Raw genomic sequence first — 72089 nt, forward strand, 5'->3', positions numbered from 1 at the left:
TAGAAGAAAAAAAAAACTTTGCTAATCGGCGAGGCCCATTCGATCTTCAAATCCTGGAAATCTGCGTGGTTTCTTCTACTATATCTCTTTAGCTAGTTATCTGCAGTATAGTGCACGCCATACATATCTTAATTTTTCGCTATATTACCAGCTAGCTGTTGGCGTATTTTTCCTGCTATCAACTTACTTGCACATTTCTACTTTTCATTTTCTCCATATATAGTTGCACAAGTTAAACTAGCACATTTTTGGGTTTTGTGCTTTCACGACTCTCCATACTTGCTCCTACATCTTTCTTACTACACAAGTAAGCATACAATTGAGTTCATTAATTACTGGTTTAAGTGGTTGAACAAAAGAGAAAGTTTGATTTGGACATATATACTACGTCACCATGGCCATCAATTGTTAACTGGTTCTTTATCCATGACATTGACAAATTAACAAATGAGTTTTTTTATTAGCGTCCTACATATTATTGAATACACTCCATGTCCATATAAAAATTAATTATTCATATTTATTTAGCTTAAGACGTATTTAAACTATATTATTATTGCTGATTCATTGTGTGGCTTAGCTCAATCCCTTATTCTTAAATGTAAATAATATCATTGTACTAAAACCAAATGACTTATATATCTCAGTATAAAATGCCAACAACATTTAAGTGACGTTGGCGACTTGGCATAGTTCATACATCAATCCCAAAACCCCTAATTAACAGAAACTCCCAAATTGAACACTAGACGCAAACCTAGATTTGCAGAAAAAATCTAAGAATTATTTAGGCTAATGATATGGAAATTGAATAGAAATGGGAGGAAAATTTCGTTTCTCTTGTGCTGAGATGTTTCATATTCATGTTTGTGATTATTCATCCGTATTCGTTTGATGTTTGATTAGTGTTCATGTATTTACTTGATACTCGGATTGCCTAGTTCTTTATAACTAATTTTTATTATAGTACATGACAATGACTAATTGACAAATTCAAGTGTTTTATTAGTACTAGTGTTTATGCATTTACACAAATTATTTAACAGTCATATGTAATTAAAAATGATATATTCTTTTTTTTTTTTTGGTTGCTTACTTAATTGTTAGATGTTAAATATGTTAAATAAATGCTACTTAGTACTACGGTCTAGTAGTATTTCTCTTCACTTGTAAGTGAGAGGTCTTAGATTCGATTCTCGCCAAAAACGAATTTAACCACATTATTGCTAGCATATTGTAAGGCTAAGTCCACTCTTTTCTCTTAGTGTAGACAATATCGGTTGTTCGAAAATGAATAAATATATATATATATATATGTATGTATGTAAGTGTATATAATGTGTGTACCGTAATTAGTCTCATATCGTTGACTCTCGATTTCCAACGAAAACAAAAGGTTGAAACGAAGAGGTGTAGGTATGGTGAGGGACCAGATGTATGTATTACAACTTAGCACCAAATGAGTCCTTTTGGTTGTCTTCATTTTGTTTATTTTCCGAGTATAGTTTGACTTTAACAAAAAAGATAAGAGTTGTGTTTTTGGGTTTTCCCATCATAAGAGTTGTCTTTTTCAATTGAAAGTTACTTTTCTTAAAACAATTGGTATTCGGAGGAGGTTTAAATTCGAGAACTTTTTCAATATTGAAAAAATAAGTAATAGGTTGTTTGCTTGTGCCACAAACAAATTGAACTTTTTAATCATAAGATTGTGTCATAGAGGAGTTTAATCTATAGTTTTAAGTTTTTTCCTATGCCTTGTCACCAAGGACTTTGTATTTTTTTGGTGTTTATGCCAAGAGACAATCCTAAAATAATCGGATCTTAGTTTGGAACTGCAAAGTAAGTTGAAAGACAAAAAGTAATGCAAGTAATGATAGAAAGGAAAGACGGGGAAGTAAAGGATGGTTAGATGTTCATCAAATGTTAATTAACAAGAAAGTAAATTGCATAAAAGGCTAATACTTTGAAAAGAAATGACAAATACAAGTGTTCAGGCAACGTTAAAACTTATTTAGGCAAAAATTGACTACAAACTTATTCAGGAAAAAATTGACTACTAGTAGGCAAATTCTTGCAAGCAAGGGAAATTTGTTTAGAAAGGAAGTTAATACAAAAAAGCGATTCTACAAGTGATATTGCAGATCTATAAAGAAAAAGGAAAACTAACAAAAAGATCTTGAAAACTTTGAGTTTTAATGATAATGACAAAATAAAGGGTAAAGTGAATAGTACCATGATTGACTTTTTAGAGTAAAAATGTGGTTTTTCGTTAAAGTGAACAGTACTGGGAGTTTTTCGTTAAAATTCCCTAAAGAAAATGAGTGTCTGAACAACAAAAAGAATTTGTAACAAGTAGGTTTGCAGAGCTTTGAAGTCTTTTTGTGTTGAGTGTCTTTTTGTGCTGAGCTTTGATCTCTTCCACCAAGATCATCGGATCAAGTGATTCGAACCCTTGAAATTTGATTCAATGGCTAAAAATAGGGGTCCCCTTTAAAAGTTATAATAATTTTAGCTATTAGACCAAATTTCAAGAGTCCGGATCACTTGATTCGATGACCTTAGTGAAAAAGATTCCTTTATACTTCCCTCTTAGTTCATTCCTTATGATCCAATAAGTTGCTGATTTGACTACTGCCAAAGGATGAGTTTTCATCTCGTAGCTCGAGTTTTTGTCCCTTTGAAACTACAATTTTTCCACCATATAGCAACTGTCCTCTGTGAAAATAAAAAAAAAAATCAACTGAATTACCTTCTTTCGATGTGAAAAAGGGTATATTTACCGTCCACTTCGCTACATCATAAAGTACCTTTGAAAACTTGGACCGCACTAAGTCATTAGTTACAGGTCAGTGGGTTGGGCTAGAACGTGCCTAACAAATGTTTTCAGTCCAAACAACTCGACCTTAAAGGTGCCTAACAATTTGTGTGACTTTTTCAGTAAATTAAAATCAATATTTGATACTCTTTGTTTGTTATCTTTTTAATCTCTTTCCTTATTTTGGTTATACTTGTATTAAAAAAATGATTATGCTTGACATTAGTATACTATCTTATGATTTTAGAATGATAACCGAATTTGATCGTAAATATCAAATTTATAATAATATTCATAAAAATTATTATTATTGATGCGTAAGATTTAAGAAAACAAACTCAATTAATTAATTTATTTTATTACAATCAAAATAAACTTACTTTCTACACAATAACTTCTTAATAACAAACATTTAAGGAAATAGTTAACTTTCTATCTATATATATCCAAAGGAAGGTGATCACATTAAGAAAACAGTTAAGTTTCTATCAATATATACAGAAAGGAAGTTCACCTATACATTCGCCCATTGAAAGCATAGTTACGTTTCTATATACAACTCTCTCTCTCTCTCTCTCTCTCTCTCTCTCTCTCTCTCTCTCTCTCTCTCTCTCTCTCTCTCTCTCTCTCTCTCTCTCTCCATTGAAAGCAGAGTTACGTTTCTATATGCAGCTCTCTCTCTCTCTCTCAAAAAGTGATGATATAAATAGGGTAGTGCTATCCACACTCATTTTTGCTTAACACACACCCTTCTTAATTTTCGACCATCAGATCAAATAAATTGAAGAAGATCATTGACTAAAAATTAACAAGGTATGTAGGAGGTAAAAATGAGTATGCGAATTACACTTCCTATAAAGATACATTGTGACTTATAAATTGCTTGCATGCGACAGGTACTTGATAAGAAGAACGAAATAAAGAATATTGAAAAATGTGGAAGCTTAAGGTCGCAGATGGTGGCAATGATCCATACATCTACAGCACAAACAACTTCGTGGGTAGGCAGATATTTGAGTTTGACCCTGAAGCAGGAACTACCGAACAGCGAGCTGAGGTGGAAGAAGCTCGTCTTCATTTCTACAATAATCGCTATCAGGTTAAGCCCAATAGTGACCTCCTATGGCGAATGCAGGTATACTTTAATTAGTTCGTCCAAACTTATAATGTTGTCAATTAGTTTACTTTGGAGTATTTTTCAAATATAGCCAAAAATTAACTCTTAATTTCAAAAATGTCACTTTTTATAAAAACTTTCAAATATATCCAAAATTTAACTTATATAGACACAAATACCCTCAAATTTAACAATTAAATAAATTAAAGGCTTTTTAGCTACTGTCGTCTCAAGCTCCGGTCTAACTTTTGCTTCTACACTCCACCACCACAACCCTATTCCCTTCGACCCCCTCATCACTGACATTGAGCGCCGTCGCGGTTACTGCAAGTAGGAGCAGCAGAATTTCAATCATGCCTTCAACGCCTTTTTTCTTATTAATATCATTTTTAATTTTAAATATAAAAATAATTTTTGAAGTTAATCCACATGTCGTTATATGATTGTATTTGTGAGACCCACGTGGTGCCACATCATCACACTAAAAGAGCAATTGATAGATTTTTCACAATAGAAAAATTCAAAAACACTACTATTGATTATCATTAATTGTTAAGGATCAAATTAAGGAGTTATGTCAATGTCACGCATCATTTTGACTAAAAAGCCTTTAATTTATTGATTGTTAAATTTGAGGGTATTTGTGTCTATTTAGGTGGAATTTTGGATATATTTGAACGATTTTATAAAAAGTGACATTTTTTAAATTAAAGGTTAATTTTTGGTTATATTTGATAAATAATCGCAAATATAAGCCACAATTTGACAAGAATAACATTTCCCACCAATATGAACCTATGATACTTATTTGATCATGTTTCTACTAAATGTTAGACCTGGCATTCATGTCATGTTTTTCGTGTTCGTGTCATTTTCGTGTCATATCCGATATCTTAACGAGCCATCTCGTGTAACACCTGTTAAAATAAACGGGTAAAATGACCCGACCCGAAATCGACCCGATAATATTAACAGGTAATATGACCCGACCCGTTACCCGTTAAGGATATATTTTAAACCAAAAAATAATCAAATGAAAAACATAATAGTAAATAAGTATATACATATCATATTGTCACATCCAAAACATAAAAACACATTTTTCTTTTAAGTATATTTTCACTTACCTAAAGTCTTTAATAGTTTTTTAATTAATGTAGGAGTGTAAAAAAATAAAGAAAAAATATATAAATGCTCGTAATGACAAGCTTTACAACTTTCATAAAGAGCTTAACTTCGAAATTCGCCACTATAATCATATAAATCATAGATCAAAATTTAACCGTTGATTGTTGTTTACATTTACGCTTCATTGTTCTCATCAAATTTTGTTTTTTTTCAGATTTTCTTTTTTGAAAACTTGATCTATTAAAGGATGCAGGAAGAACGTTTGGATCGTTGATATTATATTTAGAGTTTTACAATTAGTGAAAATATTGCTTGATGTTTATAAAGTTTCTACAAACTATATGACATCAACTCATATTTCAATTAATCGTAAATATCAAAACATGATATCAAAGATCTAAACCGTTCATCTTCTTACATCCGCCAGATGATCATGTTTTCAAAAAAGAAAATTTTTAAAATGAAATTCAATAAGAAGAATAAAGCATAAATGGCAATCGACGGTTAAATATAAATTTAAGATTTATGAATTACAGTGTTGGATTTCGAAGCTGACCCATTCATGAAAGTTGTAACGTTTGTCACTATGAGTGATTGTATTTTTTTTTTTTTTTTACATTTTTTACACTTCTACAATAATTATTATTAATTTTATTAATTTTGCCCTCAAATAAAAAACATTATTGATGAAGATTTGGAGGATTTTAAAAATCTAAACGATAATGTAAGTGTAACCACTTGTGGAGGAATAATGATGAATCACGAGTGTTTATATATGCTTTCATATTTTTCATACTTGTATGTATGTCTTCTTAGTTCTTGCATATACAAAAACTATATTAGTTTATTTTAATTTCTGACAACAACATGTTAAGTAAAATTTATCCTAGTAATGATAATAAGGAACTCTCATAATAAAAATAAATAATGACTAAAACTTTTTTTAAAAAACTTATTTAATATAGAATATATTGTATATATTAATATGGCTATTGTATTTTATAATAAATCTTTTAGTAATTAAACTTTAAAATTATCAAAATAATTTTTTTTCTTAACGGGGTCAAAACGGGTTACCCACGTGTTACCCGCTTGTATACCCGTTAAGAACCCATTATTAACGGGTTCTGAACGGGTCACCCGATAATGACCCGATAAGTTATCGTGTTGACCCGAAACCCATTATTTTCGTGTCGTTTTCGTGTCATGTCAGAAACTGTCGGGTCTACTAAATGTGAGTTCTAGTTATCCTGGTTCCACCCATGTAGTTTTTAATTAGAAACAACACATGTGTCCACGCTATAGGTGTACCTACTTATCCACCACTTATCATTAACATACCGTATAAACTGTAAAATCAGACACGTTATTTTACTTTTTCACGTCATCTAAATATTATGTTTGCAAAAAAAAAAAAATAATCAATTTAAATGTAGAGATTGTTTAGTCAACCATATGTAGGAGAGCACAATAAGATGAAAGTTCTAAGTTGTGTTCATCGAACATGATCAATGGTTTTGGTAACAAGTAACATTCTCATGATGAATATACCCATTCTTGGTACTAGGGTTTAATGATATTCCTCTTCACTTACATATGTTTGAATCTTGTAATGTCGAGTTTGATACCAATTTACTCCCCACCCCTTAATATAAATATACTCGTTCTTGGTTGGGGGCTTTTGGGCTTCTCCCAATCTTATTCGTAGTTGGGGAAAAGAAATGAGCCTTGTTCGGCAGGTGCATAGCAAGTTGTAAAAAGAACAAACCACCAAACAAACAAACAAACATCTACTTTTTGTCTGTCTTGTTTCTGGTACTTACAAGTTTTCATTTCCTATCTGATGGGCAACACCATAAAAATTTTAGGGTTTAATAACATTTATTTAGTAATAATAACATCATCATAACTTTAATCCTCTCATTTGTATCGCTCTTAATTTTATGTTCACTAACCGACAGTTACTAAGGGAGAAGAACTTCAAACAGACAATTCCCCCGGTGAAAGTTGATGATGGAGAGGAAATCACATACGAAAAGGCCACCGTTACATTGAGAAGGTCTATCCACTTCTTTTCAGCTTTGCAGGCTAGTGATGGCCATTGGCCGGCTGAAAATGCCGGCGTGTTGTTTTTCCTTCCTCCTTTGGTGAGCCTTTACTATTTACTATCATGTTATTTGAATCTCATGTTCCCGTTTTGGGGCTTAAAAATATATAGCACATATATTCTCAAGTTTTTACCAAAGTTCAAATTTTAGGGGGTTACTAATTACTTTACAATTTCCTACTCAAAATTTTCAGGTCATGTGCACTTACATTACAGGACATCTTAACACTGTATTCTCTACAGAACACTGCAAAGAAATTTTGCGTTACATAAACTATCATCAGGTACATAAATATATATATATATACATACGTACATACATATATACGTATGTATGTATGTGTACATATATATATATATATGAGTGTGTGTGTGTGTGTATATATATATTATATATAATATATATATATGTATGTATGTATATATATATATATATATGTGTGTGTGTATATATATTATATATATTATATATATATGTATGTATATATATACACATATATATATACATATATATGTGTGTATATATATATTATATATATTGGCCTTTGTTCACACAAATTGCATCAAATTTTAATTTTTCAGAATGTGCTTATTTGTGTTAAACTACTAACAAGGGTTGCAGTGAAGTTGCCCAAGAGTTTTCACTTCTACATCCGAAGTCCCGCTCGAATAAAAAAAAAACACTGAATAAATAAAGCTAATTAATACGCATTACTTTTTCGGGTATTTCAGAACCAAGATGGTGGTTGGGGATTACACATTGAAGGACACAGCACCATGTTCTGCACAGCTCTCAACTACATTTGCATGCGTATTCTTGGAGAAGGCCCTGATGGTGGCCAAGACAATGCTTGTGCAAGAGCTAGAAAGTGGATTCTTGATCATGGCAGTGTTACCCACATCCCCTCTTGGGGTAAAACTTGGCTTTCGGTATGCCTATGTGCAACACTAAGACTAATTGCTTTTATTAGGATTCAGTTAACTGTTCTTAAATAGCACTATCACTATAGCAAATCGTCAACTACATATTGATACTTTATCTATACCCTATATAGCTGAATTACATGAGATTATTTGCTATCGATAACGGGGCAATATTGACAACGTATAAAGATGTATCACTTTTAATTCTTAATAATGTTAGTTAGACGCACAAAACTAACATTATTTTTTATACACTCCATAATAGTGGTGGGCCCCGATTAACAATATATTAACTCAAATATGACTTTACATGTAGCACACCAAAAATCATAATTAACCCTGAATATTTCGGTAAATTGCAGAATGGAGTCATATTTGGCATTGTGTGTCTAAATTGCGTTTACTTTATCAATGTAATTATACTTTCTTTTTATCGAAAATAAAACATGACTAGTTGCTTCAATTTAGTACTAGTGCTGTTGGAGAACACTGCACTGCAACTATGTAAGAGCATTTCCCTTTCTAATTAATCTTGCTTAATTGATTCTTGTAGATACTTGGTGTGTTTGAGTGGTCCGGAAGCAACCCAATGCCCCCAGAGTTTTGGATTCTGCCTTCATTTCTTCCTATGCATCCAGGTTGGCACCATTCTAAACACCACAAGTACAAATAATTCAAACTTTCACATGTTGATTGATTTAATTATTCTCTCTACCTATAGTCTTCTTTTTTAATCTGTTCTACATCATGCAAATGCAGCAAAAATGTGGTGCTACTGTAGGATGCTTTACATGCCTATGTCATATTTATATGGGAAAAGATTTGTTGGTCCAATAACATCTCTCACACTACAATTAAGGGAAGAACTCTATGCTCAACCTTATGACGAAATTAATTGGAAGGGAGTGCGTCATCACTGCGCTAAGGTGAGTTTAACTTGATTAAGTTAGCTGATTAGTTCATGTTTTCTTGTTAATAATTTGATTGCAGGTGGACATCTACTACCCTCATCTTTGGATACAGGACTTTCTATGGGATTGTCTGTACGTATGTACGGAGCCTCTTCTTACTCGCTGGCCGTTTAACAAGCTGATCAGGAAAAGGGCTCTTGAAGTAACAATGGAGCATGTTCATTATGAAGATGAAAACAGCAGATACATTACCATTGGATGTGTGGAAAAGGTGTTATGCATGTTGGCTTGTTGGGTGGAAGATCCAAATGGGGATTATTTTAAAAAGCATCTTGCCAGGATACCGGATTATTTATGGGTTGCTGAGGATGGGATGAAGATGCATGTATAACACATTTTGTTAATACATTACATGATACGATGAATTGTTCTTGATCCTTTTTTTCTGTTTCAAAAGCTTACTCTTCTAAATCATTGGAAAACATTATAAATTGATACATTTTATTGATACATGCAGGGTTTTGGCAGTCAACTGTGGGATACTGGTCTTGCCATTCAAGCTTTGCTTGCTTCCAATCTAACCGATGAAATTGCACCCACTCTTGCTAGAGGACATGACTTCGTCAAGAAATCTCAGGTTCGTTTTTATATAGTCAATTCAACTTTCATATTTGTAAAATGTAAATGTGCATCCATTATTTTGTTCTAAATAGTGACTGTTTTGGATTGATTGTTAAGGTCAAGGACAATCCGTCGGGTGACTTCAAAAGCATGTACCGCCACATTTCCAAAGGATCGTGGACTTTCTCTGATCAAGATCATGGATGGCAAGTTTCTGATTGCACGGCAGAGGGTTTAAAGGTAACAAATTCAACTTAGTTGTCTAAAATGTTATCTCAATTTTTCTCACCATAACCCCCTCTACAGTGTTGCCTGCTTTTATCGATGATGCCACCAGAGATAGTTGGTGAAAAAATGGAGCCTGAGCGGTTATACGATGCTGTCAATGTCCTAATTTCCCTACAGGTGACAACTATTATTTCTGACAGTCATAGATATGAGTTTGATTTGCATTTTGTTGCCACAATCAGATTTGGATCTAATGCATGGCTGCCTTACTTTAAAAGTTTTGAAAACTTTTAACATTTCAATACATTTTTTCTTCAGTGCATGGTCTATTAGGTTTCTCTAGTCATTACAAATCTCACTATATGTCTCATTGTAGAGTAAGAATGGTGGCTTAGCAGCCTGGGAACCAGCAGGAGCAGCAGAATGGTTAGAAGTAAGAATTTTAAAAAATTGGAGTCATGTTGTCGAACTTAGTCAGATGCGTAAGAAACTAAAACTTTTTAAATCATTATTTAGTATATACTTACTAGGATATTGTCCATTTTTTCCCTTCAGATGTTAAATCCCACAGAATTCCTCGCGGACATTGTGGTTGAGCATGAATATGCTGAGTGCACTTCATCTGCAATCCAGGCTTTAGTTTTATTTAAGAAGTTATACCCTGGCCACAGGAAGGAAGAGATTGATCAATTTATTACCGCCGCTGCACTGTACCTTGAAAACGTACAAATGGCAGATGGTTCATGGTATATCATATGATTAAATCAAAATTTGATTATATAATTTTCTTTGATTAGAAACTGGAGAAGAAAAAGAACTTAGTGAAGAAACGTTTGCATAGGTACGGGAGTTGGGGAGTTTGCTTCATATATGGTACCTGGTTTGCTCTTGGGGGGCTAACTGCTGCTGGTAAGACCTTCAACAATTGTGCAGCCATGCGCAAAGCTATTAGTTTTCTACTCGCAATCCAGAAAGAGAATGGTGGTTGGGGAGAGAGCTACCTTTCATGTCCAAAAAAGGTAAAATATGAGAGGTGGATTATGATTGAAGCTAGCTGCAAGTATTTCTTAATTAATCTCATTGTCTTGGACTAAGTATTTCACTCTATGGCGCGTGATACAGGAGTACGTTCCTCTTGAAGGAAACCGATCAAATTTAGTGCACACAGCTTGGGCTATGATGGGTTTGATTCATGCAGGGCAGGCGGAAAGAGACCCCACACCTCTTCATCGTGCAGCAAAGTTGATAATCAATTCTCAGATGGAAAATGGTGATTTTCCTCAACAGGTATCTTGCTTACCACATTAGTTCCAACCAAAATTTTTAAAAAAAGTTGCCTTAGTATTACTTGCATTGCAAGCTTGACGAGTACGAATATGAAGCACAAAATAGCATATCATGTTGTGTTGTGTTGTTTATACGTATGCTCAAAATTTTACTTGAAACCTTGTATAACTTCTAACCACTAATTATGTATGGCAGGAAATCACTGGAGTATTCTTGAAGAACTGCATGCTACATTATGCAGCTTATAGAAATATCTTTCCCATGTGGGCACTTGCAGAATACCGCAGGCGGGTTCCGTTCGTTGATGTCTAAGCTTTGCAGCCATGTTCACGAAGAAAAGAATGTTTTGATTCATTGGAAAAGCTTTGTATTTCAGTTTAAGCGTTTGTAAATGGATTATAATAAGCTCATAGGCTTGATGTGTGCCATCTGTCATGTTGGATGAGTCACTAAGTAATCCATGTGCATTTGCACATGATCAGTTCTGTTTGTTCGGTAGCGGAGGTCCAACGGCTATAAGCCTATGGCCTCTCACACCTTACATGCTTGTAATGCTTTACCGAGAACTAAGGAATTGGTGTAACAGCACCATCATCTTCTACCTCTCTCCCTCTCCATTGTTCTCTGCAACCTTCTTCATTTCAATTTCTTGTTGAATGTTATTGCAGTAAAACCATCATAAACCACCTAAATTACAGAATCTAATATGGCTCAGAGCCTAGGTTCGATTAAACTTTCATCTGGGAGTGAATCTGTGCTTGTAGAATCAAGCTCACATTGAGCTTCATCTCTGCAATACTGAGCTTTATAAACATTGAAATCCATGAAACCCGAGTCTAACATGGCTGGATCAACTAGTTCTGAACTTAGTACAGCAGTTTTCAATGGAGAAAAATACTAACTCTGGAGAATCAAGTGGAAATTTTCAGGTCGACGGGCCGAGGGCCCACTCTAACAACACCGATACTGTCCCCACTTAACCACCTGCACAATCCTCAGGTGTGGGGTTTTATCACAAAAGGCCTCGATGTTAGTTAGAGAGGGGTATTTCTATTTAAAGCATTTTCACTTGGGCCCTCTGGCCGATGTGGGACAACACTGGGGTTCCAACACTCCCCCGCACGTGAGACCCCATTTATGGGTCACACGTGAAAATCCACATCGGCAACCACGTAGAGCCATTGGGGACTCACCCATCACGCGGGGCCATTGGGGACCCACCCAAACACGTGGCATCTTTGGCCTACGTGGACATCACGCGGGGCCAAAGGGGACCCACCCATCACGTGGCAGTACGGGCCCGCCTCCTGGCTCTGATACCATGTGGAAATTTTCAGGTCGACGGGCCGAGGGCCCACTCTAACAACACCGATACTGTCCCCACTTAACCACCTGCACAATCCTCAGGTGTGGGGTTTTATCACAAAAGGCCTCGATGTTAGTTAGAGAGGGGTATTTTTATTTAAAGCATTTTCACTTGGGCCCTCTGGCCGATGTGGGACAACACTGGGGTTCCAACACACCATTCTCAAGTCTCATGGACTTTGGGATCTCATTGAGAAAGGGTTTGAAGTTCCTGAATCAAAGAAGGAGCTGGCTAAAAGAGCCACTGATGCAAAGAAGGAGAATGAGGAATCAAGCACTCTAGCTGAGGTGCTGATGAAGGATGCCAAGGCCTTTGGATTGATTCAAGGAGTCATCTCTAGTCAAATCTTTCCCACAATCTCAAATGAAGAAACATCAAAGGGAGCTTCGGAAATATTATTGCAAGAATTCAGAGGTGATAACCAGGTTAGGAGTGTGAAATTACAAGGATTATGTAGAGATTTTGAATACACTAGAATGAGAGATGATGAATCCCCTTATGTGTATCTTGCTCGTTTGTTTGATATCATTAATCAAATGAAGAGTTATGGTGAAGAGTTATCTAGAGAAAGAGTGGTACAAAAATTGCTTATTAGCTTGCCTAGGTCCTATGATTCTATATTTTCAGTGATTGAGCATTCTAAGGATACGCTAAAAGTGCAAGAAGTTGTTGCATCCTTGAAGGATTTTGGGCAACGGTTGGATAGAAATGCTGAGAGCTCCATTGATAGAGCTTTTGCTAGTTTGAATGTAGGATCAAAATTCCCTAAACTAGTGGTTTTTCTGGCAATCAAAAGACAAGAAAGAATTGGAAAAATAAGGGGAATAAATGGAAAAATAAGACACACTTTGTACCAAAACAAATTGCAGGACAAGAGTACAACAATTAACAAGAATGCCTGTAAGCACTGTGGTAAGCTTCATTATGATAAATGTTGGTTTGAAGGAAAGCCTAAGCGTACTAGATGTGGCAATTTTGGTCACGAAGCTAGAAACTGCAAAGGAAACAAAAAATTGTGCAGAAGGCAAATTATGCAAATCAAGCGGATGAACTTGGAACTCTTTTCTATGCATGTAATGCAGTCACATAGGTGAAAGTTAACAGCACAGGATACATTGACAATGGGTGTAGTAACAATATGACAAGAAATGAAAAGTTTTTGGGTGAAGAAGAACCTCACTGCTTGAGTGAAAATGGCAACAGGTGAAATTGTCAATGTTGCTAGTAAGGGGACTCCTTGTAATTGAAATCAAGCTAGAAAGAAAACACATTCAAGATGTGATATTGTTACCCGAATTAGAGAAAAATCTTCCAAATGTGGGACAAATGATGGAGCATGGGTATTATTTACTGTTTGGAGGAGGTGTGGTTAATGTATTTGATGGATGGACCATAGACAATCTGGTGGTTAGAGGCAGATGACAGGTAACAGATGCTCTCCATTACTATGGTACCTGCAAACTCTATGCCATTGAAGACAAGTGTCTCACATTGCTCACAGATTTGGCACAAGAGATTTAGTCCCTTGAATGGAAGAAGTCTCACTTTACTTGTAGAACAAGACATGGTTCATGGATTACTTTCACTAGATGAATCAAGGGCAGTATGTGAAGGATGCATGCTTGGCAAACAGCACAGAGATGATTTTCCAAGAATGGATAATTGGAGAGCAAAATTACCCCTGGAATTGGTACACATAAACATTTGTGGTACAATGCAGATGGCTGCACAAGAATGGGTTTATTTCTTTAAACACAATTCAAGAGCATTTGAATGCTTCAAGAAATTTAAAGCTATGACCGAGCTATAAAGTGGTTATAAGGTGAAATGGCTTAGAAGTGACAAAGGTGGTGAATTCATGTCCAATGTATTTGTTGAATTCTGCAATTCCACTAAAGTGCAAAGGCAATTGACCATGTTTTATACTCGACAGCCAAATGGTGTTGCTGAGAGAAAAAATAGAATTGTTGTGGAGATGGCCAAGGCAATGCTACATGAGAAGAGCATGCCATATCAATTTTGGTTAAAGCATCACATATTGATGTCTATTTGTTGAACAGAAGCCCTACCAAGGCTTTGGCTTTTGATAAGATGACTCCATTTGAAGCCTACAATGGAAGGAAGCTAGGAATTGCACATCTCAAGATTTTTGGCTCACTATGCTATGTGCACATTCCCTCTAACTCGAGACACAAGCTAGAGAGCAACAATCATATATGCATTTTTGTTAACTATTTTACTAGTGAGAAAGGGTACAAACTATATGAGCTTCTCTCAAAGAAGATCATACTCTCAAGAAATTGCATTTGATGAAGATAACTGCTGGAATTGGAGTGAAAACTCTGAGGGAGATGTTAGTGTTCGAATCCTTGCTAAGGAGGAAGGAACAACTAGTGAACATATTGAAGGTACTACCGAAGCTGATGATACTCAAGTTTCAACTCCTTTTAGTGAACAAAGTAAGGACATTCAAGATGCATATGGTGCCTGCTCACAGAGAGATGTGGCGTTATCACAAAGTTATGACTTCACTCCACAAAAAGTGGAGGAATTTAATTGATGTACGTGCACACTGCAATGTATGCATTATTGAACCGGACAGCTATAAGGAAGCTGCACAAGATGATATATGGAAAAAAAAGTTATGCAAGTTGAAATTGACATGATTAAGAAGAACTACACTTGGGATTTGGTGAATGGACCATGAGATAAACCTATTATTGGTGTGAAATGAGTCTACAAGACAAAACTCAACCTTGATGGTACTATACAGAAGAACAAAGCAAGATTGGTAGCCAAGGGATATTCACAAAAGCTTAGAGTGGATTTCAATGAAACCTTTGCCCCTATGGCAAGGCTTGACACAATCAAGACCTTGATTGCCTCAGCAACTCAAAAGTGTTGGAGTCTCTATCAACTTGCTATGAAGTCTGCATTCTTAAATGAAGTACTTAAAGAGGAAGTGTATGTGGATTATGTAACATCCCACATCACCCAGGGGAGTAGATCCTCTATGCCTTATATGTATATTCTCATCTCTTCCTAGCACGAGGCCTTTTGGGAGCTCACTGGCTTCGGATTCCATCGAAACTCCAAAGTTAAGCAAGTTCGGGCGAAAGCATTCCTAGGATGGGTGACCCACTAGGAAGTTCTCGTGTGTTTTCCCAGAAACAAAACCGTGAGGGCGTGGTCGGGGCCCAAAGCGGACAATATCGTGCTACGGCAGAGTCAAGCCCAGGATGTGGTGAGGGCCTGGGCCGGGATGTGACAGATTAACCATAGGTTTTTGTGATTAAAAATGAGGAGGACAAAGTATATAAGCTGAACAAGGCTCTTCATGGATTGAAGCAAGCACTTAAAGCATGGTGAGATGAGGTAGATGCCCATTTTATCAATGATCGCTTTCAGAAGAGTCCTAGTGAAGCTACACTTTATATCAAAAGAAATGGAACCTCAAGTATCATCATTGTGTCTCTTTATATTGATGACATTTTCTACATTGGAAGTTGTCCATCAATGCTTGAGAAATTTAAAAATGTTAAGATAAACCAATATGAGATGACAGACTTTGGATTGTTGCATCATTACTTGTGCATGGGAGTTGTTCAAACTAAGAATTTCATTTTCATTCATCAAAAGAAATATGCATTGAAATTGCTTGAGAAGTTTGTCTTGAAGGATTGTATATCAGTGGGAACACCACTTGCAGTGAATGATAGATTGAGCAAAAATGATGGCACTGAACCAACAAATGAATCTGAATACAAAAATCTTGTAAGAAGTATGTTGTATTTGATTGCTATGAGGCCATATATTATGTTTGATGCAAGTCTGTTGTCTAGATTCATGCATAATCCCACAAAGAAACATATGGGAACAACCAAAAGAGTGTTGAGATACATTTAAGAAAGTGTGGATCATGGAATTGAGTATATCAAAGGGAAATCAACTTACTAATAGGCCATTGTGAAAGTGATTGGGATGGTAATGAAGATCTTATGAGGGGTAACCCTGGATATGCATTCAACCTCGGTTTAGGTGTGTTTTCTTGGGCTTCAATAAAGCAGAATACTCTTGCACTTTAAAATGTAGAGGCAAAATATGTTAGTGGTGCAGAGGCAACATCACAGGCTAAATCGCTGAGATTTGTATTGGAGGATTTTGGTGAAGAACAAATTAAGCCTACTCTGTTGCTGTGTGACAATATATCAGCAATTGCCATTGCCAAGAACCCTGTCTTTCACCAAAAGACAAGGCACGTTCACAGAAAGTTTCACTTCATCAAAGAAGCAATCCAACAAAATGAAATTGAGTTGGTATGCTGCAAAACTAAGGAACAAATGGCAGACATTCGTACAAAGGCCCTACCGAAGGACAAGTTCTTGTACTTGAAAGGAATGGTCGGATAAAATCAGCTGCAAGCTTAGGAGGGAGTGTTGACGCGTAAGCTTTGCAGCCATGTTCACGAAGAAAAGAATGTTTTGATTCATTTGAAAAGCTTACTTTTGTATTTTAGTTTAAGTGTTTGTAAATGGATGGTCAGGATTATAAGAAGCTCGCAGACTGTCATATTGGATGAGTCACTTAAGTGATCCATGTGCATTGCACATGATCATTTCTGTCTGTCCGGTACCGGAGGTCCAGTCTATGGCCTCTTCCACCTTACATGCTTGTAATGCTTCACCGAGAATTAAGGAATTGGTGTAACAGCACCATCATCTTCTACCTTTCTCCCTCTCCATTGTTCTCTGCAACTTTCTTCATTTCAATTTCTTGTTGAATATTTTGCAGTAAAACCATCATGAACCACCTAAATTGAAGAATCTAATACCATTGCCTTCCATAGCCTAATTAGGTTTTTTCTGTGTTGTGCAGCTCTTGCATGCAGCATAAAATATTAAGCACAAAAGCCAATTGTTAAAATTATGTATTATACTATCAGATGAGGAAGTAAAATTTAGCTGTTTGGAATCAATGAAATTATACTTCTTGTTCAAACTGAAAATATAAAAAATAAAAAATAAAAAATTTACTTGTGCCGGATATATTTTAATTCTTTATTTTCTTAGTAGATGACTACAATTACAGTATTACAGGGCGAATATATTGTGAGAGATGTTGCTCAAGTTGCGTTCCAGGGAATTTAGGCCACAGTTGTTAAGAATGTACTACAAAAAGAACATGGAGGGGCTTAAAATGATGGGAACTTTAACGAAAAGCACCCGGTACTGTTCACTTTAACGAAAAACCACATTTTTACACTAAAAAGTCAATCCTGGTACTATTCACTTTACCCTTTATTTTGTCCTTATCATTAAAACTCAAAGTTTTCAAGCCCTTTTCATTAGTTTTCCTTAAAATGATTAGATGCAATACATTTGAAATAATTTTTAAATGGCACCAAGTCCTTTGTTCAGGTTTTTCTAGTGCACTTCTAGTGTCTTTGTACTGATTGAATGGTTCATTGATAATGTTCTTGTAGTGCGTTTTTCACAAGCTGATGTGCAACCCATTCGCATGTGGGTGATGCACAAGAGAGAAAAATTGTTGCTACTACACTCTCCCTTGAGTGCGTAAAGCTTAAGAAGTAGGCTCATCAAGTTTTCATGGATGATTGTTGAAGTCTTCGATCAGTATAGGCAATACACATGCAAATCTAAATTAGGGATGCATGTAAGAAAACATAAACTCACCAAAACCTGACAATGGTAAACCCAACGTGCCAATGCGGGACAAAGCACAAAGTCTCGGGGAAAAAGGTTACAAAGTCGACGCTTGAAGTAATCAAGCTGCGATTAACGCTCACATCAGCGTATGATCAGCCCAAGAGAGGTGCCTTATTAAAACGTTGTCAAGTTAACGAAATTCTTAGAATCTGTCTCGGTGGTGGGTGGTACAGGATCAGCCCAAGAGAGGTGCCTTATTAAAACGTTGTCAAGTTAACGAAATTCTTAGAATCTGTCTCGGTGGTGGGTGGTACAGGAATACGTTCCTCTTGAACGAAACCGATCAAATTTAGTGCACACTGCGTGGGCTATGATGGGTCTGATTCATGCTGGACAGGCAGAAAGAGATCCCGAACCTCTTCATCGTGCAGACCTAACTTGCATTGCAAGACTCATGAGGAAAAAGATCAAATGCATATTACACATTCCATGTTGGAATAAAAATAAATTTGTAATCAATCACTAAATTATACTGCATGAAATCACTGGAGTCCTCAGCACGAACTGCATCCTACATTATCCAAATTATCGAAATATCTACCCGCTCTGGGCTCTTGCAGAATACCACCGGAGGGTTCTGTTGCCTTCCAAATCCTAAACGAATCGCCGGTTGAAATGTACATTTACTACTTTTCATGTCTTTTGGTCATTTCCATCGTCAACGGTGTTGCTTCATGCACGGATGTTTACATCGATGTATATACGATTAATTAAAGAATAAGAAAAGCTTTGCGTTTATCCCTACTGAGCTAAATTTTCTCCTTCTGTTACTATTTATTCTCTTTCCTGTTCATTGATCTCACCCTTTTTTAGACCGGGAACGGTGACCGACAAACTTAATTCTTCTTTCCACCAAAAGTGTGGCAGACAACAACGAAGTAGGTTGCACAGAAATTCAACTCTGAAGAATTATTACACTTTCTCGTTACAGAAAATCATGATCGAACGCGACAGGATTACAACTGATGGATAACGAAATTCAAGTCTTCTTTTATCTCTGAATAGATCTAAGACAATTTTGAATTAATAAACATAAAGATTATGAAGTATGTTAGCAATAGAATTACATGGTTTTGAGCTGAGTTGAAGGAGCTCTCATACAGGTTTATAAACATCAGTTCATTATCCGGAGGACTAAGCGTTGAACAATAAACAGACATCATTCAGAGGGCGTCCAACACCTGGCAACGATATTCTCCGAGGGCCCAAACGGGAAAAATGTTTCGGTAGGCTGAATAGCTGATCATACAGTTCTTGTTGAAGACACCAGTGATCTCCTGTATGGGGAATGAAAACATTACTGGTAGTGCTAGTTACAAATAGGTTGAATATTACCTATGCAGTTTCGAATTCACAGGGGGCTATCAAGGATTCACGATATATCTTTTTCTTTTTTAAAGGTCTTTACACCTGCATTTCTCTCTGTACAGTTTTCTTCTACATTGGCTAGATGTGTTGAAAATTGCAGTTAACATGTCTATAATCAAACCAAACACAATGGATTTCTATGGCGACAGAAAAACCATGTTAACTGGTAATTGTAGATTGCACGGTCAAGAAGGTACAAAGAACTTTATGTGAAAAATTGAGGAAAAAGTTGCTAGATTACCTTTTGAGGGAAATCTCCATTTTCCATTTGAGAATTGATTGGTACCCTAGCTGCCCGATGCAACGGAGTTGGGTCTCTCTTAGCCTTTCAAAGAGACGAGCATGAGAAGAAAATACAGGTATTAAAGTAAGCAACATGTCGAAGTTCATACAGTTATTCGTAAAAGGTTCCAAAAACTATGTTTAGCTGCAAATCATTGATTCATTATGCAGCTGCCAGAAGCATATTCAAAACGCAGCAGCCAGAAGCATTGATTCATTATGCAGCAGCCAGCAGCCAGTTCGATAAGTGGATGAAGAACTTGAAGGATAAATTTGATAAATCGCATGGGAAGGAGGAGAGATGAATTTGATGTCCAAATGTACCTGCCCGGCACCAATGAGGGCCAACATAGCCCATTCAGTATGAACTATATGTGGCCTATTGTCCTTGAGATTTGTGTACACCTGACATATAAACAGTCGGCATTAGAGTGATGCAAGTGTAACATAGATCATACATTTTGTCAAATGAGTATGGGAGTGAAAACCAGCAATTGACTGAAGGAATGAAGCAAGCTCCGTGGGTATGAAAGACAGAGAAAGTATATTTCAAATTTGAGGAATCATTAAACCTTGTTTTGACATGATAGATAGCTTTCTCCCCATCCACCTGAAGGAAGCTCTTTGGATAACAAAAAGTCACATGCTTTACAAATGCTAGAGCGGTATGTCCTTCCCGCAGCAACCAACCCCTTTATTCCAAACCATCCAGCATAGGTGAAGCATGCTCCCCAGGAACCATACCTATCATAAATCTCCGTGTAAATTGGTGCGACTACTTTCAAGATCACTATGTTTCTAAATTGTCAGACATTAAAGAGGGAGAAAGAGGTGGGAGATTCTGTCCTACCAAACAGTCTAACATGTTATGTTGTTCGACTGTTGATAAAGATTGTTGGCAAGATGGAATGATGTTCGAATATGCAGTGTTTTAAGCTTGACCGTGATTTACATGTCTGACTGTCTGACAAGAGAGCATTATGCAATAAATGTGTATGCATGCATGAGTTCTCAATTGTGCAAGTCGTGGATGCCAAAGACCACTGCTAGCGGGATTGCATTGAATTCGGAAACAAACCAAGATCCATCCGTTGCTTGTATCGTTTCAATGAACTTTGCAGCACGAGCAATACAGTTTTCTATTTCTTCACTCCTATGCCCAGGACATAATTTTTTGAACAATGCAAGTGCTTGAATTGCCGCTGAGGTGCATTCAACATATCTGCATCCCCGTTCCAGTTAAGATGACTTCAGGCATTATGATAAATATAAAATAAAGTGTACAGAAATCTTACGGATAATCAATAACAATGTCACCAAAAGTTTCGGCAGGGTTGATTATCTGAAAATAGGATAGAGTTGAGCATATGCATTATGGATTCATATAGACGATGGTAAAAAACCTGAGCAGGCTAGGCAGCATATAAATGATACTTACCTCCAACCACTGGTATGATCTAGTTAGTTCATAAGTCGCAAAACCACCATCGTCATTCTGCAGTACTTCAAGAATCCAAAGATTAGGGGAATAGTTAATACTCATAAAACCAAAATGCAAGAATATGTAAATATTCTGTCAACAAATTAAGACTCGAGCTGCTGATAAGAATTGTGACATATTGACAAGGAGGGTTCTTTTGAAATATATATTATAAAGAGAATACAGGTTGACACATTATGTCCGGTAAGATTCAACTCCCGTATAGCCAGTGATTTAACTGTAAGGAAAGGGTAACATTTACATCATCATAAAAGCGCTTTATATCTAATGATTCCCCAACTGTTTCTGCTGGAAGTTTCGATAGTAATAAGGCAGCCTGGACAAAGAAATAAATTTTAATTTGTAATAAATGTCTGTATGTGAAATGCTGAGTGTTCAAGCTACCTACAGCCCTTCTGCTGTGCAGTCAGAGATAGGCCATCCATGATCGGCTATTGAGAATGGCCAAGCACCTTTTGAAATGTGACGATACCAAAAGTTCCGATCTCCAGGACAATCTTCTAAAACCTTCAAAGCAAAAGTACTAGTCAAGCAAGGATAATGAGCAATATTGTTAAATGATACAGTAAAATTTTCGGCTCACGAAAACCTGGGAATCTTTGATATACTGATGCACTTTTCTTTAAGTTGGTCCATACTCTTCAACAAGGTTAGTTGATATGATCGCTTGAATGGCAAAAGAAGTATCCCATGCTTGACTTCCATTGTAGCCCTGCAGTAAAAGGAAAAAAAAAACATTAGATAGAAAAAACAATTAGCAGCATGTCAGCAAAGTTGTAAGTTTGTAACAAACTCTACCGATACCAGACCAAATTGAGATGGCTTCAGGTAAGAAAGAGGGAGTCGGGAAAAGATGGGAAGAATCTTAAAATCAGTTCAAGACAATTTAATGCTATAACTGACCTGCATCTTCATGCCATCTTCAGCGATCCATAAATAATCAGGGATTCTCGGGAGATGCAACTTGGATGCCTCTGAGTTTGGATCCTCCGCCCAACAACAAAGCATATTTAACACCTACATCATTTAAGAAATAGGCAAACAAGAAGCACACAACTACGTACTGAATGAATCTGTAAACCAAAGAAACATGTCAATTCAGCAATTCCAATGGCAACCTTGTCGATAAATGTATATCTATTGGCAGATGATCATATGCATAAAATTTATTCTGAATGCATACCTTGTTAACAGGCCCTATGCATAAGTACCGAGTATTTTCATCTTCATAATGTATATGCTGCATTACAGTCTTCAAAGAACTCTTCCTCAATTCTTTTGCTGGCCAACGTGTGAAAATAGGTTCATAAACATAGTGAAGAGACCCCCACAAGATATCTTGTACCATTGGGTGCAGATAGTATAGATCTTCCTAGAAGTTGTATAAAACATCCAGGTAAGAATTAAAAACATGTGCAAAATGAATTGTCATCAATAATTACCTGTACAACTAAACTCCAGTAAAACAGATGCAGAGAAATTGTGCTATATTGTATTTGAAGAGTTATAGGAAAGCAATCTAACAATTAAACATCCATCGGACTAAATCCCTAAATCAAAAATGTACTTTCACAAATAGCTATCATGTATTTCACCTGTGAATAGCCCTATGAAAAGTAAAAATGTATAATTAAACTCACAAGCACGACGGGAGCTTTATCCAGGGGAGCTGGAAAAAGCAGAGTATATTCAAAGCGGCAGATGTTTCTTACCAACCCTTGCACATAGATTGCGAGCATTATGCCAATCAACTTCATGATAGGGGACTGTATAAAGCTCCTTCCCCAATGACCGGATTGTGGGTGTGATAGGTCCAACAAACCTCTTCCCATACAAATATGAAATGGGCAAATACACCATTCGGCAATGACACCACATTCTTCCTGTATGTGGAAAATTTGAAAATTCATAAACCGTAAAGAGTAGCAGTTAGGCAGTTAACAACATGAACAAGTGTATGAATATAATAATGTTAATGGGACCTATGTTATTTATTTGATCGAGATAATTTTATGAAATGAGGCTTGAATTTCTTCTATCCTGCCTAGAATGAACATATAGCATCAATGTCAAACGTAACGATTATGAACAGAGACCTGGATGAAATGGAAGAGAGTAAGGACATAGCCACACTTCAGGCGGAAGTGGATTATTCCCAGACCATTCATATGCCCCAAGTACCTATAACCACCAAAGCGTCAGCTAATATTTTCAAAGGACTACACCCTTGGTAGAATCCAACAAGAAAAACACTGAGTTCATATTGAAAGCCACATTTTCCCCCATGAAGTAATTGCAGTCACGCCACCATGGTCTAATATCCACTTGCGTGCTAGTTCGATTGCCCCTTGTCCATCATCAGCACCTTCACCAAGCAACCTCAAAGTGACATAATTAAGTGCAGTGCCAAACATGGTACTTGGCCCCTCAATATGCAGACCCCATCCCCCATCTTCATTCTGCAAAAAACAATTCATCAGTGAATTTCTTCATTTTCCTATACGGAAATGGAAGCTTTCTTAAAGGGCATTAATTTTGTTTGTACCATACTTGACCAATCCCAAAACTACTGAGCATCGGTCAACGTTATACCATCAAGTACCCAGAAGAGTTTCTCTCCAACCAGGAGGCCAATCACAGCACGACACATGTCGACATCAGAAGCCAATCATAGCGCGACATGTGTCAACATCAAAAGCCAATCACAACACGACACATGTCAATGTCAGAACAAAGCTATAAACTTTCTTCTATAAAAGGAGATCATTCTCCCACAATATTTCCTAATGTCATTTGTACTAAATCATTCACTAGTACTCACTAAAGGAGAGCTTGAACCTATGTACTTGTGTAAAACCCTCACAATTAATGAGAACTCCTCTACTCCGTGGACGTAGCCAATCTGGGTGAACCACGTATATCTTGTGTTTGCTTCCCTGTCTCTATCCATTTACATACTTATCCACACTAGTGACCGGAGCAATCTAGCGAAGGTCACAAACTTAACACTTTCTGTTGTACCAAAGTCCCCACTAATTTTGTGCATCAACAAATTTCATGAAAACCATTCTTACCTAATGATTATAGAGATATCTGCACATCTCGCGTTGATGCTCTTTCGATAACACAACATTTAGAGATCCAGTAATTGAAAGTGTAATGATCTGTTGCAATTGGTAAGTAATACTTAGTCACCCAACAACTACCGAATGGACCAAACAATAAAGAAAAAAAAGTCTTGGTTAATTCATTTTTCACTAAGAAGAAAGGCTATGAAGTTCCGAAATGAATATGCAGCCATCTTTAGGAATGTCAAACTTATTTCTCATATTTAACCATGACATACAGATTTTCCTATTTTCATCTTCTGGATTACACAGTGATTACTACTTTTCTCCCTTACCAAACCAGGAAGCAGAAATATGGGACCCCATAATCCCCAGCCCAAAGACGGTCATGCGCTTGGATTGTTGAATAGAAACTGACAGCCCTTTATAATGTGGTTGTCACTGCCTCTTCAGTCTTCTCTTCTTGATCTTTAAATGGATTTGCGAGTGAACCAACCGCGCTTGCTATCAAAAGACTTTGAGTTGTGGAAGATTAGTGGCACATGGATTCTCCTTTGCAAACTACATTTCAGAAATAAGAACAAAACACATACATAAAAAATGGGAAGTAGTGTTACAAAACATGTTAACTTCAAAACTCATATGATTTGGCCCGAAACCACTAAAATTCCTTGCTCATATTGGAAAGGGTTTAACAAATTAGGCATATTTGAGGACACTAACTCTTAAGAATGGATCAAACACGCCGACAACTTTAAGTTTTATACAAATACACCTCAAAGAGCTCAATTGGAGAACAAGGTATCTCAAACACAGATCACCGGAAAGAAAAACATCATTCAGACTTACAATGCCTAATACTACAAATGAAATCCTAGTTCCTACAATACTGTGTGAAAAACCTGACCGCATTGTTCAACAGCATTGTCAAATTGAGCACAGTTCTAACTGATTATATACATAATTCAATGATCCAGAGCACCGCAACCATAATTTGAAAAGTTTGCACTCAAATTTCAGTAAATAATTAACCTTTATCACCCATATGTAGTATTCAATTTCTTGAGAAAAAGTGTCGATGAATTGAAAAATGAAGAAAAACCCAGATGAAAGAACCTGAATTCTCATGAGGAGGTCCGAGCTCTGCCGCCTTTCGAAACGGTGGTTCCAGAAAGCCTTGCGGGCATCTTCAATTTGCTGAAGCTCTTCTGGGGTTCCAGTCTCTGGATGGAACTCCCACACCTGGCGGACCAAGTGGTTGTTCACACTCTTCAGCCGTTGACCGCCACCTTCTCCTCCCACTGTCTCTGCCCCTACCTTCAGCTTCCACACTTTTTACTTTGTTCTCTCTCTCTCTGCCAATGAGATTGTATATACTTTGAATACGTAGCTAAGGTATCGTTTGGTACGCAGACGGACAGGACGGAACAGGACAAGATGGAACAGAAGTTATGTGTTATGTTTGGTACGTGCAGTACAGACGAGACGGTTGTTTCGTTCTGCATTTGGTACGCGCCGGATGGAACGGAACCAAAAGATGGAATGACTAACTTACCAAACGATACCTAAATCCACATGAAGTTGTGAACGCATCAATTTTTGAGATTTCTTTCTTCCCTTTTGTTGGCCATGTGAGCACATCAATCATTGTGTATTTACGAAAAAAATCATTATTCTTCTAATAAATAGTTAAATACTTGTTTGATATAACAGTGTACACGTTTTATTATACTTAAGTTGAAAATTGAATGAGGTTAAGTTTTCACAATAAACTAAGCAGAAATAGGAGAAGTTGTTCAAATCCTTATAAATCTTGGCAAAACCTAATAAACTTTTGATGTGAGAATTGAATGAAGTTGATTTTCATCGTAAAAATAAACTAAATAGAATATAAGAAATGGTTTAACTTCTTATATAAACCCTGGTAAAACGTGCTAAATTTTTTACGTGAGATATTTCTTCATATCCTCAAAAGAATACGTCTCCCCATTGTTGTATAAACAAACAAATACTATTTTAGACTAAGGTTTGGTGAGTTGAATTGAAAATTGGTTCTTTATGCATAATTTGCATTAAAATATTCATATCTAATTTCAAACAGCTACCAGTATAACTGGATAATGATATAGACACAAATCTTAGCCACTATTCACTACATCACTGCCAGTATTGTTCTTGCTCACCACATAACCATTTTATTTCTATCCTAGGGCCACCACCAATCACAACTCTATATTATCAAGACATTATTTTAGATATGAGCTTCCTTGCACCTCAAGGAACACAATCCAAAGATAAAGATTGGATTATTTTTTCTCGAGATATGGCTTTTTTTTTCTTTTTTTTTTTAAGTTTAAGCAAATGATATATCCGCCAGGAGAACACAAAATTTATAAATGCATTTATTTTGATACAATCAATTCTCTGATTTTTTTTTTTTCATATATTTATATCAAGAGCTAAACAAACTCTAGGGAAATAATAATTAATTTAAAAGCAAAAATTTGATCTCCAAAAGGCACCCGCATGCTGGCAATGGGATCTTAGGAGCATGCATGAAGGGAAAATAAAGGACAGCTTGATCTCCATCACTACTAAAAAATTATCTATAACTGGCGGTTTAAAAAACGACAAAAAACGTATAGTACTGTCGGATTTTAAGCAAAATCCGACAGAAAATGGATGCAGTGACGGATATAATAAGCGACAGAATTGCTTGCGTCAGGAAATAAATTTTCCGACAGAAAATACTCTAAAACCGACAGAAATCCTGTTGGTTATAACCGACAGGATATGTATTTATAATAAATAAAACAATTATTGTCGGATAAAACCGATAGCAAACCCTAAAACCGCCAGTAATTATGTCGATTAAAACCGACAGAGAATTTATTTTAAAATAAAAAAAAATCATTCTTGTCGGATAAAACCGACAGACAATATGTTAATAATAAAAAAAAATATTTCTGCATTTTCCATATCCCCTGCATTCACCATTCGAAACCTCGCCGGAGCTCGATCTTGGAAACCTGTTGTGGGATTTTGAAGAGAGCGAGAGAGAGAAAATATCAGAAGAAATGAAGCAATTTTTATACCCCCCCATAACTTCCCAAGCAGCCCAATTTTTCGACCTTTTCAAACATTCACGTCTTTTACTCTTCTCCTAGCAGTATCCTTCGTCAGTCCTTCCCAGCCGCCATTGCCACCACCCTCTCCCTCCCTCCCCTACATTTTATTTTATGTGTATCCTTCATTATCATTTCCTGCAAGAGGGGGGAACCAAAAGGGGGAAAAAGAAGAAGAAGCAACACACAAACCCACAAAAATTAACATAAAATCCAACACAAACCGAAACAAATACAACACAAGAAAAAACGTTTCATTCTCTTACAAGCTGTGCTGGGGTTGCAGTGGAACCAACAAAATGGCTCATAATCAAAAGCGAACCAAACCCATATCCAATCCATCTGGGTAGATAGGATTCGTCCAGCCCAGGTATTCCTACCCAAAACCCATCAATCCATCACAATCGAAATCTCAGTCCAGAGAAAGAGAGAGAAAGAGAACGAGAGAGTTACCGAGTGTGAAGCGGAGGACGGAGAGGTTGAGTTAGCCCCAAATTTTAATTTATTTTGCAACCCCATAGCACAACTAAAACCTCAGAAACTTACTTAAGTAAAGAGAAGTGGAAATGAGGGGAGAATGCGTCTCGAACTCGTTGAAGTTCGTCTGTTTTCCCTTGCCTGATTCTGAAAACGAAGGACAAAGAGCATGTAAGTTTCACCAGGTTTTCCAATTAAAACACACATGCAAAGAAGTGTTTAGTTACATAGAATCGGTCTCAGGTGAGTCTGTGCACCATCAGTTACAAACTCGTTCGTATTTGGTCGGATTTCCTCGTTGGAATTTGGAAAGCATACAGAGAGAGACGCATGGGTTAAACCTTCGAACCCCAACTAAAATTTAGTCACCAATCACCACGAAAACAAGTAAAGATTGTAAATTTGTAGGTTTGAGTTCATAAGCCTCACCTGAGTCTCGTAATGGGAACTCGGAGCTCTCGAGCTTGAACTCTTCGTCACTGATCACACATGCAAGGGTACCAGCAAAATACCCAAAGCATGAGGATGTAGAAAATGGTGGTGGTGGCTTGGTTTCGTGCATAGAGAAGTGGAGATGGTGATGGTGGTTCTCGGTGACAGAGAGAGAGAGAGAGAATGAGCGAGTTCAAGAGAGGGAGAGAGTTTACAAAGAGAGATAATGTTTCCAGAATGAGGAAACCAGAGGGATCGAGAGTGGGTTAATCCCACTTCGAAAATCTAAACAGAGGGACCGAGGATGTGGGAATAAAAAAAAATTCATTACTGTCGGTTAAAACCGACAGAAAGTTTTTTTAAAAATATAAACTAACCGAAAATTTTCATTCCTGTCGGTTAAAACCAACAGTACAAAAAATGCCGGCAAAATTCCCCCCAAAATTCCCTCCCAAAATTTTAAATTCTCCCCAAAATTTTGTTACTATTTTAAAACATAAAATAATAATTGTTTGGTTTAATAAATAAATAAATAAAATTATTTAAGTAGAATAAGTTTTTAAAAATTAAATAAATAATTGTTTTTTTTTCGTCGAAAATAAATAATTGTTTGGTTTAATAGATAACTATTAACTACATCTTGTAAACTTTTTTTTTTGTCATGTTCATTGTTAATTTGGATAATCCAATTAAAATATTCCAAAAAAAATTGAACATTTTGCTATTATTTACTAATTGTGTGTATCTTGTAAACGTTTTTTATATTTTGCCATGTTCTTTGTTAAATTGGATATCTTTTGTTAATTATTTTTATATTCGTTTATTGAAAATGAGAGTGTGATTGATTGTTATTTTTATTTATTTTGAGCGTGAGATTGATTATAAACATACATACTATTTTGTTTTGTCTAATATATATATATTCATACTTATTTACTACAAAATGTATAATAATTCTACATAAAATATTTACCAAATATTATTGAATTGCATATATAGAAGCACAAAGATTCATGTACAAATATCCGAAACTTAGAAATTTTAAATTATGATGATGATCTGAAAATTTCAAAAAAAAAAAATTTGTTTGGAAATCACCCTACTGTTGCCATACAACAACAACAAAATGAAATCTTATCTTACTAAAATTATCAATTATATAAATAATAGAATACCACTCAATTTTGCTACACTCCTCAATTTTGATGTGATACACATTGTACGAAACTTTTTTCAATGATCTAACCGTCAAACTTGTTTGTACACACTCCGAGACCAGTTATGTAAAAAATCACAAAAAACAAACGTTAAGAGATTAGGTAACGGAACAAAAGTTTTCGACGGTTATAAACGAAAAATCACAATTTAACGGTTATTTTAGCTCCGGTTTTGATGATTTTTTTTACAGCTACACTCCTCGACCCTATAAGAATGCAATGAACGAATTTGATCTTCAATTTAAAATATTTACACTAGTTGATACCACAAAATCTTATTTTATACTTAATAGAAGTATAATATTAACTCTAAGTGTTGGTTTAATCTACCGTTTTGAAGTGATACGCATTCTATGAAACGTTTTTCAACAATCAAACCGTCAAACTTGTTTGTACACATTCCAAGATCACATATGTAAAAAATCGTAAAAAACAAACATTGAGAGATTAGGTAACGGAACAAAAAATTTCGATGGTTATAAACGAAAAATCACAATTTAACAGTTATTTGAGCTCCGATTTTGATGATTTTTTACAACTACACTCCTCGACCCTATAAGAATGCATTGAATAAATTCAATCTTCAATTTAAAGTATTTACACTAGTGGATAATTTTTTATACTTAATGGAAGTATAACATTAACTCTTAAGTGTTTGTTAAATCTATCAATTTGATAGGATATGTATTCTATGAAACTAGTTTCAATGATCCAACAGTCAAATATATTTGTATATACTCCGAGATCGCATACCTAAAAAATCACAAAAAACAAACACTTAGAGATTAGGTAACAGAACAAAAGTTTTCGACGGTTATAAACGAAAAATCACAATTTAACGGTTATTTGAGCTCCGATTTTGATGATTTTTTACAGCTACACTCCTCGACCCTATAAGAATGTATTGAACAAATTCGATCTTCAATTTAAAATATTTACACTAGTGGATTATTTTTTATACTAAATGGAAGTATAATATTAACTCTTAAGTGTTTGTTAAATCTATTAATTTGATAGGATATGCATTCTACGAAACTAGTTTCAACGATCCAACCGTCAAATATGTTTGTATATACCCCAAGATCGCATACCTAAAAAATCACGAAAAACAAACATTCAGAGATTAGGTAACAAAACAAAAGTTTTCGACGGTTATAAACGAAAAATCACAATTTAACAATTATTTTAGCTCCGATTTTGATGATTTTTTACAACTACACTCCTTGACCCTATAAGAAGGCATTGAACAAATTCGATCTTTAATTTAAAATATTTACACTAGTGGATAATTTTTTATACTTAATGGAAGTATAACATTAACTCTTAAGTGTTTGTTAAATCTATCAATTTGATAGGATATGCATTCTACGAAACTAGTTTCAACGATCCAACAGTCAAATATGTTTGTATATACTCCGAGATAGCATGTGTAAAAAGTCTCAAAAAAAAAACATTCAGAGATTAGGTAACGGGACCGTGAGTGAAAAAAAAATATTTAAACCATTTGTTTATTTATTTATTTATTTTTAATCAATATAACATTTTAAATAATATAATAGTCAATTTCTGTCGGTTATAACCATCAGAATAATAAAATAGTAACCGCCAGAAACTAAAATAATAAAATAGTCAATTTCTGTCGGTTATAACCGCCACTATTAACTTAAAAACCGCCAGAATATGTTAAAAATATTAAAAAAAAAAAAGAATTCAAAAATACTGAGGGTTAAATCCGCCAGGAAAAATCCGCTAGGAATTTCTGTCGGATATATCCGACAGAAAGTAACTTTAATCCGACAGTAAATAAATTATGTGTCGGATATCTTTTATCCGTCAGAATGGCTTATTAACCGCCAGGATCGTCCGACACCTAAAGCTAATATTGTAATGCATCCATTCATGTGCACCAAGAGATTTTGTCAACCATAAAAGACATGGACCGTCGTAAATTAATATTTTACAAAATTAGTAACGTATTGTTCATTTTACCATGGACCATTGCACGTAATTAATGTATGTTTTAATAAGTTATTGGAGTATTATTTGTCGTGATCTTATTTATTGAAGTTAGTTTTGTGAAGTTTGGCATATATATTCGTCGCAAAACGAGTTTTGTAGATGAGCTCTTTACCCATTGTGTTTATACTGCAATTTGGATTTCATCCTTTTTGAGAAAGCTTCTCTTTATTGTCTGTTACTGTCTGCTAGTATAGTTAAGTCGCTCGACCTCGTGATATTATTATATAATTTTTGTTTTCTATCACGTTGTATACCCGTTGTCAACCAAAACAAAGAGTGTTAATCGGACCAACAAGTAAAATAATGGCAATAATCATGAAGGAAAGTAGTCATGGTCAGAGAGCCCACTGGAAAGTTAGACAGCCGGCCAAACTTTTTCTAACCAAAGTATTTGGCCGACTTTTGCTTAGCCTTTGTGGGAAGCGGCATGTTATGTTAAACTTTGTAGGAAGACCAAGTATTAGGAAAGAAGAGTTCACAACCATGCATTTCTTTACTCTCATGATGTAAATATATTATTGTAATTTGTGACAAAACAAAAGGTCTCGAAAAACAACTATACAATATTCAAAAGAGAAAGACGATGTTGTTGAGCTTGACTCTATTCAAAGAAGAAAACTTTTCTACAGATCTATTTGTGACTTTGCCATAGTTGATGAGACTAAACTTTTTATATATTTTTTCAATAACTTATTGAGCTGAGGACTAGTTTAGTAATGCTATGCTTTAAAAAAAAATGTTTTTGTTGTGCTGTGAAAATAAGCAGATGTGAAATAAAGCAATAATGTGTTTGGTAAACTATAGTTGTAAAGGTACTTTTGGCAAAAAAAGAAGTATTACAGTGTTTGGTAAATCTTTTTATAAAGATAGACTTTGGATGCGGTCCCTAGTTATGAACAGTTTTTGACTGAAACCTTGTTGGTTTTCAATTTTTGATCCAAGTCCCTGAAATTAATTGATAATTTATTTCTATGTATGTTACTATATTTTTTAAATTAAAAATTAAAATTTATAGTTGTTTATAGTAATGAGATTTTAAATAAAAAACCATAATTTGTGGGATTAAAAATATTAAAATATAAATATACTATTGTGTGTGTGTGTGTGTGTAAACATGGGTACATTCATCAAAAAAAACCAAAAAATTATTGTATCAAAACATGGGTACATTCTTCAAAATGGGTACATTTAGCAAAAATAAAAATGGGTACAAATAAATAAAAAAATATGGGTACAATACAAATAAAACTTTAAAAAATATGGGCACAAAAAGAAATTAATATATGGGTACAAATTAAAACTGAAAGGAAAATTGGTACAAATTAAAAAAGGGTTGCAAATTAAAAATGGGTACAAACTAAAAATAAAAATATATGATAAAAAATTTAGCCATAAATATAAATATACTAATTGTAACATTTTTAATATTAAATGAATATATTTAGAAATAAAAAATATTTTATTATTGAAATAATTAATGATATTATTAATACAAAGGATCTTGATCAAAAATTGAAAAGTAATAAGGTTTTAATCAATAGAGTAGTAAAAATAAGGATGAAAACCTAATTACTCCTTTTATAAAACAGCTGTAATTGTGTAAAATAACCAAAAAGAGCATAATACTATATGTGCTATTAATTTAAATGTTTGACAAACAAAGATCAATTTTTAAATATACTTTGCCACTAGCAGAGCCACGGTAAAGGCTACCCTTGAAAAATAAAATTTTACATGTAAATTTAATTGATTTTTGAATGTAGCACATCATATATTTAGTCATTAATCCGAATTCTCACAGTTTAATTATATAAAATTATATAATACAGTTTACAAATCATCTCTTCTTCTTACATCCTTTTTCTCATCACTTCTTGTAAATGTATATGTTTGAATTTGTTTGAATTTTAACACGTATTTATTTAATAACGAAAATTATGGGCTCACCTTTTGAAAATTTTCTTAAGCTAGTTGATACTGTGAAAAATACAGTATCAAGTTTCTTTGTTTATAAAGATTTCAAATCTTTAAGCTAGCCCACCTGGTGAAAAATTCCTAGCTCCGCCATTGTACTTTGCTGTAAAATATCTTATCTTAATTTAAATCTATTCCAAATACTAATTAGTATATCTTCAATAATAATAGCTAATTTTTTTCTATTTTAGCTAGCCAAATGACAATGCTATTATTTTTTTTAGCCAAAAGAACCATACATAGAAAACCCTTTGATACAACAATTCCTACCATAATCAAAACGAAGAGCATCTAAAGCAAAAGGAGGAACATGATGCTCCCATAAATTACAACCAGTTATTAGAAGACCCTAACGAGCAAAGGTATTAGCAACGAAGTTTGCCTCTCTAAAGATATGGTTCCAATAGATAATACTAAATTTGGTCGGTGTCCATTTAATATCTTCAATGGTATGCTCCAGATTCCACAGCATCGAACACACTCCCTGCACAGCCTGGATGACCAGCTTAGAATCGCCTTCCACCGTGATCTTTGACACACCTTTTCTAAGGGCAAACATTAGACCCTCTCTTAGACCCTTAGCTTCGACTTCGAAAATAATGGCTCAGTCAAGATTTAAAGCCCCACCAGCAATAAGAATTTCATTATGTTCCCTGATGGCAAAGCTATCCGTTGCCTTGACCCCGACTACGGAACCATCAAAATTTAATTTAACAAAGTCCTTATCCGGTGGATGCCATTTAATAATTGTCAATTCATCATTTGAAATCTTCTTAGTACACTTATTGTTGTAATTAGAATATCTTTCACCCAAAGATAGAGCCAAGAATTTAGATCTCCATGGAGTAGGCATAACTCCTCTTAAAACCTTATTATTTCTATCATGCCAAATTTGCCAACATAATAATAAAAACAAACTAAGCTCACTCAGACCTTTCTTATCCACATGATTTAGAGAACCCATACACTCAACAACAGAAACAAAGTTATTAGTATAAACAACATCAGGAGCGTTAGAAACCAAGTTCCAAAGAGACGAGAAACACTACACTTAACAAAATAAATGCATTTGGTTCTTTTCATCCATATTGCAAAAAGGGCACAGACTATCAGTATTAGACAAAAAAAGACTTAGTTTTTTCTTCGTTTGTAATCTTTTTCTAATAAACAACCAAGCAAACATTTTAACTTTAGGAGGAATATTGAGCTTCCACATTTTATTGATCACCTTATGTCTAATTGACTGCACCAGAGAGCCATTTTGGATCCAAGTTTCCAATTTAATGGAAAATTTACCGTTAGTGGTAGGACCTCAAATGATCTTATATTTGGTGTCAAGAATAAGAATTAGAATATTGCCTATTTTTTTCATCACGTCATTACAGACTATTTGGACCAGTTTCTCCATGTCCCAACAATTATTAATAATGAAATCACTCACTCTCAAGTTCCAATCAATATTTTGAGAATCAATATCAGGTAAGATATGGAAGAGAGGATAAAGAAAAACCCAATTGTGGGTCTAGAACAATATGTCATGGCCATTACCCACTCTCCACCTAATCCCCTTAAAAATGACATCACTGCTCTTCAAAATGCTCTTCCAAGCCAAAGAATAATTTTGTCTAACTTTATTTCCCAAAAAACCCTTCTCTCGAAGGTACTTACTTTTGACCAACCTCACCCACAAATTATTCTCATCCGTTAGAACCTTCCAACCCAACTTAACTGGACAAGCATTATTAAACTGGTCTAGATACCTAACTCCAAGGCCACTGAATTTCTTAGGAGTGCTCACACTATCCCAAGCAATGGGAAAAATCCTCCTATCTATACCTCAAAAGAAATCCCTGCACTCCTTATTTAGCTTATTCAAAATTTTATCCGGCATTTAAAACAAGACATAACATGGTTAGGCATACCTGTAAGATTTGAATTAGTGCGACTGTAACCATTAAATCCCCGTTCTAGGCAATTGATTGGGCTATCATATGTTGTAACCATGAACTCGATGGTTCTAAAATATCACGCTGGAACCGTCACAAATCGAGGCATGCAACAGGTGTTTTTAGTCCCTAAGGTGAATAAGAGATGATTGGTGGTAACATGGAAGTTCGATTCGCTGGTATTCGGCCAAAAATAGCTCGTCGGTCTTGGGGCACCAGAACCCTAACTGCTTAATCGAAAACGGCTAAGAATTTCTAGAAATCGATTTGAAGGTTAAATTGAGTGAGAGGATAGTTTGTTTCTGGTTTTTTTGTGGTCAGTTGTCGCTAGTTGAGTCACGGGGAGAAGAGCAAGAAGGAAGAGAAAAAGGAGAAGGAAAAAAAATTAGAAAGAAATACAATATGTATATGATGAGGTCTGAAGACATAATCAAAATTAGAGCAAAAATGCAAGGGTAAAATCAGGAGAAGACTGTGCTTATGAACAATAATTTAGTTGATTTTGGGTTTTAGTATATATTGAATTTCAATTTCTGAGCAAGGGAAACCAATTAAGATTATTGATCATAATTTAAACATTATTTATTGTCATGAAACTTACAATTAAAATATAGAAAGAAATGCTTACAAAAATGTTGTTCGCAACCTCGTTGCCATAATTGGCATGCGTGTCCCCCCAAACCTCGACCTTTGGGAAATGTAAACTAGTCGCCCATTGTTCCTCGACCCAGTAAGATAGGGGTCGAGAATCAAAGTGATGAAGGTATGACTTCTTCTCCAGGTTACCTTTATTTGCCGCCGATTTTTTATGTCAATTAAAAATATTAATTAAACTTAACTAAAAAAATATAAAATTGAACTAATATTGAAATATAAATAAAATTTAATTACATGAAATTTTGTACTCTGAAAATGAGTGCACAACCACTGCCATTCGCCCACCTTATCCACAAATTCCTATGGTGGACTCGTAGGAGCTGCCTCATGTGACACACAAATCTAGTAGTACTTGTGTAACCATACTTCTATTCCTTACACTGCTCCCTCTACACCCGATTTATGTACTTAAGCCAAGCCTTGTTATGCTCATCCCACTCGAAGTTGGCATGAATTCCATAAAATAAAAAATAACCAAATAGTTTAGTTTTCTACCACATCAAATAAGTAAAGGATTTTTTTTTAAAAAAAAGTTATTGTATATTGACCAAAAGCTGTCGGTTCGCCTTGCACGAAACTTGAGGGCTATGCATCTTCCAGGAATCAACTGCCATGTGGCATTTGTTGCGGAAGATGGCACCCATGTCGTGAGTCAACAAACTTTTGACTTTGTCACTTGTTCAACAGTGACTGGGGAGGTATACAACTCGAATTCGCTTATGTGTAACTTTAGTGATCAAGTTGATCGCCAACAACCTACAAATCCCCCGATTTTTTTGGTCCTCGAGCCGATGGGGAGCTCTCTATCTCCCACCTCTTCCACGACCGTTGAATCGTTCTCTGCGCTAGGACTGCCTTGAGAAGGGTAGGATGAGGCTATGCCGGGGGCTGCCATATGCTTGTGACGTTTGTGACTATGAGGCCGCTTGGCAAATCATGCCATCTAGGTTAATGGCGCATAACTACTTGCATCGGGGGCCGACTTGGTAGTGGTTGTTTGGATCTCGCTGGTCTCCTAAGTGGCATTTGGGGTCAACCCCTCACTCTAAGCAGAGGCGAAGGCAGAGCTGCCAATAATGACCAGGCATGAAGACATCTATGAAAAAAAAATCATGATTTCTAAAATTTCCTACTATTTCTCATATTTCTAAAATTTTACTAAACTTAAAACATTTCCTACAAATTTCACAAATTTCCAAAAATTTCCTACAATATTTCAAATGTTTCTAAAATGTAAACATTTCCTACAAATTTCACAAATTTTCATAAATCTCCTACAAATTTCTCAAATTTAATTAATTTCCCACCACCATTGTATCCACCCTACCACCACCACCACACCCACCCCACCACCACCATACACCTCACTACCTCCTACTCCCACCCCACCACCACCATACCCACCCCACCACCGCTATCACCACTGTACTCACCCCACCCACATATCACAACGTATTTCCAAGTCAAATCACACCATAATCAATCACAATTTGAAATCAAATCCTAATATAATCAATCCACAAATCATAGAATAATCAAATCCTAACAATTTCAAATTAAAAATAAGAGATGATTGGTGTTTTTAGTCCCTAAAGTGAATAAGAGATGATTGGTGGTAACGTGGAAGTTCGATTCGCCAGTATTTGGCCAAAAACAGCTCGTCGGTCTTAGGGCACCAGAACCCTAACTGCTTAATCGAAAACAGCTAAGAATTTCTAGAAATCGATTTGAAGGTTAAATTGAGTGTGAGGATAGTTTGTTTCTGGTTTTTTTGTGGTCAGTCGTCGCTAGTTGAGTCATGAGGAGAAAAGCAAGAAGGAAGAGAAAAAGGAGAAGGAAAAAAAATTAGAAAGAAATACAGTATGTATATGATAAGGTTGAAGAAATAATCAGAATTAGAGCAAAAATGCAAGGGTAAAATCAGGAGAAGACTGTGCTTATGAACAATAATTTAGTTGATTTTGGGTTTTAGTATATATTGAATTTCAATTTCTGAGCAAGGGAAACCAATTAAGATTATTGATCATAATTTAAACATTATTTATTGTCATGAAACTTACAATTAAAATATAGAAAGAAATACTTAAAAAAATGTTGTCTGCAACCTCGTTGCCATAATTGGCATGCGTCTCCCCCCAAACCTCGACCTTTGGGAAATGTGAACCAGTCGCCCACTGTTCCTCGACCCAGTAAGATAGGGGTCGAGAATCAAAGTGATGAAGGTATGACTTCTTCTCCAGGTTACCTTTATTTGTCGCCAATTTTTTATGTCAATTAAAAATATTAATTAAACTTAACTAAAAAATATATAAAATTGAACTAATATTGAAATATAAATAAAATTTAATTACCTGAAATTTTGTACTTTGAAAATGAGTGCACAACCACTGCCATTCGCCCACCTTCTCCACAAATTCCTAGGGTGGACTTGTAGGAGCTACCTCATGTGACACACAAATCTAGTAGTACTTGTGTAACTCATACTTCCGTTCCTTACACTGCTCCATCTACACCCGATTTATGTACTTGAGACAAGCCTTGTTATGCTCATCCCACTCGGAGTTGGCATGAATTCCATAAAATAAAAAATAACCAAATAACCAAATAGTTTAGTTTTCTACCACATCAAATAAGTAAAGGATTTTTTTTTAAAAAAAGTTATTGTATACTGACCAAAAGCTGTTGGTTCACCTTTCACGAACTTGGGGGCTATGCATCTTCCAGCAATCAACTGCCATGTGGCATTTGTTACGGAAGATGGCACCCATGTCGTGAGTCAACAAACTTTTGACTTTGTCACTTGTTCAACGGTGACTAGGGAGGTATGCAACTCGAATTCGCTTATGTGTAACTTTAGTGATCAAGTTGATCGCCAACAACCTACAAATCCCCCGATTTTTTTGGTCCTCGGGCCGATGGGGAGCTCTCTATCTCCCACCTCTTCCACGGCCGCTGAATCGTTCTCTGCACTAGGACTACCTTGAGAAGGGTAGGATGAGGCTATGCCAGGGGTTGCCACATGCTTGTGGTGTTTGCGACTATGAGGCCACTTGGCAAATCATGCCATCTAGGTTAATGGCACATAACTACTCGCACCGGGGGCCGACTTGGCAGTGGCTGTTTGGATCTTGTTGGTCTCCTAAGTGGCCTTTGGGGTCAACCCCTCACTCTAAGCAGAGGCAAAGGCAGAGCTGCCAATAATGATCAGGCATGAAGACATCTATGAAAAAAAAAATCATGATTTCTAAAATTTCCTACTATTTCTCATATTTCTAAAATTTTACTAAACTTAAAACATTTCCTACAAATTTCACAAATTTCCAAAAATTTCCTACAATATTTCAAATGTTTCTAAAATGTAAACATTTCCTACAAATTTCACAAATTTTCATAAATCTCCTACAAATTTCTCTAATTAAATCAATTTCCCACCACCATTGTATCCACCCTACCACCACCACCACACCCACCCCACCACCACTATACACCTCACTACCTCCTACTCCCACCCCACCACCACCATACCCACCCCACCACCACTACCACCACTGTACTCACCCCACCCACATATCACAACGTATTTCCAAGTCAAATCACACCATAATCAATCACAATTTGAAATCAAATCCTAATATAATCAATCCACTAATCATAGAATAATCAAATCCTAACAATTTCAAATTAAAAATAATATAAAAGAGAGATTATATTCACACCCCAAATTACTTCCCTAACCTTCTTATTTTTTATTTTTATATTTTTTTGATATTTTAAACCCTACTAACACTTGGTAGAAAAATATGAAAAAATTAAAAAGATATGGGAAAAGTAATTTGGAGTATTTGAATATAATCTCTCTAAATAAAATAAAAATAGGGAGAGAGAAACAGACTTATAGTTGAGAAATGGGAGACAGAGAGAGGGGAGGATTTGAGAGAGAGAGAGAGACAGACAGACAGAGGAGTTCAGAAAGAGAGAGGACAGAGAGGGAGTGATAGCAGAGAGGCTTTGAGTGTTGCACGGCACGAGGAGGAAGAAAGAAGAAGGGTCTGAGGGTTATACATTTTAAATCTTTGCCTGGCGGACGGTTCCTAGAGTAAAAACTTTTAAATTTTGACACGTATTGAAAATCCTAAATTTTGGTGGGACAAAAACTAAGATCATCTCCAATCCAACCAAAGAATCAGAAGGTCCAAAATAATCCAACATATAACATGAAAATCATTTCTAACTAAGGAATAAGCCAAAAAACTCGTAGCCCCACGAGACAAAAAAATAGGAATCAGGCAAACCGGCTGGTCTAAAGAGCCAGCCAGCTAGCCCCAGGTTGACTTCCTCCATCTCCCAAACACGTTTCGTACAATGTGCATCTCCCCCACGAGTATAGCAAAACCTCTGTGTCTTGTGAAAGAGACCCGAAACAAGGCCGTATCGGCCGGCGCACGGGCTGACTGTGCCGCTGCTGGTGAAGACGATTCTGAAGATCTTGGATCGGGCGACGGAGTACGCGGCGGGAGAGCCGCTGTCGTTGTGCTACAATACCTCGCCGCTGAGGTTAGTTTGTTTTTTCGTCTATGTGGGTTCTATTGTTTTTAGTTTTGGGTTTGATTTTGATTCTGCAATTTCATGTTTTTAGAATTTGGGTCGATCTAATTATGAGTATAATTTTCTCGGTTTAATCCGATTTCTGGATACAAATCGGTTTAGTAATGTGTTATTAGTTTTTGAAATTCAACATTTGTTCGTTATTGGTGGGTTTTGATTCCCTGGAGTTTGATTGGTTAAGATTTTCATGTTTATTGGCATTGTATATCTCGAACTTTTATGCGTTTGATCTGATTTTTTTCTTGTGAAATTTTGTTTAGGTGTTGGAGCTCGCTGGAAACGCTGCAAGGGACAACAAGAAGAACCGCATTATTCGTGGCCCGAGTGCCCTTTTGAAATTTCACTTTTTTTTTTCTGTTTCTCATTAATTTTCTTAATCTCTAATTTTCAGATTTTTAGTAGAAAAAAGAAAAAGAAAAAGGAAAGTAAAATTGAGGTTGTAGATTATTGGTATATAAAAATATTGCAATTTTTTGTGTATTTTGTATGTAAGCATTTTTGTTTAGATTATTGGTATATATAAATATTGTAATTTTCTGTTTGTCTCTCGGCGTGTGATTAGTTTGTTTTTGTTTTATTTGTGTTTATCTGGAATATGTAAATTCGAGGGTTGACAGGGAAGAAACGAGATTATTGGAGGGACGCGTTTGGCGATACGGACAGTAAACTTTGATACCAATAGACTCTCATTTTAGGACTTCAGACCCACCGTTAACAGGGAGGATCTTCATAAATTAAAATAATAAATTATATTTGGTCTTACCGTCCCTTGGCCCTTTGGGTTGAAGATTTTTTTTTGTCACAGGGCTATGTTTGGCCTATGGCCCTCTGGCCCCTCAGTTGGACACGGTAAGAAATATGGTCTGGCACTGTTCATTAAAATATTAATTTCTTTGAAGGTTATAAAGCTAAAACGAGCCCTCTGGCCCTCCTTCGGTTGGAGATGACCTAAGAGTTTGTCAAGCAAGGTCACCTAAAATCTTTAGTTTAGTAAAAAAGTTGGTGGGACATAGAGTTTGGCTAATGAAATTTTGGTTTTGTCGATTTACCTTTGTTATAGGGCGAATTTGAATTTTTGGAAAATTTTTGTGTGGATTTTCTTTTGCTTTGCCCGACGAACGTTAACTGCTAGCCGATAGAATTTAGAAAGTTGACCCAACAAAGACAAGTATTTCGTCTTTTGAACATTAAGTTCAAGTGGGTCAAAAAAATCATCGAATCTGATGGCCATGTCAATTTTGTGTGTGTTTTTACTCTCAATTTGGGGCCTTGTAAAAATTAGCCAAGTTCAGAGTTAAAACGACTGTTAAATCGTGATTTTTTTGTTTCTAATCATCAAATGATTTCGTCCCTTTACCTATCTTCGAACGCTTTTTTGGGTATTTTTGGCATAGGAGATCTCAAAGTACATGCAAACATGTTTGACTGTTGGATAGTGGAACTAGTTTCGTAGAATACATGTCATGTCAAAAGAATGGATTGCAAAAACACTTCGAGTTTATTCTATACTTCTCTTAAGTAGAATGTAAGCTTTCGTTATATCCACTAGTTTAAATATTTTAAACTAATGATCGGGTTCATTATCGTATTATCTAGGTTGAGGATTGTATTTGTTAAAAAGCAACAAAATCAGAGTTAAAACAACCATTAAATCATGATTTTTCATTTCTAACCGTCGAATGATTTTGTCCCATTACCTAATCTTCAAACTTTTTTTTTGGGTGATTCTTATGGTAGGAGATCTTGAAGTATATGCAAACATGTTTGACGGTTGGATTGTGGAAACTAGTATCGTAGAATGCATCCCATCAAAAGAATGGTTACAAAGCACTTGGAATTTATTCTATACTTCTGTTTGTATAATACTTGACCAATTTCGAAACTACCGAGCACCGATCAACGTTATACCGTCAAGGACACAGAAGAGTTTCCCTCCAACCAGAAGGCCAATCACAGAGTGACACATGTCGACATCAGAAGCCAATCATAGCGCGACACGTGTTAACATCAGAAGCCAATCACAACACGACACATGTCAATGTCAGAACAAAGCTAGAACTCTATTCTACAAAAGGGGATCATTCTCCCAAAATATTTCCTAATGTCATTTGTACTAAATCATTCACTAGTACTTACTAAAGGAGAGCTTGAACCTATGTACTTGTATAAACCCTTCACAATTAATGAGAACTCCTTTACTCCGTGGACGTAGCCAATCTAGGTGAACCATGTACATCTTGTGTTTGCTTCCCTGCCTCTATCCATTTACATGCTTATCCACACTAGTGACTAGAGCAATCTAGCTAGGGTCACAAACTTGACACTTTCTGTTGTACCAAAGTCCTCACCGATTTTGTGCATCAACATTTGACGCCGTCTGTGAGAATCGACATGAAAAGCTATGTCAGTTCTCTTTCATTTTTTCATCAAACCTCACAACCTCCACCATAAATCTGCAGAAACCCAAGAACCAAACACCTGCACAGTCACTGCAAAACCCATGTCTTCCGTTCCAACTCTCGGTCACGGCGGCATCGATGGAAACACAATCACGGCCTCTCTCTCACTATCTCTCTCTTTGTCCGCAGTTGTTGAAGCTCGTAGATGCAACAATGGCAACGGGGTTGATACGAAGGGCCATAGCTTCTGCGACATCGTCGTTTTGTTACGTCTGTGTCCGAGCTATGACGTTGGAAGCCCAGGCCCAGCAGGTGGACCTCAAGGCCCAAGATAAAATGGACATCAAAACCTTCTCAATCTACTGGTGGAACTCGGACAACCCGAAGAAGCCGGAGCTTAAAGAGTATGAGATCGACCTCAAGGAGTGTGGGCCTATGGTGCTTGAATCCCTTATTAAGATCAAGAACGAGATGGACCCCACCCTCACCTTCCGGTGATCTTGCCGGGAAGGGATATACAACTCTTATGCCATGAACATTGACGGTTGCAACGGCCTGGCCTACTTGACGAAGATAGCACCGTCGGAGGCGGACGCCTCGATGATCACTCCGTTGCCGTACATTTTTGTGATCAAGGACCTGGTAGTGGATATGACGAACTTTTACAACCAGTATAAGAGCATCGAGCCGTGGCTGAAGCCGAAGAACCCGACGGCGGAGTTGAATGGGAATGAGATAAAGCAGAGCAAGAAGGATAGGGCGAAGCTGGATGGGCTGTATGAGTGCATTCTATGCGCCTGCTGTAGCACATCCTGCCCTAGCTACTGGTGGAACCCTGAGTCTTACTTGGGCCCCGCCGCCTTGCTCTACGCCAATCACCGACGCGTCGAGGCTGATGGGTTCCCCAACCTCATGGATTCTAGTGTCTCCGTCAAATACCTCGGCCACCATGCCGGTAAATAAAAGATCGAGCATTCTCATGCTGCTAACATGTTTTACCTCTTCTTCGAATCCCGCACCAACAAGAAGGATCCTGTTGTTATTTGGTTGACTGGCGGTCCGGAGTGCAGCAGTGAATTGGTTGTATTTTATGAAAATGCCGCACCACCGTGGATCGGCCTACGAAACCCAGACGAAGGCGCTGCAAACTTGCCACGACCACTAGTGGAAAACCAACGAAGAGGATGAGTCTCATTCTAATTCATTAACTAGTTTATTATTTAATAATTTATTATTATTTTGTGTTGGTCTTGTTACTGTAGCGTTTGCTTTACATATGTGTGTATATTCTTTAACAGGAGACAACATCATGCATTTGCTTTACAACATTTGCTTTACAGTAACAATATTATATATATATATATATATATATATATATATATATATGATCTGTTTGCATATAGTACGGCACCTCACAATATATATATATATATATACATACATATATAGTGCGTCCCCACTGGAAAAGTACCAACTTCTGCTTTTCCACTACTGCTATGTGTTTATTATGACATCAAATACTATCATTATTTTATTACTATTATGTTTGCAACCCGAGACCTTTATCAATATCATCATTTTGAAAAGGGAAACTGCTTTTTGAAAAGTACCAAATGGAAAAGCAGGAGTTGCTTTTTGACAAAAACAGTGGAAACGCCAGCACTATTGCCTAAATGAACGGGATGACATGTTATCATAATATGTTTTACATTATTATTAATGGTTTATCACATGACTATTTCCCATAACTCGTGGCATGGTCTGACCAAATTAGGTATCCTCATTATTTGAATGAAAATATATTTATATAATATATTGTGTGTCTCCCTACTGTCATTATATTAAGATTACATGATACAATAGTCACGTATGCTCAGAACGCTTTCTATCATATTTCATTAGTGACCTACATATTTAGGCAATTACTTATGCAATATTTATTCATTGCCTAGTGATACTGTGATGCCTTTAACTGTGTCACATATGAAACAAGTCATTTACCACACAATTTGCATAGTATGACATTATACTTTTGCCAAACTCTGTGATTGATTTATTAATTATGCATTCATGCTTATACTATTATTTATTGACAGGTTTCCGTTGATCAACATTGTTACTGATCAACTTATAGATCGATGAGCCACATGCTTATAGTGACAAAGATTTAGTCTGAACGATGATCTCTTATCTGACCGAACACCCACTTGCTCGGACACTCGCTCATTTGGACATCTATGTGCTTGGACACCCTTGAGCTCGAACCCCGACTCACGGACCCAACTTGTGGACCCAACTCATAGACCCTACGGATGGCTCCAACTCAAAGACCCGACAAGCGGACCCGAGTCATGTCAAGAGTTAACTCATAATGAACGCACGCTGACGTCGAGTGCATACTCATAATGAAGAAAGCCACAAGCCGAGCCGCCTTGCAACGAGCACCGCCTCCAGCCGAGCAACCACCTCGCCGAAAGCATTGCTTCTAGCAGAGCAGCCTCGCAACGTGTGCTACCTCTAGCTGAGTATTGCTTGACGTTAAGCACCGTCTCATGTCGAATACTAGTTCTAGACGACATGTAGTCACTTCGGCCAGTACATGGATTGGATTTGAAGTCTCCAACCAACGCATGGACCCATATACAAACCTAACAAGCGGATCCGAGTCATGTCGAGAATTAACTCATAATGAGCTCACACTGACATTGAGTGCATACTTGCGATGAAGAACGCCACAAGCCGAGCTGTCTCGCAACAGGCACCGCCTCCAGCCGAGCAACCTCGCAACGTGTGCTACCTCTAGCTGAGTATTGCTTGACGTTAAGCACCCTCTCATGTTGAGTACTAGTTCTAGACGACATCTATTCACTTTGGGACTCCTGTTATACAATATATTTGGCCTCAGTATTTGGGCTTCATTACTTAGCCTATGATTTATGTAAGAGGGGATGAAACCCTTATTCTATAAAAGGGCTCCCTCACACTCACTTAATGGGAGAGGAAAACATACAGAGGGGAAACACACAGAGGGGAAATGGGAGAGCAAACAAAATAGCAAAAAAAGCGAACACTGCCTCTATGGCCTCCATGTATATTTAGCATTCATTTACATAGTGAAACGGAATCAACACTAGTGTGGACGTAGCCTCAACTTGAGGTGAACCACGATATATCTTTGTGTTCTTGTGCGTCTGTGTGATTCACAGTCGGATTTATATCCACTGGTTTAAAGATTTTAAATTGATAATCGGGTTCGTTCATTGTATTTTTCTAGGGTAGAGGATTGCATTTGTAAAAAATCAACAAAATTGAAGTTAAAATGACTGTTAAATCGTGATTTTTCTTTTCAAATTGTTGAATGATTTTGTCCCATTACCTAATCTTCGAACTTTTTTTAGGTGATTCTTGGTGTAGGAGATCTCGAAGTATATGGAAACATGTTTGACCATTGGATCATGGAAACTAGTTTTGTAGAATGTGTGTCTCGTCAAAAGAATGGATTCCAAAACACTTAAGAGTTTATTCTATACTTCCATTAAGTAGAATGTAGGTTGTTTTTGTATCCACTAGTTTAAATATTTTAATTTGATGATACAGGTTCGTTCATTGTATTCTTCTAGGGTTAAGGATTGTGTAAAAAATCAAAGTTAAAGTGACCTTCAAATTGTGATTTTTCTTTTCTAACCGTTAAATGATTTCATCCCATTATCTAACCCCGAATGTTTTTTTTGGATGATTCCTAGCGTAGGAGATCTCGAAGTATATGCAAACATGTTTATATCCCTTCCAACTACTAGTTCTACTATTTCCATTAGAAATCTTAGAGATGCCCAATGCGAACCCCCACAATTGGCTACCACGCACATCCCTCTTCTTGCACCCACTCCTCTGATTTCTATCACGAATACTGCTCCCTAGTTCTCATAATTGAAGCAAATAGTAGGGCCAGTTTGGTGGAAGTTCGTTGGGAAAGGTTGGTCGCCCTACCTTAAGACCTAATTAAGCCTTTGCACAACGGAGGGAAACAATGAATTGACAAAACTATCTGTCGATTAAAGCTGACCTAGTCGACGTTCCAGTTTGTCGTCGCACAAACCTTCAAGTATCACGCGCCATTTTATTTCTCTTAGCGCTAAGAACTTGCTCGACGAATGTTACCTTGTCCTTGAACTTGTTTTGTCTCGTAAAGATTTCCATAAACTCGAAATGTTGATTAACTTTGCCCTACCAACAGAAAAATATATCCGGTAAAGAGCTTTTACCCGACAAAATTCTTCTCGGTCGAGCAAGTTTTTGTAGGACAAGTCCTATTTTCTGGTAGTGGTGGGATTTGTGTTTTATTATGTGTTCGGTTTTCATTAACAGTATTAGTGTTTTACTATTTTGTTTTTTTTTTTTTTTGAACGACTAGTGTTTTACTATTTTGTTCTAGAAACTAAGGATCAGCAAAGGCCCACAAGCCACGTTTGTGTAAGTTGAAGTACCAAACTGGATATCTTGGGAATTTAATCTTTTGTTTTGCTTTGCAGAGGAGCATGTGAACCAAGTAACGAGATTACAACGTGTTGCACTGTAATACCGAGTTGAATGTAGCAAGAATTGGATCCAAAGAGCAGAGGATGACCCACATTCAACTCACCAATTAATCAATTGATTGACTTATTAACTTAAAAAAGTCCCACCACTCAGTACTCGATCTAATGATCTTCTTCTTCACTTATAAATAAGAGATTTTATGTTTGAATTTCGTAAATAACGAATTCGATACCAGAATAAATTATCTATTATGTGATTTAACCGTACTTCCCATTCCTTTAATGTAAAATATATTGTTGTACTAAGAAAAAGAAAAAACATATTAAATGTCCCCAGTCCACTCGGGCACATCCTGACCAAGTAAGCGTGGAAGTGGAACACTAGAACTTCTAATATACAAGTATAACCCAATTTTCTTGTAGTGGTATTAACATACTATATAAATTCGTTTTCCAAACGGTAAGGAAAAATATTTAAAAAAAAGGGTAATGTTAGAACAATTTGTTGGTAAAAATATTGAGACGAAATCCGAAGAGCATACTTGCAAAGGGGCCCTTGTAAGCCAAGAGACCATAACTGCAAATCTACTCATTAGAAATGTTATTCGTATTCAAAGTTTGAGTTTGTTAACGAATTACATACAGTAATGCTCTCTTGATCATCGGTGATATGAATAATTAATTGTCACTCACCTTTACATTTGATATCAAATGATGAGATTTAAACATTAGAAGCACATGTATCTAATCTTCATATTTAATATTATATTCAACGATAAGTGACCATACATTAACATTTCATAAACTATATATAAGTTGACTCTATTGTTTTATCTTCACATGAACAAAATTTTGAATCCGTACTGCACGAGAGATACTTCCTACATTTACTAGAGTGTGTTGGGTGCGAGGGGGAAGACTGCACACATTATAGGGGCTGAATGTTATATGAAACACAAACCAAGAACAAGTAATATGAATTACTGTGATCAAAATACAAACTGATTTTCATTAAACTAATGTACGGAGAAGATCATACCTGCAGATGAACTCAAAGAAGCAGCCATGTCCAAGTTTCACTGTAGGGTTGCAGTGCACTTTCTCCTCTCTCCAGTAATTGGTTTTGCTCTTAACTATTAATAGGTCTTAGTCCGTAATCGAGCATGTCAACTGTGAGAGCAGAGACCACTATATATACACAACATAATCCTTGCCAAATCCCATAAGGATTCCCCTATTAGAATCTTTACAGGAAACTAATCCCTTAAATAGTAGTCCAGTGTGATATGGATTACAAAATCCATTCCCAATAAGACTTCTCATTCAATCTCAAGACCAATAACTAAGTTCATAGATTCAGACTTATGCTCATATTCTTACACTGAACTATTTCCTTTATTATACAGTCGGGGCGGAACCTTTAATCCTTCATAAATCAAAGGACCCATTCAATTTCACATATCAAATTGACCATAACTATTCAAAAAATTCTTTTTGTTTTTGTTTTTGTTCAAGGGTTTCATTACCAACAAAGTAAGTTTATAGAAAATGAGGTCTAACAAAAGAAAATGAAGCCCATAACAGGGGGAAAAAAAAGACAAAGAAATCCTAGCAACTTCTTTAATCTTCCGACAACAGCCATCGCCGAAAACCGGTGAACCAAATAGGAGACTAAATCCTCGACAGGAGATTTGTAGAAGATGGTATTGCAACATCCAACCGGAACTAGCAATATGCTTCATCTTCAAGTGATCAAAGGATGAGTCAAACATGACTCTCGAACAATCCGACCCACCACTGTAGACGTGAAATCCACAAATATGAGAAGGACTAAGAGGGGCACCAGCAGCAAACGAAAACAATAAGACATAAAAAAGAGTAAGCCCAAAAGTAAAAACATCCGAAACCTTAGTCCCCATAAAGTAGAAACATCCTGACGCTGCATGTCTCTAGCCAACACCCATCATAATAGCTACCTTGGAGAAACCAAATCCATAGTGGATCGGCAAAGACCAAGGCACAACAAAATCAACCCAAAAATGGCAAGCACACCCTCAGCAAGAATCAAATCTTAAAGTATAACAATCGAAATTCCAGATCGAGTCCAAAACTTTAAGATCTACTTTTTTGGTGAGGAAGAAGGAAGATGGTGCAGAAGAAAGTGGTTGAAATTGACTAAACCGTAGGTTGGTGATGGAAAAATGCAGGGAGTGGGGTAGAGGGATAAGGGTGCAAGATAGGAACTAAGGTGGGAAAAGAATGCATAAAGTAAAAAGAAAATTCCAAGCTACCGACTCTCAAAACGGCAATCGGATGGAGAAGTTGAAGAGAGGGGAGGAAGAAACAGGAGGGGTGTTTGCTCCCTAAATTCGCCATGGGGCCTTGCGGGCAAGCTGGGGATTTACTTCACATACGAGATTGGTGGGTGCGGGCGTGCCACTACTAGATGCCGTTAGTAGACGGGATTTGAATGATTGAGATTGTGCCTTTTGACTTCGAACCAAGAGATTGTACCATTGAGTGGGAGTTGCTCAAATTAAGGTTCTTTGTTTGCCTTAAAAATAAGGACTTTACTTATATGGAGAGATAGAACAATATGTAAATGACAAGGGAAAATGACTAATATTGCAGATTGCTTGTAGATTAAATGATTGAAAGAGGGTTGTACATAAAAGCTACAAATAAGATCGATACTACAAGTGAGTAGCAGAGCTAATAAACAAGAAAAGCAAAGGATGCTTGGCTAAAAATAAATGTCTACAAGGAAGCTGATGAGCTAATTTGAGTAGAGTTTTGATTGGTTGTTTTGAGTGTCCATAATCCTTGTGCTTGTGCTCCTTTATATAGAGGTCTGGAGGAAACCCTCCTGCTGAGGACATTGCATCTGCCCAAAAGAAACTTGGGTAGCTTGCATTTCATTGCTTGGGCAACTTGCATTGGTTTTGCCAACTTGCATGTAGAAACAATATTAAAAGGGAAACTTGCATTTCTACCACATGCTTTCATCACATGTCTCCCCACTTGTAATAAACTAACATTCAAAAGAAGCAAGTTGGCTTCTTTCACATATTCTTTGCATCCACATCCGTATGTTGCCTTCCAACCCATTTGCAAGGATGCATGTATCTTGATTAAACAAAGCTTGACAAATCTCCACCACCAAAACAAATTGGAAGAACAATATTATAGTGTCAAAACCCCTCCACTTGCATCTAAATATCTTTCCAAGTTAGCTTTCTTGCATATTAATCCTCCAAATGCCATATTTTACCCAAATTGCCCAAATAAGTAAAAATGGGTATATTTCGAGTGCAAACAAGGGGGAGTGAGAAATTGAAGCTGTTAAAATTCTCTCACAAAAGGAGAGAGAAACCCCCACAGACGGAGGGAATAGCTCTCACAGAGGAGAGAATCCAAAAAATTCTTTGACATAATGTTATATTTACATTAAGAGGATAGTCCGAGTGAGAGAATAAATTGGTATTAAACTGGTTATTCACAAGATTCGAACCTCAGAGCTCTCACTTATAAGTAAATGAATACGATTAGGCTATAATACTAAGTGAAAACTATTCAAAAGTTTAAAACCAAAATCAAACACTGAGATTTTTTTTGTTTGGGTTATACAAATAAATTTAATAACCCAAAAAATTACCTTTGCACGACCTGAAATTGTGTACTGCATCTCCTACGACCGACTCATCCATACGTCTACCTTCATAAATTCACAAATTCGTTACTCTAGAAAAGTTCTACCGTGAGAGATACAAGTTTCAACAAAGATTGATGCTTTTTCTGCTAGAAAGTAGAAGGAGATGCAATAAAAATTTACTTCCGATCTTGTTCGTCAGCATCGGTGGCGCTGGAAGTGCTCAAATTCAGTGGATATCGTTGATATCATCAATATTTGATAAATGTTAATAAGACATCAATATTTGGAATCAATATGTAAATATAACTTGTTAATATGGCGTTGAAATGTGTGTGTGTGTGTGTGTGTGTATATACACCAATATCGTTTTTAAGGCTCTGTGTACCGTATTTTCTGTTGTAGGCATAATTTACTGAACAATTATGGAGGCCAAAGAGAGAGAGAGAGGTGCGGCATAGATAGAGAGAAAGAGAGAGATGTGTTATTGTGGATGTGTTCTATTCCACCCCATTGTGCCTTTATTTATAGTAGTAGGGAAGGTTAATTCCTTACCCTTTAGGATTACAACATTTAATAGGTAATCTACTCCTAATAGGAATATAAGAGATATTCCAAGATATACTAAGATTTACACAATCACATTCCTAATCTAATAGGACTGCAACACTCCCTATTGAGTGTGTAAATACTAAAGTAAATAGCTCATCAGATCTTCAGTGATGAAGTAAGTATAGTTGATGAAGTCGTCGACACAATGAGTAAATGCGGGTCTCAAATCAACAGAAGAATGAATAAAAAGTAAAACTCACAAAACCTTGCTATGGTAAAACCCAAGGTAGGAGAAAAACCCATAGACTAAAGAGAAAAGTGAGAAGTTGCATTAAGTCAAAATTATACGTCTTTTGGACGCAAGTAGAATAGCCCACAAGGGTATGATCAGCCCAGGATGGGTGCTTCGTTAAAACCTAGTTAGGTAGCAAAAACCCAGTGGGAAAAATGCTCCTAATCGTAGGGAAAAATAATATATTAAGATCAAGTGAGTATACTTCTGGATACTCCTCTTGAGTTTGACATAACTTCCAAATGAGAACTACAAGCATTGCATATGAATAGTTAGGCATACCAATTCCTTGGACAAGCTTCTAGAAGGTTGACTTCGGCAGTGACGTCGTGTAGAGGTCGGCAAGGTTGTCTGGGATCGGCTTGCATGACTTCAATCTCCTGATGCTTTGCTGATGGAGATGTGGACGCAATATGTCTTGGTGTTGACTTTGTTGATGTATCATGACTTGGTCGGGTTGATACATACGACATAATCTTCATGGATCGTTGTTGGGACTCAACGATGGATGAAAACACAGCAAGTACTTCGAATATGCTCAACAAGAACTCCTAACCATGTCTCACTTGTGGCATAGTGAAGTAAGGTGAGTCTTGGAACGATTCGAAGATTTTGCAACTAAGGTCATATTATAGACCTCTAAGATATTGCAATATCCCTAACGGTAAAGACATAACCATTTGGTGATTTTGCCTTGTATGGGTTTGATAACTAACATGTGTCAGCATAACAAACAAGGCAAGCATCATTTCGAGGATCAAAGGGTTGGATCCGCTAAGATGCGTTGGGATTTGCCCATGTAGTACCTTCAGGGTACGTCTTTAATACCAATTCAGTGGTTGTGTATAGGCGCGGTGCTGCATCTTTACCAAGATCAATAGCGAAGAAAATGTCCTATCTAAATACAATGAGCTAAGTACAACGAAGCGCAAAGTTGAACTTAGATATGGAATTTCGAATTCCATAACCTCTTCAAGGGTCTCATTTGCATATAACATATGGACGATCATAGGTATACTCAAGGGTAACACATTCAGGGTGTAGTTCGACTGGTAGACCAAAATATCGTCAGAACAATGCTTCAACTTTAGGTCAAGGCATAAACAAGTTTTCCTAAGATCCTTCATCTCAAATTCCATCTTCAGGTGCGATGCAGTTTTATCAAGCTCTTCCGGAGTCTTAGTGAGATTCGTGTCAACGACATAAACTGTAACTCTAGCAATTTGGAATAAGACTTCATAGTTTATCACACCATAATTCATCCCTAACTGATCAAATAATCGCTTAGACGAGTATACCACATCAGTCGGATTTTTCAATCCATAAGTGAACGCCTCAAAACAAGTTCAAAGGATGTTCCGTGGTTTTGGAACTATTTGAAATAGTCCATGTAATTCTTCGAGAACTTACATGTAAATCTCCGTATCTATATCCCTATGGAGAAAACACTAACCACATTTCATAATGCTGCTCTTAATCACATGACGTTTGAGAGAAACCTTACGCCGTAAGGCGTGCATCATATTGCACTATTTCATTCATCTCATAACACTTCTTTTCCCACTTGTAACACAACAGGGTTACCTTGGGCAGTGTAGGAACGATAGGTCCAATACACACATTGGTAAGGAATTTTACCTAGATTGTAACTTTAGTTGTCCAATCAGTTCTACATTGTCACTTAATCAACAGAACACAGTTCGATATCGTCGCTTTTCATTTATGTCGATAACTACCATATAAGTGAAAACATCATTGATGATAATCTCATTTCAATTCCATTTAGCTCATCCAAACTAGTATACTGGACTAAGAAATTTAAGTCTCGGGCGAAATCCGGATTAATCTCATGAGATGAAAATGATTTAAGACAGCGATTGAGTTTAGATTCATTATTGTGCCGTATCTTCCTCTTCTAGGGAAGTGAATCCTACGAACCGAATGATCTGTCGTGCTCCAGGCCAAGACATATTGATTGGCTATCTGTCAGTGTACCGGACCGTCCAGGGGCGTCCAAACCATCCAATAGGGGTGGCACACCCTCAAAGGATGTTGACTCGACGTCTGTTAAGTACGTCTATCCTTGCAGGCATGTCTGCAACTTGTATATGATCTCGTTACTTTAGCTAGATTAAAGGGAAAATTTTTTGCTGCTACAAGGACAATTGAAAATGTTAATGGAGAGTGAGTAGTTCATGAGAACATGATGAATACCTTGATTTATACCATTACTCTCCATTTCGTTGGATCTACTAAGCTCTAACTTGATCGTTCTACAGAACTCCCAATAAACCTAAAAATGTCTTAACTCTTCCTCATTTTAGGTGGTATAAAATGTTTTTTATGCCAAGGCTTTCACTAGATTTGATTTAATGTTGATTTCTGGAAAGAAAGTTTCTTTCTGGATTACTTCCCTTATTTGCCAAAAGGGTACGAAGTCGTATAAGGGCAAAGTTCGGAGGAGTCATACCTTACGGGTAGTATACCTATGTAGAACTTACTTTTGAAATTTGTGCTGAAATTTTAGAACTTTGTAACGATATGAAACTGAAAAAACAGCTTCATAAACAACAATCTTTAGGATTAAAAGAAATGGGAGATTTTTGTGAACAATTTGGGTTTGAACCTAAAGGTTGATCATCTTCTAAAAAATCCCTTTGGGAAAACCAAAAAATTTCACAAAAAAAAAAAATCGAAAGACAGTCCACATAGATTCTCAAAACCTTATAGGATAGTCTCACAAACAAGTAAGGGGAAGAAAGGATCGGAAAAAGAAAAAAAAACCCCTTGTTTGCAAAATTGTGGAAATGTGACATATAAAACCTAGGGGTGGGCACGGTTTGGTTTGTTGCGGTTTTGAGTGAAACCGAAACCGAAATTGAATTTTTTTGCAGTTTGGTTTGGTGCGGTTTTGAAGCCAAAACCGAAATGAAACCAAACCGTTTGGTTCGGTGCGGTGTGGTTTCAAACAGTTTCAGTTTGGTTTTTGAGAAAAAATGTACAATTTGCAATTTAACATATTAATAAGCATTTCCCAATAGCAATAGGAAAAAGACATTTGTTATGTAAACAATTAGCATGTTGCATGCAGTTGTGATGTTAAAACATGTTTGTAGGGTGTCCCTTACAATGTTTATTATAAAACAAGTTGAATAAATTTGAATTCATTAAACGTGAGCGAAACTTTGATACTAGAATATGTGATATCATGCTTCAAATGAGTGGACTTAATTAGATCATTGTTCAACTCTTGATCACAAAATTAGTCCACCCGTGTACATATATGTGTGTGTGATGGTATAAAATAATAAAGGTCCTTCAAGTTAATGAACGAAAGAAAGTGATGAATGATGATATTCTAGTGTGGTTGAGTCCCATACTAAGTGTATGGATTCTAACAAACAACCAATTAAAACATGAAATATAATATGGACATTTAATTAAATGTTTATTAATATTTGCGGTGCGGTTCAGTTTTGGTGTGGTTTTCAAAAGACAAAACTGAAACCAAACCATTTTCTATGTTGCAGTTTGGTTTCAAAACCAAAACCGTTTCAAAATCGCAAAACCAAACCGTTCGGTGCGGTTTGATTTGGTTCGTGTTTCGGTTCTAAGTGCCCACCCCTAATAAAACCTCAATGTCGAATGAAAGAATAAATTAATAAATTAAATCTCGATGAAGGTCTGAAAAAACAATTATGTCGGCTAATGGGAAACTCTTCTAGTTCCTAAGAAAGCGAAATGAAGTTACAATTCCTTGAAGATGAAGAACTGTTTACTTCACCAACCGAAGCCAACAATTCTTACTTGGATGATGAATGTACTTGCAAACTAGACCATTGTGTTATCACTAAAGAAGAAAGTCTAATCTTAGACTTAATAGATAGGTTAAAAGATCCATCAGAGAAAAAAGAAATTTTAGAAAAATATTTAGATTTGTTGATAGAATAGCTAAAAAAACAGCTAGAAAAGAACCCCAAATGCAATATGTAAATACCATACAAAAGAATATTCAAAACAAAGAAAAATTTATTTGTTATCTAAACAAAAGAAATGCATTTTAAAAAGACTCAAGAACAACTCACTACAAAATTAGTAAAAGAAAAAGTTGAGTCCATTCAAAAGGAATTTGAAAAACAAGTTTGTGCTAAAATTCCTAGTTTCGTTTGGGATCGTAAAAGGCATATTGTTGAACTACCCTATGAGCCTAATTTTGATGAAAAGAAAATCCTCACTAAGGCTCGACCAATTCAAATGAATAGTAGACCGATGGAGATCTGCAAAAAAGAGATTAATGAACTTCTTAGAACGAAGTTAATCCGAAAGAGCTACTCTCCTTGGAGTTGTTCAGCATTCTACATGGAAAATGTTGTTGAACTCAAACGAGGAGCGCCCAAGTTAGTCATTAATTACAAACATTTAAATAATGCTCTCAGATGGATTAGGTATCCTATTCCAAATAAGAAAAACTTATTAGACAAGTTGAATCAAGCCGTAGTATGTTCAAAATTCGACATGAAATGTGGATATTGGCGATTTAAATTGTTGAGAAAGACAGGTACAAAACTGCATTCAATGTACCATTCGAACATTATGCATGGGATGTAATGCCATTGGTATTAAAGAACGCTCTCTTAGTGTTTCAAAATATAATGAATGATATCTTTAATCTTTACTCAACTTTTACCATTGTTTATATTGATGATGTTTCGGTTTATTCTAATTCGTTAGAACAACACTTTAAACATCTAAATATTTTCTTGAAAGTGGTAAAAAATGCAGGTTTGGTTATCTCAACTCGAAAGATGAAGCTTTTTCCAAACTTGGTTTATTGTTTAGGGTCCTAATATGGATTACTTGCCTCAAACAATTATTGATTCTTTTCTAGAAAACTTCAGAAAAGAAAATTTTGATTATCCTGAAAAGAGGAAACTTTTTCTATGATTCATGATAATATATGAACTTCCCTAGATCCTGGAATGAGATTATGGTTTTGTTGATAATGATTGTGGTGCATGGGACTTTGTTCCACAATTCAAAAGGAAAATATTTATTCGCTGGTCAGATAAATTTCATTGTGATCAACTCAAACCAGCATCTTTTAAAGCCTGAAGAATCTTGCTTGATAGGCAACTTGTAGTTGAATTACCCTGATCTACCCCTAAATCATCTACAAAGACAGAAAAACTTAAGTCTTTGATCGAGTCCAACCTTCTTGTTCTAAGAAAGATCTGAAAAGGAAAGGTTCTTAAAATTCTTAAACTCAACGGCTTAGAAATTGAGGAAATGGAGTTTCAAGCCGCGTCATCCAAGCATCACATGGATGAAGATTTTGGTGATGATGACAAAGATGACGATTACAGAATGTGTCATTTTGTCCATCCAAAGAAGTAAAGCATGAAGTGCTTTTTCACTAATAAAAGAGAAAGTATTAAAGAAAAGAAAAGATGTCTAATATCTAGACGCCAACAATTTTCCTTCTTGAATAATTGTCCTTGGTTCATGTAGTTGTTTGTCGGTGTGTTTTTTTTTTTTTGAAATTTTTCTGTGCAACTACGTGAAGTTGAGTCGAATCCACTTCATAAAGTGAAGATGCCCCCAATGTGCAAGGCTGCTTTATGGAGCACCTCTGTTTCTGTGACACCTAGTCTTTAATTTTGCTTTTATTTTTTTATTTAAAGAGTTTCCTAGCTCAGTTGTCTGTACACTTAGAAATTTCACTTTGTAAAATACTCTCTTGAGTGCTTTCTTTGTTGAGTGTTGCCTTTGTATCAAAATTTTGGAGTGCTTCCCTATAACCTTGAAGATCAATAAATTAATGTGAGTTTATATTTTTATACTTTATGCCTATTTTTTTTTTTAATCTCAGTCTTTAACTATCATTTACTTCATCTTTGTTTATAAAAAAATTATAGTGTTTTTATCTTTATACATATATTCTTTGCCTATTTATAAATTTATTATAAATTAAAGCAAAATTAGAGGTTTTTATCTACAATTAGCTACTCTGATGTCTCTAAGCCATATTTAATATTCTCTGCCCGTTTATAAATTTAATTATAAATTAAAGCTTAGACATTTTTAGCTACAATGAGCTACTCTGAAGTCTCTGGGCTATGTTTGGTATCAAAGCCAAACCCACTAGTTATAAGGCTCTTAATCAAGGTAAAAGAAACTACATCATTAAATCAAGATACTCTGCAATAAGTTCTCACTAATGTGGGGGGAAGTCATCAACGGGTCGTATCACCATGTGAAGCCGAAGTGAGGCGTGTTCAGGCGTAGGTAGTAAGTATGTCCATACATCACCTAGGGAACAGAAGTAGAGAAACTCTCATCTAATGGCTAGTTTACTTAGATCATTGAGTAAGAGAATTATAGGTAGCAGTAGTGATTCTAACGACAGTAATAGCTTGAGAAATATGAGAGTTAAGAATGTTGAAGGAGTAACCATCCTGAATATAAATAGGATTTAGAAAACTAAAATATCCCTAAAGTTCAGACATGCGACATATATCAGAAAGGGACATTCAAATTTAATCAGATTATTTAATTAAAACAGTAAAAACCATTTCAGTCACCGATGCTAGTGCAGACTTTCAACTACTCTCTTAACACTAGATAGATCAGCATATGCAAAAGGGTCATAACTATTTGCATATAAGTCTGATACAGGTTGCGGTGAAACCGTTAAAAAGAATAGGGTTAGATACCTCAATTCTACTCTGCCTTCGGGATAAACGTCATAGGAATTTTGTTAATTCCATGTTGGGATTAGTAAAGTCTTCCTTAAGTGAAGGGCCAATTTATTTTAATTGTTACCCAAACTTTTCAACGTCATTATCCGACCCAAGAATTTTAAAAACTCTTACCTTAAGCGTAGATACCCAAGGGTAATGATAGGGACCCTGGATCACAAAATCTCATTGTGATTTATTGGATTGCATATAAAACGATGAACCATTGTACCCAGAGCTAAAGTTATGGATAGCAAGGAACAAACAATTTTATTCCAAGCCAATCTAGGAATTTCAGCAAAAACTTAGCCCAGAGACGTCATATTAGCTAATTGTATCAACAGACTTACTACCTCTACCTTAACACACCTCACTTCGACTTCACACCGCAATACGACCTTTTGACAACTTGCCCCCACCTTAGTGAGAAGTTCTTGTAGAGTATATTGATCTAATGATGTAGTTTAATTTTTAGCTTGATTAAAAGCCCTATAACTAGCAAGTTTGGCTCTGATACCAAATATGGCCCATAGACGTCAGAGTAGCTAATTGTTGCTAAAAATGTCTAATCTTGCTTTAATTTATAATTAAATTTATAAATAGGCAGAGAATATATGTATAAAGATAAAAACACTATAATTAAAAATTGGAATAAACAAAGATAAAGTAAAGGATAGTTAAAGACTGAGATTAAAAAAAAGTTAAAATAGGCATAAAGTAGATAAAGATAAAGTAAACTCACATCAATTTATTGATCTTTAAGGCTATAGGGAAGCACTCCAAAGTTTTGATACATGGGCAGTACTCAACAAAGAAAGCACTCAAGAGAGTATTTTACAAAGTGGAATTTCTAAGTGTACACACAATTAAGCTAGAAAGCTCTTTAAATAAAAAACTAAAAGCAAACTTAAAGACCAGTTGTCGCACAAGCAGAGGAGCACCATAAAGCAGCCTTGCACATTGGGCGACATCTTCACTTTATAAAGTGGATCTGACTCAGCTTCACGTGGTTACATAGAAAGATTCCAAAAAAAAAAAAACACACTGACAAATAACTATAGGAACCAAGGACAATTATTCGAGGAAGGAATAATTGTTGGCGTCTAGATATCAAACAACATCGTTTCTTTTCTTTAACTCTTTCTCTTTTATCAGAGAAAAACCATTTTATGTTTTACTTCTTTGGACAAATAGGAGCTTTATACTCCATTTCCTCATCGTCTAAACCTTCGAATTCTAGAATTTTAAGACCCTTTTCTTTCAAATCCTTCTTAGAACAAGAAGGGCAGAAATCTATCAAAAAATTAAGTGTTTCAATATTTGTAGATGATTCAGGGGTAGAGCAGGGTAATTCAGCTACAAGCTGCCTATCAGGCAGGATTCTTTAGGTTTTGCAAGTTGGTGGTTTGAGATGATCAAGATGGAATTTATCCCACCAGCGAATAAATATTTTTCTTTTAAGTTGCAGAACAAATTCCCATGCACAATCATCATCAACAAAACCATAATCCTATTTCAAGATCTAAGGAAGTTCATATATTATCATGAACCATAGAAAAAATTGCATCTTTTCAAGATAATCAAAAATTTTCTTTTCTAAAGTTTTCTATAAAAAAAAATCAATAATTGTTTGAGGCAAGTAATTCATATTAAGACCCCAAACAATAAACTAAGTTCGGAACCAATTTGGGACCTCTTTCAGAGAGATCTAAGTCAGAATCGAATAAACCATGTGTGGGAATATCAAATGTTTTGAAAACATAAAACTAAATCCCACGCTTTTTGGTAATTCCAAAAATTGTAGCCTCTTTGACTCATATCAGGACTAGAGTACAACCGCATGTGGTAAGGGCTATTTCTCCATTCTTCTAGGGAGGTAACTTTTAGTATTTGAATTTTTGAGAAAGAAGTCATATTGTTTGATTCACTTCTATATCTGTGAACAATATCAACTGATTTAATTTCAATTAAAATATGTTCATACTAATATCTTTGGTTATAAAAAGGAAGGATATGATCACAATGGTGTTTTTCACCAATTTGTCTAGGAGATGGTAATAAATTTGAATCCTCTATGTTCATCAAAGGAATTGCAATCGACTATGTAAAAGGGTTGTTGGTGATGGCTTTCTCACTGTCTTTGTTATAATGGAGAGCAGTTGAAATTGGATTTGGATTTGCCTGGGTGGATGAAGCAAAACCTCTTTGGATGAAGGTGGAGCCCCTTTTAGAGAGAGCTAGATTCTGCTCATTATTCCCTATGTGTGCCTTGCAAAAATTGACGTGTTAAAAAAATCAGGCGAAGAGTTAGATTCACCTTTAATATATTCAATATCAAAATCAAAAGCTGACAAAATCCCTTGCCATCTAGCAAATATTTATTTTGATGCTAAATTCTTAACATCTTTCAACAAAATATCCTTAGTGGCCTTACAATCCACCCTAATCAGAAAACATTTGTTAAGAAGATCACTTTCGAATTTTGTCATAGCATGAACTATTGACAAAAGTTCTTTCTTAACAGTAGAATAGTTTTTTTTGGGCTGGTTTCCAGACACTAGAAGCAAAACGACTAAAGACTCATAGTTGTCTTAAGTTCTTTACTTCATGATTTCTCCATAGCCTTCATTAAAAGCATCAGTTTCCAAAATTTTGAAGGCTTATGGGTTTGCTAACGCTAAACACGGTTGTTCTTTGACTTTTCTTTTCAAAAGTTTTACTGCTCGAGTTTGTTCTTTTGGCCAAGGAACAAGGTTCTTCTTCAACCTTTGGTAGAGTGGCTTGCTATCCTTCGCTAGGTCTTTATAAAAGTCTCCTACATAATTAAGGCTTCCCAAAAACCTTTGCAATTGTTTTTTTTTTTTAATCCAGATTCATCTGGAAATTTGTCAGCAAAATCAATAGCTCGATCAATAGGCAAAATAATTTCTTATTGAATATTATGACCTAAAAATTGAAACTTTGTTTGAAAGAGTTTCATCTTTCAAGTTAGACAACCAAACCTGTATTTTTTACCACTTTCATTAAAATATTTAGATGTTTAAAGTTTTGTTCTAACGAATTAGAATAAACTAAAACATCATCAGTATAAACAATGGTAAAAGTGGAGTAAGGATTAAAGATATCATTCATTCTATTTTGAAACTATAAAGGAGCATTCTTTAACCCTAAATAACATTACATTCTATTCATAATGTCTGAATGGTACATTGAAGCAATTTTATACCTGTCTTTCTCAGCAATCTGAATATGCCATTATCCAGATTTCATGTCGAATTTAGAAAATATTATAGCTTGAGTCAGCTTGTCTAATAAATTTTTCTTATTTGGAATAGGATACCTAATCCATCTGAATGCTTTATTTAAAGGTTTATAATTAATGACTAATTGGGCGCTACTCGCTCGAGTTCAGCGGTATTTTTCACGTAGAATGATGAACAGCTCCAAGAAGGGTAGCTTTTTCGAAATAACTTCTTTTCAAGAAGTTCGTTAATCTTCTTTTTTTCAGATCTCCATCAATTTTCTATTCATCTGAATTGGTCGAGCCTTAGTGGAGATTTTCTTTTCATCAAAATCAAGCTCATACGATAATACAACAATATGCCTTTTATGATCCTAAAAGGCACTAGAAATTTTAGCAAAAACTTGTTTTTCACATTCCTTTTGAATGGACTCAACATTTTCTTTTACTAATTTTGTGGTGAGTTGTTATTCAAGCCTTTTAAAATATATTTCTTCTTTCAAAGAATGAAGAAATTTTTGTTTGTTTTGAATATTCTTTTGTATGGTATTTACATACTGCATTTGGGGTTCCTTTGAGAAAGTGAATTTTATCTTTGTTCCTTCAACTTCAGTTTCAATACCTTATTCAGAAACTTTAAATGGGTAAAACGTATTGATAAGGGGAGTACCTAAAATCACAGCATGGCTTAGTCCTTTAACCATAACAAAAAGAATTTCAAAACAAACCTCGTCTTGAATTAAGGCGGCACCCAACACCTTATACTGGATTTTCATAAGTTGGTTAGTTGCACTTTGCAGACATTGAGAAGTTTTCTAGAAGTACTTTGTGGGCATAACTCCTTCATTTATACAATTTAGGTCTGCTCTGGAGTCAATGAGTATTTCTAGAAAATCTAAAAGTTTTGTAAATAATAAAGGTAATTATAGAATACCACGTTAGAGAAATTACCTTATCGATGCTACTAACATACTTCAGGATGGAGATGTTGTTGTTTGGATCGGCTAGTTCCAAGACTAGTTCATACTCTGGTGACTTAATCTTCTTCTTTTTTACCAAGTTATCTATCAAATGTTGAAAGTCACTTTCAGTTTCAGTTTTACGTCTTAAAACTCCGAACCTCATCTTCAATCGAGAAATGATAGAGTTCTAGAACTTGAACCTTATGCTTTAATCCCTTGATTTCATCTTTCGTATCATTAATTTCATGTCGTATTTTAGATATTGTGGGTTCTTACCAACTTGTTTTTTCAGCTATCCTATCAACAATTGTTTTGAGATGTTCTTGTTAAGCTTTCGTTTTTCCTTTTCTCTAGCCAAATCTAAATATTTTTCTAGAATTTCTCTTTTCTCTGATGGATCTTCTAACCTATCTATTAAGTCTAAGACCAGACTTGTTTTTTTAGTGATAACACAGATGTTTAGTTTGCAAGTACATTCTTCATCCGAGTCAAAATTGCTTGCTTCGATTGTTGAAGTAAACATTTTTTCATCTTCAAGGACTATAACTTCAATTTTGCTTTGTTCGGAATCAAAAGAGTTTAGCATCAGCTGACATAATTATATCTTCAAACCTTCATTGAGATTTAGGTTATTAATTTTTTTCTTTCATTCGACATTGAGGTCTCATATATCCAACATTTCTAGACTTATAGCAAACAATCCTTTCTTTCCCCCTTCTTGTTTGCCAAGTTGGAATTTTCGTTTGCGAAACATCCTATAAGGTTTTAAGGATCCATGTAGACTATCTTCTAAATATTTTTTTTGAAATTTTTGGTTTTCCTAAAGGGGTTTTTAGACGATGTTCGGCCTTTAGGTTCCAACCCAAATTGTTAACAAAAATCTTCCATTTCTTTTGATCCAAAAGATCGTTGTTTATTAAGCTGTGTTTTTGGCTTCATACCGTTACAAAGTTCTAAACCTTCAACACATATTTCAAAAGTAAGCTCTCCATAAGTATACAACCTGTAAGGTATAACTCCTCCGAACTTTGCCTTTATACAACTTCGTACCTTTTTAGCAAATAAGGAAGGTAATCCAGAAAGAAACTTTTTTTTTTCTATAAATAAGCATTACAATCAGATCTAGTGAAAACCTTGGCATAGAAAACATCTTTATACCACCTAAAATGAGACAGAGTCAGCCATTTTAGGTTCATTAGAAGTTCTCTAGAACGATCAAGTTGGAGCTCAGTACATCCAACGAAATGGAGGGTAATGGTATAAATCAAGGTATTCATTGCGTCCTCATGAACTACTCGCTCTCCATTAACGTTTTCAAATGTCCTTAATGGCAATAAAAAAAAATTCCCTTTGCTTGTTCGCTTAGGTGAAAATCCCACCATAAGCGAAGTTGTCCAATAAATCTGATGACAATTGCATGTGCAATAGCTCTATCAAAATTTCGTTGTAATTTGCTGACTGATGAGAACATCATCATCTATCTCATAGTATTAATGATTTGATATTCTGTTTGCCCATCAATGTTTCATTTAACAATTGATCGTCCATCATACTGCACATTTTCACCCATATCATTATCTTCAAATTGAAAATCTATTGGAGTTGGCCTATGATAATAATTTTTTTAAATGGGTGTTCTTGTGACCTTGTGGCTCTGTTTTATCCTATTCACTTGTGGGTCTAAGGTTGACTTGGTAAATTCATCTTATAAATCAGCAATTTAGGTTTCAGTAATGACTGATACTTTTGGCTCAGTTATCTTCATCGAGCTTAATCTTTTGGCCAAAGCATCAACAAATTTGTCATTGGTTAGGGTTTTTCCTAAGTCCGTAAGATCATGATTAGTTTGAACATGGTTTGGCTGACCTTATCCTTTTCTTTTTTTATTCTTCTTTCCTTCAGAAAAATTGGAAGATGCTCCTGGTTCTCTAGGATTCAAATTCTAGATTTGAGAGAATCATTTTCCTTTAATAAGTTCTCTATCCTAGAAGCTTGTTGACCTAAAGATTGGAGAAACAAATATGTATAATTATTTTGCTATCACAGTTGCAACTAAATTTTGTACATAAGCATTTTGTCCTCCTTCTGGGACTTCCTTATAAGGAGAAGCAATTGTTCTGTGTGGATTTATCTGAATAGTCTTTTTGTGGTGGATGTATTAACATTTCTGCTTTTCCTTCTTTCATTATATAAGTTTTTAATGGGATATCAAAAGTACTTATACATTGAGTGTATTCAGAAAATTTGTACCTTTTAGCACACCATTCATATCAAGGAAAGAATCTTATAGTATTTCCTTTTTCAATCATGAAGGTGTAGTGACATTTCTCCAATAAAACTCTTCTTTCTTGGATGTGGGCCTTTTCTAGCCCTTCTCTTTTCATAGCATTTTCTTTACTGAGATAATCTTTCTCAATAAATTCCTTATATGGTTTAAATTTTGCTGACACAGATGTTAGATTCAACGTCATCCCACGTGAATTCTAATTGAGGTGGATTCCTAGAGTTCCTAGAGAGAGTTGTGGCTTCAGTAATCTCAACCTTATAAAATGAGTAGTGCACTTGTTCATGGGTCTTTCTAAGCTCTTCTAGGATAGTCCTTTTGATAAAGATTTTACCACCTGTAAAACAAGGGTTAAACCATATAATTTGTTTGTAAGATAACAAGTTTTTGTAGTATAGAATGACTCAAACAAGGTCGATCTCCTCAAGGACTGGTATAAACAATTTACGATTTTTGGAGTATTTAACTTAGTTAACTCTAAGAACTACAATAATTTGACAAAACTAAATCATATTGTACGTGACTTAAAGAAATATCTAAAATGGGAATTGGCTTATAGAAATAGTGATCCAACTAAACAAAACAAGTAAATGTAGAAACTCAAGATAATATAAATAATTGAAGAAAATTAGATTGACAAGGCATTAGAGTTTAACCTTTATCAACAACAGTCCTACGTAGTTCTTCCAATTGTTTAAGTAATCGAAAACACACATGCTTTGAAGGTTGAGTTTTTCCTTGTGTAGTTTTATTTGTAACATTATACATATACTAAAAACCAGCATAAAAGACCGTTCATCCTAAGAGAGAACACTATTCATTAATAGTGAACGGACTAAAATGCCCTCCAATTCTTTTGTTATTAGTTAATTTTTCTCTTTTCACACAACAAAAAGACTGTTTTACTCTCCTTGCCTACGAGTGATCATCGCTTCACTTTCTCACTTTCTCCTTCGACAAAACACTCTTCACCTGTGCGTCATCTTGGAGTGGGAAGGGGGGGCGAAACGACTCTTCGTTCTCCAATCTTCCAGAAACCACGACGACTCCAAATCTTTCTCCCACAAACCCTTCGTTTTCCATTTGCCGTATTCGTCCAAAATTTCACTATCAACTCCACTTAAAATCCCTAGAATGCCAAAACCGAACTTTCTCGAGCCAAAGAAATCGCCATCAGCCTTCGCCTATAAAAAAAATTTCCAGAAATTCGCCACAGAAAGTCCAAATTTTCTCTACTTGGACGATTGCGGAAGATCAGGTTTGATTATTTTCACACTTTCTCGATTCGATTTCATATGATTTGGGTTTGGGCAGATCAATCCTGTAAACCGCTTCGATAACATGTCTTGGAACTAGACTGGCCGCTATCTGCACAGCCTCCATATTCTTGGTAATACACCAGAAGCAATCATCTCATGGCTTGAAAAGGATAGAAAGACTAATCCAGGGCAATCACATATCATTAACTCATCAGACATAATCAACGTTTGTAAATGCTTTGTCTTATTTATTTATTTCATTAACAATTCAAACATACCTTTATATTTATTAGTATCTTGATTTCCTTGACAATTCGAGCATATCTTTTTTGTATGTTTTTTTTTTCTGGGTGTTTAATTTTATTTGAATTTCTTAATTTGTTCAAAGGATGCTTTGGTTAGTAGCCATTTTATTTATTGATTTTTTTTTTTTTGGATTTATAGCACCAAGGGTATTGGTGAATGGTGAAGAGGTTTGTATGGATTCACGTATCTTAAACATGTAGTGGGAAGTGAGGGTTTGGTTTTAGTGTTTTAGATAATTTGAGGAACATGTAGATACTATGATTTGTGGTTGCGTTCTTAAACCATGATAAAGCAGTCCATGTAATTTTAACATAGATATCATTTTTTTTATCTAATGCATGAGTATTTGAAATGGTAAGACGATAATATATGGGTAACACTGTGTGATTTAAAATCCAAAGAGAGACAATGAACCATGTTTGATATTTTTTTTGTTTTGGTTGATTTAAATTTGAGCTTTTTTGAGTTGGAATCATGTGTTTTGTTTAAGATATCATTTTTGGTTTATGCATGGTTTGCCAGGGCGAAAGTTTGCATCTTTTTTATGGTTGGATTCATGGGTTTTTTCTTAAGCTTTGAAGTTCTTAGTTTTTATCAAGAAATTTAATCTGGGTTTCATTTATTTGTGAAACTAGCACTTATTTTATGAAAATTTTTCAGTAAATGATTGCTTATTTGGCTTTAAATTTGACCTCTTTGAATTTCCAGGTTGTTCTAGACTTTGTCAACACGCAGAGTTGTCTTCGGCAGAGCTCGATAGCAACTTTGGGTGAGTCTGAATTGCTAGTAGATATGATTTTTCTTTAATTTATTCATCTTCTTTCGAATTTATTTGCAAATATTTTTGAAGCCCATGTAATTCAAAGTTCAAATTTATTTGTAAAGTATTAGTGTGGGTGTGGACACCCAATATGATTTTTACATGGTGTTGCTATCTGGTATTTGACAATTATATTGGGTACTATCTAAATTTTGGTTTAGCTGCTGATGAAGCGAAATCAAAAGGTTATAAATGAGAGGTATAATTTAATTTTTATATTTTATGCATCAGCAGACCCCCTAGCTCGGCGACTTGGGGGACTCCTACTACATGGTTTGTATCGCGCTTGACCAAGCCTGAAACTACAAGTAAGCTTCAAGTGAAATTGATACATTACCTTGTGCATCTCCACCAGTTAAAGATACCACCCCTGGATGGAGGAAGAGTACTTCCAGAGAATATGCCACATCTACCTATGAGACAGATAAGGCAAGTCAAGACGACATCACACTCCGATACTTAGAAGTTTCGTGATTACGAGATCATTCTCCTACAATATTTCCTAATGTCATTTGTACTAAATCATTCACTTGTACTCACTAAAGGAGAGCTTGAACCTATGTACTTGTGTAAACCCTTCACAATTAATGAGAACTCTTCTATTCCGTAGACGTAGCCAATCTAGGTGAACCACGTACATCTTGTGTTTGCTTTCCTATCTCTATCCATTTATATACTTATCCACACTAATGACCGGAGCAATCTAGCGAAGATCACAAAAAGCGACCGTTTTCGCTACCTAGGATCTATCTTGCAAGAGAACGGAAAATTAGATGGAGATCTCAACCATAGAATACGAGCTGGATGGATGAAGTGTAAGAGTGCATCCGGCGTGTTGTGTGACCGTCGTAGGCCACTGAAGCTCAAGGGAAAATTTTATAGGACGGCAATAAGGCCAGCGATGTTGTATGGCACAGAATGTTGGGCGGTGAAGCATCAACACGTACACAAAATGGGTGTAGCGGAGATGAGGATGCTTCGTGGGATGTGTGGGCACACGAGAAAGGATAAGATTGGGAATGAGGATATCCGAGGTAAAGTAGGAGTAGCCGAAATTGTAGGAAAGATGAGAGAAAATCGGCTCCGGTGATTTGGACATGTGCAAAGAAGGCCGACTAACGCTCCGGTTCGAAGATGTGACTACGGGACAGAGGTTCAAGGTCGAAGGGGTAGAGGAAGACCTAGGAAAACTTTGGAAGAGACTCTAAGAAAAGACTTAGAGTACTTGGATCTAACGGAGGACATGACATAAAACCGAGCGCAATGGCGTTCTAGGATTCATATAGCCGACCTCACTTAGTGGGAAAAGGCTTTGTTGTTGTTGTTGTTGTATTTGATTAAATGAATACTGTAGGAACATTGCCTTGACATATGTGCTTTCGTATGGAAAACTGAATTTTGTGTGTTTATAAGCATGTATATACTCAATATTTATTTAAATTACAATGGAATTGACTGAAAATTATGGAGAATTAGTATAAGTTTACACACCGAAAGAAATAGAATGAAAATGTAAGTAAAGAAAAATTAGAATGTAATACATAATATCTTAGTATGTAGGGATTGATGACTAAATGTGCTACGTGAAGAGATTGCTTATTTCGTTAGTTAAGGGCAGCACTTGATAGAAGCGTAACCAAAACCAGGTAAGAGTCACATTTGGTTGCATTCCTATCTCAATTTTGTGTATTATTCACTTAGCTCTATGTTGTTAACTGCAAATTTTGCTATTTTTGTTGCCTTCCGTTTTATCTACTAATTATTGTTCTATGAATTGTATTCTTCAGTTAAATAATGATAACTAGAATCCCAAAGAAAAAAAATAAATTCAAGGATTGCAGTGTTTGGGATGATAATTTGTATCCAATATGATCATTAGCCAGGCAGAGAACCTAATTTGGGAAGTGGTTTTAAAGTTTTAATAGTTTTGTTGTGTGTAAATTTCTTGCTTTGCCTAGCTACCAAGAATCTAATAACCAAAGGCTTAGGTGTTTTCCCCAAATGGTTTTCAATTTGTTGTAGGTAAACGAGAGCTAATGTATTGTTATGCACAGGGAAATGGAAGGAAAGTAAAACTTCAAGCTTTTAATACAAATTATAAATGGAGCAACACTAAACAAAAGATAGGTAAAACTGACCACTACCTTCTTTCCAGTTAAATGTAAATCAATTGATTAAGTGTGTGTTTAAAATGAAGTTTCAATTGTTTTCAAACTCTAACAATGAACTTCTACGCGTTAAGATAATCTATTTAGAGTTTTGATCCACTTTTGATTATGCAGAATTTCAATTTTTTTTCATATAAAGTTTCCATTTTTCTTTTGAGTGAGAGAAGAAGTTTTAATTTGGGTTTACAATTTTTTCCTTTGTAGATTTTCGTAGTAGGACCGAGCTTTCAAAAGGCACTTCAAGTTCTGGAAATCTTTTTTGTTATGGTTTTGTTATATCAGGTTCTAAATTGTGCAAACCATTTCTTTAATTAGAGAAAATTAAGCACAATCCTGCTTATATACATATTGTTATTTTAAGAAACAATTTTGTTAGTCTTTTCTAAAAGAAATGATAATAAGAAACTGCAATTTACTTTTCGGTATCATTCTTAACTGATTTCTGAATTTATGCCCAAGTCTGTCTAATCTACTCCAAATATAGGCTGAGCAAAAGGAGGAAAGGTTTAAGTAGGTATGTGTACAATGTGTTTTCATCAATTCTTTCTCAGAATGTGCCTTCATTGTTGGTTTATGTACTATTTTTCTCTGTCTAAAAAATTGAAATAAATATGATATTTTCACTATTCCTTCTTCTTCCAAGTTTTTTCCACAGAACATAAAAATAGAAATGACTATTTGTTTCCCTTTTTCTACTTTGTTCTTTTGCAGCAAAACAAGCATGATTTTGTTGGTACTCCTTATTTAGTGAAGCAACGGTTTCATATTGTGAACTGTCTTTGTGTGTTTATCACCTTATTCTTTATGGTTCCAGTTTCCTAAATGAAGTTTGACATGTATGGAATTTGAAAATTTATATCCATAAACTTCATTTTGCCCATGGACACCTATGTTGTTCCGTATTTTTGAAAGAGTTGTAAATAAATTTGCACATGTATGTGAATAATATTGTCTACTGTATATACATATATATAATTTTTTTTAGAACTTCTAAATGTGTTATACAATTTTCAATCCTGCAGTAATGCGCAGTCATCCTTGCTAGTTCAAGCTAAAACACATACCACAACATGCAATTTATCCATGACATTTGGATTAAATATAAACATGAGTGATTCATTAATCTTTGTGAAAATCCTTTTGGTAAACCATGTAATCCCTAAAAAGTATGAAATTTATCTTAGGAGAAATTATAATCCTCAATCACAAGAAGCATAACCAATTTTAACGTGATATTCGTTCAAAATTGCATCCGATGACTTTTCTAAGCATCATAATGGTGATCAAACATCAAAACACATAGATAGTTTAATTCAGTGATTGAAAATATCAAAGCAAGCATGTAACAACACTTAAGCAATTAAAAGAGAAACCTACGTAATCATGTTGAGGCTCACAACCTCACTTTAGCAAAAGGAAATTAGTTATACATGTTTGAATGCATAAAGAATTATCCATGAAGAATCAAGGAAAGAGAACCACCGTTTTTTACAAGAATTCTCCCTAAGCTCTCTCTTCTCCTCTGAAAAAAAGAAACTCCTCCTTTTGTCATTATCGCCTCACTATTTAAATTCCCCTAATGCGTACTTAAAAAGACTCCAATCATCCACATTCCGGATCAGATTAGGAGACACAAAATAAATGTCAATTAAAATTGATTTCCTAATTTAAATGGACAAACAGAACGTGCCCTGCCTCCATACGTTTGGTAGACCAAAAGTCCCTAGATTTCAATGAATGAGCTGTCCTTAGAAGGCTTGAAATGTTTGCTTCACAAGCTAGCAAGAAAGTTTCCTCAATTTAGGCTTTAATTATGCTTATCTCTCATGCAACCTTTAGAGATCCAAATTGTCTTGTCAGCACGCTGCCTTGTCTTCATTCTTAAACTGGGAATGTTGGCTGGGAATTTTAAGCTAAAAACTTGAAACGATCATCTTCAATCTCTTGTGAATCAGCTCCAACTGGAATCACTCAAAAATTCTAT

General features: G+C 35.6%; 5 protein-coding genes and 2 pseudogenes across 11 annotated transcripts; 4 read left to right on the forward strand and 3 right to left on the reverse strand.

Moving 5' to 3' along the window:
- Positions 1-3300: 3300 nt before the first annotated feature.
- On the forward strand, positions 3301-11741 carry LOC126609767 (beta-amyrin synthase-like). The gene is made up of 16 exons (XM_050277699.1): positions 3301-3628; positions 3712-3950; positions 7022-7207; positions 7362-7451; positions 7900-8097; positions 8645-8729; positions 8851-9017; positions 9082-9387; positions 9520-9639; positions 9741-9863; positions 9930-10028; positions 10228-10284; positions 10407-10597; positions 10693-10870; positions 10974-11138; positions 11334-11741. Exons 2-16 carry the CDS (start codon positions 3750-3752, stop codon positions 11448-11450), a joined length of 2283 nt encoding a protein of 760 aa, XP_050133656.1. The 5' UTR covers positions 3301-3628; positions 3712-3749; the 3' UTR covers positions 11451-11741.
- Positions 11742-19232: 7491 nt separating this feature from the next.
- On the reverse strand, positions 19233-24431 carry LOC126609768 (cycloartenol synthase-like; annotated as a pseudogene).
- Positions 24432-24603: 172 nt separating this feature from the next.
- LOC126611828 (cycloartenol synthase-like) lies at positions 24604-25784 on the reverse strand (the record flags this gene model as incomplete). The annotated part of the gene is made up of 2 exons (XM_050280172.1): positions 24604-25010; positions 25566-25784. Coding segments are annotated over 2 exons (273 nt in total), but the record flags the coding sequence as incomplete, so codon positions are not given.
- Positions 25785-27348: 1564 nt separating this feature from the next.
- Positions 27349-28727, reverse strand: LOC126609770 (uncharacterized). 2 transcript variants are annotated; one of them, XM_050277702.1, is made up of 5 exons: positions 28481-28727; positions 28121-28198; positions 27841-27950; positions 27581-27712; positions 27349-27478 (listed from the first exon to the last, which is right to left on the reverse strand). In XM_050277702.1, the coding sequence occupies exons 1-4, from the start codon at positions 28611-28613 to the stop codon at positions 27629-27631; spliced, it is 405 nt and encodes a 134-aa protein (XP_050133659.1). In that variant the 5' UTR covers positions 28614-28727; the 3' UTR covers positions 27349-27478; positions 27581-27628. The 2 variants fall into 2 exon arrangements, with proteins under 2 accessions (XP_050133659.1, XP_050133658.1); XM_050277701.1 differs by having other exon boundaries at positions 27349-27712.
- Positions 28728-40509: 11782 nt separating this feature from the next.
- Positions 40510-41442, forward strand: LOC126609773 (histone H2A.1-like). Its single transcript, XM_050277703.1, has 2 exons — positions 40510-40850; positions 41162-41442. The coding sequence occupies exons 1-2, from the start codon at positions 40659-40661 to the stop codon at positions 41267-41269; spliced, it is 300 nt and encodes a 99-aa protein (XP_050133660.1). The 5' UTR covers positions 40510-40658; the 3' UTR covers positions 41270-41442.
- Positions 41443-43513: 2071 nt separating this feature from the next.
- LOC126611829 (succinate dehydrogenase [ubiquinone] iron-sulfur subunit 2, mitochondrial-like) lies at positions 43514-44263 on the forward strand (annotated as a pseudogene).
- A 22202-nt stretch (positions 44264-66465) lies between these two features.
- Positions 66466-71115, forward strand: LOC126609769 (uncharacterized). 6 transcript variants are annotated; one of them, XR_007618270.1, is made up of 3 exons: positions 66466-67886; positions 70310-70348; positions 70590-71115. XR_007618270.1 is itself a non-coding variant. In XM_050277700.1 (3 exons), exons 1-3 carry the CDS (start codon positions 66687-66689, stop codon positions 68398-68400), a joined length of 417 nt encoding a protein of 138 aa, XP_050133657.1. In that variant the 5' UTR covers positions 66466-66686; the 3' UTR covers positions 68401-68574. The 6 variants fall into 6 exon arrangements, 1 of the variants encoding a protein (XP_050133657.1); XR_007618271.1 differs by lacking the exons at positions 70310-70348; positions 70590-71115 and adding an exon at positions 68169-68574 and having other exon boundaries at positions 66466-66942; positions 67826-67886; XR_007618268.1 differs by lacking the exons at positions 70310-70348; positions 70590-71115 and adding an exon at positions 68172-68574 and having other exon boundaries at positions 66466-66942; positions 67826-67886.
- The last annotated feature ends 974 nt before the right edge of the window (positions 71116-72089 follow it).

Source organism: Malus sylvestris, chromosome 17 (genome assembly GCF_916048215.2).
Source record: "Malus sylvestris chromosome 17, drMalSylv7.2, whole genome shotgun sequence".
Classification (NCBI taxonomy): Eukaryota; Viridiplantae; Streptophyta; class Magnoliopsida; order Rosales; family Rosaceae; genus Malus; species Malus sylvestris.

What these genes read in the sequence shown, in the direction of transcription:
- LOC126609767 (XM_050277699.1), top strand. Translation starts at nt 3,750, where the DNA reads ATGTGGAAGCTTAAGGTCGCAGATGGTGGCAATGATCCATACATCTAC. An exon ending in GAGCAGCAGAATGGTTAGAA is followed by an intron (nt 10,285 to 10,406) that starts GTAAGAATTTTA and finishes TTTTCCCTTCAG; the next exon opens with ATGTTAAATCCCACAGAATT. An exon ending in ATGGTGATTTTCCTCAACAG is followed by an intron (nt 11,139 to 11,333) that starts GTATCTTGCTTA and finishes TATGTATGGCAG; the next exon opens with GAAATCACTGGAGTATTCTT.
- LOC126609770 (XM_050277702.1), bottom strand. Translation starts at nt 28,613, where the DNA reads ATGCACGAAACCAAGCCACCACCACCATTTTCTACATCCTCATGCTTT. An exon ending in TTCCACTTCTCTTTACTTAA is followed by an intron (nt 27,951 to 28,120) that starts GTAAGTTTCTGA and finishes GGTTTTGGGTAG; the next exon opens with GAATACCTGGGCTGGACGAA. An exon ending in CTGCAACCCCAGCACAGCTT is followed by an intron (nt 27,713 to 27,840) that starts GTAAGAGAATGA and finishes CCCCTCTTGCAG; the next exon opens with GAAATGATAATGAAGGATAC.
- LOC126609773 (XM_050277703.1), top strand. Translation starts at nt 40,659, where the DNA reads ATGTGCATCTCCCCCACGAGTATAGCAAAACCTCTGTGTCTTGTGAAA. An exon ending in TACAATACCTCGCCGCTGAG is followed by an intron (nt 40,851 to 41,161) that starts GTTAGTTTGTTT and finishes AATTTTGTTTAG; the next exon opens with GTGTTGGAGCTCGCTGGAAA.
- LOC126609769 (XM_050277700.1), top strand. Translation starts at nt 66,687, where the DNA reads ATGCCAAAACCGAACTTTCTCGAGCCAAAGAAATCGCCATCAGCCTTC. An exon ending in GGACGATTGCGGAAGATCAG is followed by an intron (nt 66,811 to 67,825) that starts GTTTGATTATTT and finishes TTGAATTTCCAG; the next exon opens with GTTGTTCTAGACTTTGTCAA. An exon ending in GAGCTCGATAGCAACTTTGG is followed by an intron (nt 67,887 to 68,168) that starts GTGAGTCTGAAT and finishes TTTATGCATCAG; the next exon opens with CAGACCCCCTAGCTCGGCGA.